General features: G+C 36.6%; 2 protein-coding genes and 1 long non-coding RNA gene across 6 annotated transcripts; 1 reads left to right on the forward strand and 2 right to left on the reverse strand.

Moving 5' to 3' along the window:
- Positions 1-7,425: 7,425 nt before the first annotated feature.
- Positions 7,426-15,693, reverse strand: LOC143533415 (uncharacterized). Its single transcript, XM_077028213.1, has 9 exons — positions 14,750-15,693; positions 14,457-14,668; positions 13,201-13,285; positions 13,032-13,094; positions 11,604-11,761; positions 11,452-11,524; positions 11,294-11,356; positions 10,602-10,700; positions 7,426-7,738 (listed from the first exon to the last, which is right to left on the reverse strand). Exons 1-9 carry the CDS (start codon positions 15,662-15,664, stop codon positions 7,550-7,552), a joined length of 1,857 nt encoding a protein of 618 aa, XP_076884328.1. The 5' UTR covers positions 15,665-15,693; the 3' UTR covers positions 7,426-7,549.
- Positions 15,694-32,460: 16,767 nt separating this feature from the next.
- LOC143533416 (uncharacterized) lies at positions 32,461-36,370 on the reverse strand. Of its 4 annotated transcripts, none has more exons than XR_013135353.1 (5): positions 36,038-36,370; positions 35,723-35,804; positions 34,341-34,936; positions 34,161-34,239; positions 32,461-32,724 (listed from the first exon to the last, which is right to left on the reverse strand). It is a non-coding gene; the product is annotated as an uncharacterized LOC143533416 (long non-coding RNA). The 4 variants fall into 4 exon arrangements; XR_013135355.1 differs by lacking the exon at positions 32,461-32,724 and adding an exon at positions 33,317-33,643; XR_013135354.1 differs by lacking the exon at positions 32,461-32,724 and adding an exon at positions 33,317-33,643 and having other exon boundaries at positions 33,826-34,239.
- A 2,730-nt stretch (positions 36,371-39,100) lies between these two features.
- On the forward strand, positions 39,101-46,333 carry LOC143533417 (eukaryotic translation initiation factor 4G-like). The gene is made up of 9 exons (XM_077028214.1): positions 39,101-39,332; positions 39,418-39,563; positions 39,656-39,799; positions 39,894-39,961; positions 40,041-40,877; positions 41,618-41,875; positions 41,961-44,545; positions 44,637-44,831; positions 45,437-46,333. The coding sequence occupies exons 1-9, from the start codon at positions 39,190-39,192 to the stop codon at positions 45,738-45,740; spliced, it is 4,680 nt and encodes a 1,559-aa protein (XP_076884329.1). The 5' UTR covers positions 39,101-39,189; the 3' UTR covers positions 45,741-46,333.
- The last annotated feature ends 25,756 nt before the right edge of the window (positions 46,334-72,089 follow it).

Consider the following 72,089-nt stretch of genomic DNA (forward strand, 5'->3'; position numbering starts at 1 on the left):
TTCGCCCATTCTGGTATCTGCTAAATATATTGATGCCGAGAAGCACATTAAAGCCAATATCCAGAACAAGAGAATAATTATTGACGTGGAGGTTATACGCAAGGTACTATAGTTTCTCGATACTGTAGATGATCGTTGTGAGTTCGACAATGAGTTGATTAAAGGGTTATTTAAGAGGTTGGAGTACAAGGGTGATTTGGACAAGTCGCAGTACAACAAGGGCTTTCTGTGCGAGCATTATAAGTACTTACTACATGTACTTATACACTGTCTTGGTGGCGGAAAAGGTGGATTTGATGAATTCCGGATTATGCTTCAATCCAAATTTGTGGCTTTAGTGCTCAACATGCCATTCAACTTTTCTGAGCTCGTATAATACCATCTAAAGGAGAATTGTACTACCCGTCATCGCAAGAACAAGTTACTTATGTCTCCAAGGTTCTTGAAATTAATTATTGATCATTTGGAGCCCAATTTGGTACGTGATCTGGAGTTGATGGACGATGTCATGATGTTGGAACATATGACAGAAGAAATGATGGAGCGACTAAGGAGACATCGTAATCAAACACCGGAGAACAGGCCCAAGTTCAAGAAGTTGATAGGTCATATCATTAGACATGATTATGTATGTCCACTTAATGATCATTGGATTCACGACGATTCAGATTCTGAACGTGAAGGTGGAGTTTGTGGGAACAATGATGGTGATGGTGGTGATGGAGATGGTGGAGAAGGTGGTGATGGTGGTGAAGCAGCTCTTGCTGATGTTGCTTTATGGAAACGCGAGGGAAAGGTGAAAGTATCTGATAAACCTGCAAAGACACATAAATGTAGAGGTGATGGTGTAGAGATTGGAGAGTTTATACCAAGGTCTCTTGCACCACAAAAAGCACCGGTGGCTACTACTCATGTTAGTACTCCAATTGTTACATTATCAATGACTATGTCGTCTAATCCGAGGTTTTCATCCATTCCTCAACCTGTGATATCACCGATGTCGAGTCCTAAGCTTGCTACATCTGCTACAAGTCCTACACCTATGACTGTGCAACCCATGGACTTCTCGTATATGTCATTCAACCGTCCTTAGGGTCCTATGTAACTGGTTCCTCCATCTTTTAAAGCATGCCGATTCAACAACAAATTCTACAGCTGTTGAACTTGGTACATATACAGAAGAACCAGATGGTCGCCGATAGACAATTCCAAGAACATATGCGGTTAGATCAGAGAAGATGGTGAGTCATATCTCCTACTGCTGGCGTGAAAATCGTGAATTACGCGCGTTGGTTACTTCTCAGGGGGGAGAAGATTACAAAATCATCCTTCAGCTAACCTGCAAAGAAGACATGTTAACAAAGTTGAAAGGTAATGATGAAGACAAAGACCCTGAAGCAGGAACAAGTGGTAGTGTGCAGCAACCAAAGATGGGTACGTCTAGTGGGAGTACCAATTGGTGACTACTAATGTGCAGCCTATTGAGTCTGTAAAGGCCAATACGGTTTTATTTGTGGATAAAACGAGGGGTGTTGTCATGAGTCTGGTTAATGCAGATGAGATCGAGGAAGGAGAATTTGTTGATTATTCATTGTCCAGGGATCAAATCGAGTTGTTGCTCGGGTTGAACGATGAGGAGTTGGATAAATTAGAGAACGAGGAGGATGTTGAGGTTATTGATGATGATGAGGTTAGATTTGATACGAGTATTCCATCCCGAAATACGTTGTTTGATTATGATGAGGTTGAGATAGAAGACATAACAGTTGAGGAATACCCTGATCTGTATATACGTTCGAATACAGATGAAGGAGTTCCATTTTTCACAACTGAACATGTTCAAGCAGCTGAAGAGCATCTGGGAAAGAAAAGGAAGAAAGCTAAAGTAAGCGAAGGTGGATTGGGTTCGAAGGATCCAGTAGATAACATATTTGAGGGTATGTTTTAACACAATAAGGCTCATTTCTCAAAGCTTATTGATGTTTTAAGGTATACTGAGCAAGAGGATGACAAGCAGATGAAATATCGTGCTACTGCTCATCAGATGACTTTGTTAAAAGCTTCAAAGACAGTTAAAGTTGATACTGTCTCATGGCTTTACGATTCTGAGCTTAAGGTATGTATTTTAAAGTGGGAACACAGTGTACAATATTATCAACATATTTCCGATGTTCTTACTTTGCCGAGATGGGACATGCGTACGTTGGCGAATAGACCGTTCGTTAATCGTGGTGGAAGCCAGATGGCGGATTGGGACTATCGACATTTGTTATACGAGGTACGTCACGAATTTAAATTTTTCAAGCCTCAGGTTCCAACAAGAAAGTATATAGACGAGATTGATCTTAAAACTGGTTGGAGGAAGCTCGTACTTAAAGTAAAGATGCCATGCACGTTAAAGCGATTTCCTATGAAGACTTTTCCTCGAAGCCTTTATAAGAAACTGAATCGGTGGTACTACGATAACCGTACTGGTGAAGCCGTTATTGTGCTTGGATCATGATTAAAGAAAGAGTTTATACGCGTGATCGACCTAATGTGGTTGGTTAATTTATCTGAGTCTGATAACGATGCATTATTCAACAATTAGATCAGTTGGGCTGAAAGTAAGGATAAGATCTCACTATGCGATTTCAGCGTGTGTTGTGTGTTTGCCATGCGTTCGGAATTCATAACTGCGCTTATTGGAAGACTAAGAGATTCAAGTAATCAAGACAAAGAGCTCGAGACGAGGGGGAGTTTGTTATTACATGTTCAGGTGTCTCAGTCTTTGTATATTTATGTAATTAGTTTATTATTAATGTAAGGACATTTTGGTAATTACGTTTATGCTATTCATTAATGTAAGTGTCATTCGTTATGGTTTGTATAACGAATGAACACATAAGATATTATTAGGCCATTCGTTAAGCATGTTTAACGAATAAGAATCAAAGAATGAGACATTCGTTGTATCTTAATATATTAATAGGGAATGATGATGAATGGTCTCTATTTGTTACGTGATGTATAATGAATGGGGTCGTCATCTATATATATGTTGTATCCTATTATCTTATTTATTAAGTGTGTTATTAATATTGAATCCTCTCGTTACGCTGCCCAAATTGACACTCACACACGATCCTTAACGTGTTTCAATCACCGTCTAATCACCAGAGTATATCAAGAACTAGATCTGTAATGTATGCGTATTGATTAGTAATTGTAATCGTACGGTAGTGGTTTCACAGAACAATTAATTTTTCCATCTGAACAAGCAATCTTATATAGGTGTGCTATAAACTTTGCATACATTCTGGATGAATTGCTCCCAAATGAGCCCTAAATATTAGATCCCATTTAGAAAATCACACAGATTGTTAAGCTTCGGGGTTTTAGCATGAGGCCCGATCTCAGTATCATAATTCAACATCTATTGCATAATAGCGTCCTGAGAAGCCAAAGCATAGTAATTTACCATTTTTATAAGTTCAAGGGATTAATCTGTCAGCAATCGAAAATTAAGGGATGAAACTTGGTAACTTTGAAAACTGTGTTAGCGAATGAGAAGATTGAATAACGAACGAGACTTTGATGACAAATGAGAACAGTAATGAATAGGTTGTAGTGTGACGAATGAGATACAAACAGTATGAGGAATGAAATAGTGAACAGTATGGCAAATGAGGTAACAAATGAATAACTAGGTAACAACTGACTAGTTGGCGAATGGAGGATAAAGTAACAAATGAGTGAACAGTAGCAAACAGGTTGTTAAAACGGTTACAACAACCAACTGCTTAACGAATGAGTTCAATAATGGTAACGAATGAACTCATCATTCTTCAATATATTAATGAATGAACTAATCCACAATACCAAATCTAGATTCACTAATCAACCCAATTCTTCACCAAATCAATCCAAACTACAACCACTCAACTCACAATACCAAATCCAAATCATTTCGACCTCAATCCAAACACGATTCAATACCAAAACACCTCAAATCGGTCAAAATCACAACCAATTTTGATTCCCATTTTAGATGAATAAAGTTTGATTGCTCATTTATTGCTGGTCATGCGTGTGTTAACTTCCTTTATTGTCGGTGCTGATTCAAACAGCTTTGATTGATAAGCGAAGCTATCTGTAACTGATTTTCTTATTATAAATTGTGTTTTTAATTGAAGGAGCTGAAGGTTAAAAGTTGAAGAAGTACTCGCTGTTTCTTCATATTCACAGGTGAATTTGTGTATGTTTTTATACCATATGTGTGTCCTATTGTGTGCATAACACCTCATGTCCTGTTTTGGACTTTTTTAGCACATGTGAACTACTTTGACTGATAAGCGATACTATATGTAATTGAGTCTCTTCCTATAGTCGGTTTCATTTTTAATTGCAGGACATGAAGGTTAATGGTTCAAGAAACAGTTGTTGTGTCATTTTTCATAGGTAACTTTGTTTATTTTTTTCATATGATAGTGTGTAGTTGCTATTGCTATGGTTTGTTTTGATGAACTCGACCCAGCCCATTAAGGGTGTCCACAGTCTAGTTTGGACTGTTTTTGGGTTAAGTCGTGAGTTAAACCGCCAGGTTTTCTATTATTGGAGGCCTAGACCGAACTGATGTAATTTAAAATTAATCTGAACAGTACTATTAATTACAGCTTTGTTTTGGTTTGGTTTCACGGTTACACAAGATAAAAAAACAAATACTAAGAAAATGGTTATTACTTATAGTTCTCACTCATTTATGAGCACATTGAAATCTTTAATATTTAGTTTGAAAATATTCAAATACCAAAACGGCATCCATAACCAGGTTTGACCCGGTTGCAATTGTGACCTGTTTGCTTAAAAAATAATAGTTGATGATCCTTTTTTTTATTAAAAAAAAATCCCAAATAGCCCTTTGTACTACAAACCTTTAGTTTTAACTCTGTATTTGTAATTTTTACCAGTATATTCCAACATGAGTATATGGAATTATGGATACAAACAATATCTTCAAGCAATCTGATTAACTAAAGGATATAAGCATGTTACTCTAAAATTGTCAGGTTATTTGGATTTAAGGCAAAAAAAATATTTTCAATATGAAAGATTTTGCGTCTAACATCGAACATTTGTCGGGGTTTAGAATATGAATCGCCGAATAAAAGAAATAAGAAATCATGAAAAACAATACCACGAGAATTACTTTTTGTAATATGTTTTATTAGTCTTTTACTACTTAACTGTTTTTTCAATATTTTTTAATTTTAAGAATCTAATTTTATAAAATTCACTATTTGAATATATAAATACTAGAAAAAGTAATTAAATAATAATGATTGGTTAATGATCTACAAATATCATTAAAGCAATAGGCATTTTGAACAAATGACCTTTTTCTATTGGTCCATTCCTGTTATTTTCATATATATCAATCCTTCATAGAATTTCTTGATAATATAATAATTCAAAAATAAATTAATACTACATTCAGTTGATGAAACCATTTTATGCAATTATCCCTAAATTACCGTCACCCAAATCTCACAAACCATCCAACCCCCCCCCCCCCCCCCCCCTCACCCCCCAACACACACACACACCCCGCCATCATCCTCTCCTCTTTCTCCTCTTTTTGTCTTCTCTTTCAAGTTAGAAACGGATTATTCTTCAAACATGCGTGGGATAGACTTGATCAGCCGCAATGTGCAGGGTACACAACTAGTTAAAACATAAAAATACAAAAGGATCAACAACTAGAATTAGTACTCTTATTAATACTTTAATATGTATTTTCTATTTAACTGAAATATCTGTATATTTCAACACAGTGAGAGTAAATATAGAGTTGAGATTATATCCTTTGGTTCCCTAATTATTTGAGCTTCCATAATATCGAACCTCACTAATGTAACTGAATGCTAGATAGATGAAGTGTTATTTGGTTGACAATGAAACAACCGGTTAAATCACATAAAGTGGATTTCAAAAGCTAGATCTATCAGAAAACATTGAAAGTGTAATCTCGTAGTATATGCTGATGCAAAACAAAGTTTACATTCTATGTCTTCTTACACAATATAATTTATATTAAAACACCCGTTATAGTTTTGATGATTGAAAAGTCGACGTTAAGTAAGTCTTTGGTGGCAATACGTACAATGGATAATATTATGATGCAATAAGGTTAAGTGATGTCATATTCTAACACACGACAATGTTACGGCAACAAAAGCAGACGATTGACATAGAACTGGATCCATATAACACAATTGCATGGGAACGGAATTTATTTGTTAACTTGAATGTGAAGGTGTAATTTACAAAGCAACCAAAATACCACCAACAAACATCGCACTAAGGTATGCAACGAATCGCTTAAACCTATTTCATTAAATTACAACTTTAACACAAACTACCTATTAATTATACTTTAGGCACTAACTATACTAACTGAGTTTTCTAACAAAGTTTAACTAATCCTTAATAAGCTTAACGAAACCAGGATTAACTGAAAATCACCTCCTTAATCTCGATCTTGTATTGCGAGGTCCTTAACACCTAGGAGTCCGCACATCTGTAGAAATTTGATTATTAATTGCTTGTGCCTTTGTGACTATATCCACCTCCTGTTCCTCACTGGTTATATGCCCCACTTCTATTTGTTGCTTCTCCATGCATTATTGTATAAAGTGGCATTTTGTACCTATATGTTTTCTTCTTCCATGAAATACTAGATTTTCTTTAGTGTTGTTGCTCACATGTTATCCACAAAGAGTGTCACCTTTTCTTGTTTCCATCGAGTCAAGTCTTCGAGCAATCCTTGTTGTTGCTCACATGCTATCCACAAACAATGTAAGGCTTGACATGCAGCTAAGGCAACTACCATGAATTCAACCTCACATGATGTAAGAGCTATTGCGGATTATTTATATTGTTCCATGTGATCAAAGCATCACAAAAATACAACACAAATCTAGTTGTGCTCTTTCCATTATCAACATCCATGTTATAGCTACTGTAAGAAATCTTTCATGAATCGGGTTTGGAACCTAAGAATATAATATCCCAAGCCTTAAACGGTCACCTCAATAAACCACAAAGCCAATTGAGTTTTCTACATGTAATGAAGAATGACCAATTCATTCAAAGATTTAGATAATTATTGCCATTTATTGTTTTCTTAACCATAATTAAGCCATCTTTATTTATTTTAAAGGCATTACCGGTGGGCAAGAAGTGTTTGCTAGCCAAATGGGCACATTGCTATCGATACCAAAAGAATGACCCGTTTTCATCCATTATCAAACCGACATATTTTGCTATCTCTAATGACTACATTAAAGCTACTAGGTAGAACCAATCAAGTATGGAGATGATTGTATTGTTTGATGCCAAAAATTGATCCAGTTGACTCAAGCTGATGAAGCTTAAAATGGTTATCATATGAAACTATTATTATTCACAACATTCAAATGGTTGTCATTTCAACTAGTTAAAATGAAATTTAGAGAAGAGAATTGTTACTATGGAAGGTGATGAAAATCGACAACAACACACTATTGTATTAAGAAGCAAGGGCTGAGTTTATGAGATCTCGTCTCCTCAAAAAAGGGTGCTCAAGTAGTTGGGCGGCGCTTGGGCGGTCATCTGGATTAACTTGCAAACATTTAAGTATGAAATCCCGGGCTTCTGCAGACAATGTGTTAGGAATGGGAGGAGGTTCGCCTCTGCTGATACAAAACAATGCTTGCATCTGCAAATCAAATTTGTTTTCCTCAATATGCATTCACATCAGCTATCACATAATCAATTTTAACGTACATTACGTATGCGAAATACGTTCAAGGTAAAAAAAAACAATAAAATGTTCCAAGTTTAAACTCTAAAACATTGACAAAAAAACTTAAACGTTCAAGCTGATACATTTAAGGTTAAAACTCATCATTCAAAACTCAAAATTGATCGACTGATGCTTCATATTGATGATTAATTGAATCGATTTCAAAGATTAACCAATCAATTGGCTTCAATTTCAATTCTTATCAAAAGCTAAACATAAACTTGTGAACAAGGGGAGCGATGTTCGTCTAAACTATCGACGTAGTGCATATGTGCATTTCATTTTACAATAGTTTTTATTGCATATAATACAACACAGTTACATTATACAATACATACTATTGAATATATGAAAATACAAAACTATTGTTTGTATGCAATACACACTATTGCGTATATGAAATACAACACTAATGCATATTAACTGTATCAATTTTTTTTATTTTTTGCATATAAAATAACATTATTGCACATATATAATACAAACAATTGGATATATGATATTAAACACTATTGGACTAATAAAAAACACACTAGTACACGTATGAAATAAAAAAAAGTCGATGTATTGCATATGTGCATTACAATAAGTTTTTTTATAATTTTTTATTTTTATAATTTTTTCTTGTGAAAAGTAACAACATATATAAGAAAGATGAAAAAAATTTAAAAAAATATCTTTTTTAATTAAATTAAAAATATTTCTTTGTTAGTTCTCTAGTTCTCTCTCTAAGAAGTTATCTCTTGATCTTCTATATATATAGGGGTGAGATCAAATGAAAATCTCTTTTAAAGATTAAACTTAAAAACTCCTAAAAAATTATTTTTAACTTTTTTTGTAGTTTCTTTTTTTCCATAATTCTTATATGTTGATATTGTTCAAAAAAATAAAAAGAAACCTCGTCAGTAATCTCATCGGTGCAGTGCACACGTATAATAGTGTGCATTGCATATATACAAGAGTGTTGTATTGCATAAAATCAACAGTATTGCACATATTTCATACAGACTATTGTATATATGCAATATAAGATTAATACATACATCAAATACACATTAGTACGTATGTGTAACATAACATTAATGCACATATGCACTACATCGACTTTTATTTTTTTATATATGTTTTGCATAGAATACAATACTACTACTCATATACAATACACAAATATTGAACATATGCAATTAAACACTATTGAACATAAAAATACATAGTAATACACATGTGTAATACAACAGTATCACACAGTAATACGTATGTGCATTACAACGTCTCATTTTTTATTTTTTCGAGTGAAGAGTAACAAAATACAAGAATAATGACAAAAACGGAAATTTGAAAATATTTTTTTATTTTTAACTAAAAATATTTTTTTAGGAGTTTTTAAGTTTTGTCTTTAAGGATGAATTTTCTCTTGATTCTCTCCTTGTTTATATATATTTATGATGAGTATCATTACCGGATGAGTATCATTACAGAACTGTTAAATTATTTAAGAACTTGAAGGAACATTTGTAAACTAACGTTTTTTCATAAAAAGTTTTGTATGTTAATGTTATTTAAGTGTAGCTTTAACATGCTTTATATCTATATTTACGATTACAATTTTGAAAATTAGTTTTTCTACAAATCTATGTTTTGTTGTACACCTATCTAAATTTGTTAGTACATAATTTTTGCACATATGTTAACTTGTGATTAATATATGTAATAGATTTTTTTATATAAAATATGATAAAACCATAGTTATTAAAAGCACACCGGGCACACGCCTAGGCGTAGCGCAGGTAAAGTGCCTAGTGGTGGTCGAGACGCGCTTTCGGCCAGATTCCGGCTAAAATCTGAAAATTCCGACAAGAATCTGGCTAAAGCCTGTAAATTCCGGCCTGAAATAGAGGAGAATTACCTTGAAGGAAGCGGAGGATCCTTTTTGGTGTAGCTATGCACTTTGCAACTTTTTGGTGTACATGGGGTTTAAAGTATAGAAAAACTGCAACAAGTTCATTTTGTTTTATATTATAAAGTAATATTGTAGCTCTGCACTTTGCAGCTTTGCTGCTACTACTAGTGTGCTACAGTAACCTTAAGATTACTTTTTTTTTTATAAATAATGATAGGTTAATTTAAATAAATGTTTAATTTAAAACTATTTGTTATTGAACTATTAAAATAATATTTGAAGGTTTTATGAATCTTTGCTTCCTAATCTATATATTATAAAATTTTTAACTTATTGTTTAATTTTTAAATTTTATGTGTATTAGATAATAGCTTTTGCTTTTTATATATGAATAATAGTATTATTTTTCTAATACATAACATATTTTTATTTTTTTTTCATTTAAGTGCTTTTTTTTCTTAGGCCCTCGCCTTTTTTGCGCTTTGCGCCTAGGCCCTAGGCAAGATCTATGCGCCTTGAGTACGCCTAGCGCTTTTAATAACTATGGATAAAACTACTCTTAAATTATGTTAATATATAAAAAAAAATTTAAAAATGTTTGGTTGTTAAGAGTTCCTAAGAGTTCTTAATTTTTTTAGAGTTCTTAAATGATACCAACCATATATATATATATATATATATATATATATATATATATATATATATATATATATATATATAATGACATGTTTGACCCTAACTCGTCAACCCACTACCTGACCTGACTGTTTTTCCCGGCATAGGTAACACTTCTTACAAGATGTTTTCAAGTATCTCGGACAATGCATATATTAGTGACCCTTTTAACAATTATAATAATGAGATTTAGATGCATACCCCTTCCAAGTTGGAGTACGGATTTTTCTTTGTAAACATCTCTAACACAGTGCAACCAAGGCTCCATATGTCAGCTGCAAGTGCTCGATTATTAACAACCTGAGGATGCACGAAAATAAGTTTTTAATGCAAAACATACAACAGAAAGCATTCACTAGTACAAGGATCAACTCTCCCAAGTCCCAAGTTCTCAATTGTGGGACATATACAATAAGGGTAATAACACCCTGCCAGGTAATCGGCTTTAACTAATTAATCTACCCTTTAACTATATTATGTTGTGGTTTAAAAAAATTATATATTAAAAAACCAATGAATGATTGATTTAGGTTCAATGGGCCCCGCCCCTCTTCTCTCTAGCACCCATTAAAGGGATGGAGCTCCTTTTTAACCATCGCGGTGCGGTGCTCGTTTTAGCTAAAGGCAACGTGGCATGGGTGTTAGACCGCAACAGATGGTCTAAGTAGATATATAGCATCCCTTCTGACCAAATCTACAGAAAATAGATGCAGAAAGAAGTTAAAAGTGGTAGAGTGTTGGTCTGGCGGGACCACGGCTTAAACTACTTTGACCAATCTGAGATAAAACACCACATGAATCGACCCATAAATAAATGCGTCCTAGTTGAGACCATCAGATATATACACTCGTACAACCACAGAAAAAAAGTCATATAAAAGAATAGAAGTAACCTCAGGTGCCGTAATCCAATATGGAGGCCCTTCGCTAGATTTAGTATCGATCAATGAAGGTGCCTGTAGATAGTCGATGTATATGTAACTAATGGTTCGAAACTAATCAATTGAACAAAAAATGACAAGGATGAAAAAAAACTTTGTGTTTTACTCACCATTGCCAGTCCAAAATCTGCAAGCTTCACGGAACCAGTCGCATCAATCAATATATTAGCACATTTGAGATCCCTAGAACATGTAATAAAAGTAAAAACTATAAAATGATAAGAGAATTTTTTACAATGCACCAAAATGGAAGAAGGTTTACCTATGAACCACCTGTTGTTCATGCAAGTACTTCAAGCCATGCAAAATCTGCCTAGTGTATGCAGAAATTTGGGAATCCCGCAATCTATACTTTTGGTAAAGCTTTGCCATTGAACCTTTAGTTACGAGCTCGAGAAAGATATATAGCTTGCCATCATCCTACAATATTATTTCAAGTTAACATGTACCCGTATGGCGAGAAGGATAAGGTAAAGATAGGTTTGTTTAGAAAGGCTTTTACAGGTGGACTCTTTAATATTATTTCAAGTTAACATGCATTCCTTGATTAATAAAGAAGGTGGCCTAAGTAAAATCAGTTCGATAAGTTAAACTGTACAAGGTGGCATGTTAACTCAATTGCTTATAAATGCATTACTTTGGGTTATGTTTTATCTGCAATGTAAAGAAGCGTTGAAGGGAAAAACTTAAAATAATGTTACTTGAAAATCTCCTGAAGTGTGTTTCTAATGGATAAAAACTCCTAAACACTTTGTTACCTAAATTCATTTTATGGGTTTATAGTATCTAGTTTGCTGTAGCTGATAACAGTTATGCCTTTAGTTTATTATCTAAGTGAAATACAAATCCGGTTACTAATCTTTTATAGTAGACATTTGATACAACCATTTCATAACCTACGACAGTGTACCTACACAAGTGTTCTAGACAGTTTTCTAACGAAGAGGGGCGTGCGGAGGCATATAAGAACAACTAGGGATATGTATCAAAACGCTAAAACAAGTGTCCGTGTGCCGTAAGAGATACTGTTAGTCCAAAGGTATGTGACAGACGCTTATTATTAACTAATCGTGTTCAATGTTGTTCTCGCGCATGAACAAGTTGACCCAGACTTAATTTGACAAGATGGTGCTTTATGTGTCCGACATAAGTTATCCCGGATATATTAGTTGTGCCGGACCACTTGGGTTCTCCTTGTTGAAGATTAGTTGTCTCGGGTGAAGGAAAAGTGGGTTTGAACAAGAGGCGGCTTGTTGGAGAAACCCGACTCTACAAATATAAGGACCTAGTCATCGTATTAGGCTAGGCGTGTTCATTTCGTGAGTCAACATCCCTAGGGGAACTCACCTAGGGTTTGGCATGGATCCTCTCATCATTTAATCACTTGACCATTGTCAATCATTCAATGAGATTAATAATCATATCACTACATGTATCGATTGTTCTTGTAAGATTGATTCTCATCATTTGTGAATGTTCTCAGAATTCACAAGTTGAGAAGATTTGGTAATGTATTAAAGGAGACACAAGAGAGCTCCGGTAAGAAATATCTAACACCTTAATTTATCAAAAAAATATCCAAACACCTTAATTTTAACAAGTAAATCAAAACAACATAGTAGATCTTAATCAAAGCCTCAAGTTCCTGACAGTTGTCTCAAAGAAAGACCTTGTGAGGGAAAATGGATACCTTGTCTGTTCCGAGATATCGAACTATGTTTTCATGATTTAGCCGACTTAATAATGATATTTCCTGAAATAAAAGGACAAAAAAATAGCTTAGCGTACGGAAACCGAGGATCTGATGGATATAAACCAGTTTACATAGCCAGAAGAAATGACGAAAATTTATAATTCACATGTTCAAGTTGAATAATGCTCTGCTTTCCCTGGCTTCCTTTATCAAGCAAAGAAAACTCTTTTACAGCGAAAAAATAACCGAATCTGCAAACAAAAACATAAGTCATATTAAAAATAGCCCCTTTGAGCCAAAACATATAGTTCCAGCTAGGCACATCAACTCATTAGGTGGAAGCTTTACACAATTACGAATATAGGCTAGATTGTGAAGAATCTACTACTTGCCTATAACTTAGTTAAATTTTATTTATTGCCACTTTTAACTCTTAGTTATTTCCTTTATATAGTTACATAAAGGTGATGCTGGGATGAAAACAGAGTGTTTATCCTAGAAAAAACCCATAACCTCCGAGGCATTCAGACATATTTGTTGTAAACCTCTTGCAAGTTGTAGACCAAGGAAGTTGTATTTTGGTGCATCTTCTATAGAACTAAGTTTCAAACATAGTTATCAAATGCGTTAGGCGCTTAGGCCTCTCCAAAGGCCTAGTCGCCAGGTGCAAAAAAAAGTGCGGGCCTGCACACTTAAATAAAATTATTCGAAAAAATAATTTGTAATAGAATGTCATGGATCTAGCTGTAAATTATATTATTACCTAAATGAAAAAAAGATGACATAAAGTATGTTACTTCAATTCACACAGCATTAAAAAAAATCACTCAAGTTGGTTCATTATTAAAATTAAAAAACATTAAAACAAAGCATCTTCATCATCATTAACGGAAGTACAACATAATCGTAAACAAGATTTACAAATCATAGAGAGGGAGAGAGAGAGAGAGAGAGAGATTGGAGTTAATTTTATTAATCAATGAATTTTAGGTAAGTTGTTTAAGTGGTAAATCAAAGAAAATCAAATAAAATCAAGTTAAAAGAAAATCAAGAACATAGTGAATTGCCGATTTTTCTCCTGAAATTGCGACTTCAGTCAATGTAGTCGGTGGGCCGACGACTTCGCCCAAAAAATCTCCTAGGCGCCAAAGTGCAACGCTTTTACTAACTATGGTTTCAAAAAGAGATTACAAAACAGAAACTAGCGATTGTGAGACAGTGGGCCAACCTAACTCCTAGGTCAGTGCAAAATTAGAGAACATCAAGTTCAGGAAGGATATTTTGGGCTCTAGATAATCACTTATGTTACGTTGTGGGATACAGTATCAGCAAAAAGTACATACAAAAAATCATATTCGATACTACAGATATATATAGCATAGCAAAGTACAAAGTCGTGCAATTGCAGCGATATTCACTTACTCGTTAAAACATTCATAAACAGTGCCAAGCGAGCCTCTTCCAAGTAACTCACCCCTCTGCCAGTTTATAAACATGCTCGCAGAGGCCTCACTTTGAACAAGACCCCTAGTCGAATCCAAATCCAAATCCAAATCTGAATCTGAATCCGAACCCAAATCATCAGCTAAATGTTCTGGGAAATCCACTCCTTGTCTACGATTTTCAAGAATCTCCTGTAAAAAATGTTTTTATCTTTTAGTCATTCAATATTCAAGAATAGGAAGCTTTTAGAAAACAACAGAAATTAAGATTACTTGTTGCTTGAGTGAAGACTCAAGTTTTTTAACGATCTCAGCCATCGTTGGCCGATCTTCACGAGCTTTCTTCATACACTGATAGGCAATGCCTGAAAATGATTCCAAAGAGCCTGGATCCATTTGGTTTCTTAGACCAGGAAGAATAATCTCATCTAACCTCTTCTTGTCGTAGCATCGTCGCCACTCAGGCACCAAAATTTTAGTCAGCACTCCATTTTTATACTCAGTGCATGATCTCCCACACAAAATTTCAAACAACACCACGCCAAAAGAGTACACATCAGACTCTTTTGACAGGAAACCCAATTCCAAATACAACGGATCACAATACCCGAATGTGCCAACACCATGGGAGGAAAGAAATGTATGTGCTTGGTTGGCAGGGCCAACTTTGGACAGTCCAAAATCAGAAACTTTGGCGGTCCAGTTCTCATCCAAAAGGATGTTTGCACTTTTGATGTCTCGGTGAAGAACTCTTTGTTGTGTGTTCTTAGGATCATGTAAGAAATGCAGCCCTCGTGCAGCCCCAAGACATATCTTTAGGCGTTGGATCCAAGTGAGAGTAACATCGTCAGATAGATATCGATCAACGCTCCCACGAGAGGCATACTCATACACGAGGATCATGTCATCACCCTCAACGCAATAGTGCATAAGGGAGATGAGATTTTGGTGTTTGTATTGAGAAAGCATCATGACCTCCTTCCAAAACTCAATGTTCCCTTGGCCTAGCCTGCGATCTAGTTTCTTAAAAGCAGCGGTGATTAGTCCCTCCGGGGAACATAGTTCTCCCTTATACACACTCCCAAATCCCCCAAGCCCGATCAGCTTAGCCGGATCAAAGTTGTTGGTGGCTGATGCTACATCTTTCATGTCAAGTTTAAGGTGATCAAAATATTTCATGAAAGACATCGAAGCATAATCAGATCGGGCAAACTAGAAGATCAGAACCCAAGGTAAATATGAAACTAGTCAATTGTCAATAATAATTTAGCACAGCCATGGCCCATGTGCCAGTAAGGAACCCACGCATTAATTCCAATAACCACACAGCCAATGGTTACCGGTACCAGATAAGGGATAAAAATGAATGAATGAAATATAAAATTATAATTATTAAAGCCATCTTCTTCAACATCGACCCATTCCGAACACTTGTTGCTATTTCAAACACGACGACTGGGGAGAGTATGCTTTGATGCAATTGCAATAGCTGTATGTAATCCAACTACCATCAAAATCAATCTATAATTTTAATCACCAATTTATACTGCCCTGACCTTGATAATACCTAATACTGCCTGAAAAAACAAAAAACAAAAAGGCAAAGCAATCTCAAACATGCCCTAAATGTTATGGACCCAAAACACACAAATTAAGAAATGTTTAATCATTTTATTTTATGAGCTGTAAGATGACAATAATGTCCTTTAAGTTATTATAGCTAAAAACCATTTTTCTTCCTTGACTAAAAAATCCACTACTTTTTAAGGGCACAATTGAAAATTTAATTTATATGTATAGAAATGACATATAAATTGGGACAACCAAAAATGAAAAAATAGACATTTAAAATGGGACGGAGGGGGTAATTGTCAACCATAAAATCTTAAATGTTCGCTCTCAAATTGCTTGATTTATAAATTGAGGTTTCTCATACATTTAACCCGAATTTGCGGGTATGAGTCTCACCAAACCCGGATAGTCTTTAAATGAGTTATAACATCTCATTTATTTGTAAAACTATTTCATTAGCAAACAATAATTTTCACGGGTCTTGGATTTCACCAAACATGGATAACCCTTAAACGGGTTATAACATCTCATTTATTTGTAAAATAACCCCTTAATTATCAAAGAATAATTTCCACGGTTATGTGTCTTACCAAACTCTAATAGCCCTCATATGGATTATAAGATCTCATTTACTAATAAACACTTTCATTATCAAACCCTAATTTAATTTATTTGTTTTACATGTTCTTCATTGCTGGTCTATCATCTCTATCGTCGGTTAACTTCTGATACTACCCACCATCGTCAACTACATCAATGTCTCTTTTTTCATTAGACAAATATTTGTGTTCATGTTTGTAAATTAAAAAAAATCAACATGCTCGTGTTCGTTTATGTTTGTTCGTTAGAAATCTAAAAAACCTAAACATCTCAACTGATAAAACCCAAACGTTAAAAAATATAATAACAAACTAATATATATGTATTAAATTAAAACAAAACTACGTTAAAAAATAAAATAAATCATCATAAAATAACAAAATGATTAAAAACAAAACTTTAAAAAAACTTCCGTAACATGAGAGGATCAAACTAGTTTATGTATAATCTATTATGGAAGTGTGGATATTGGATAATATGTTTTGGATAATCAGATATGAAAGGTGTGCTTTGGATTAGGCATATGATAATTTGAATTATGTTTTGGTAATTATATAAAAAGTATATATATTATATAGCTATTTTGTTTATTTGGGTACATCGAATCGAACTATATGGTACACCGTACCAGTTCGTACCGAAATGAGTATATCCCCTTCCGTACCGAATACGTTAGCCTTAGCGAACCACATATTATGTAACTATGGGTTTGATAAGACGCTTGCCGGAAAACACACCGGTGGTCGGCTTTGTAAGGTGGACGGCCGGACATACTGTAAATAAACAAGACGAGGTTTGTTCTCTAATGTAGAAAATATTAATTATGTGAATATTCTTATTGAAACTTGAATTTTATGTTAATTACAGTCATATTTAACATTATATTTTTCTCTTATAAATATTCCCGATGACTACTAAATTAATTTTTCTGATTCCCTTTAAAATTACTATTTAATCTCTCACCATTTTTCTATTCATTTATATGTAATAAAGAACATGGTTGAGTTATTCTACAAAGTGTAACAAAAATGAGAAGGATGAAAAACAATAATTGATTGTCATACGTTAAGTGGGACCAAAGAAAGAAAGACATAAAGGGAATAACACATATTTGTTCTAATCACATGCAAGGCATATGTTAGTTCCCCACCATTTTAAAACGTTTATAACTTTTCCGTACGATATTTTTTTTAAAGTTCACCATTATAACAAGCTTTTTTTATCTTTAATATGAGTATGACTTTGTTTTATGAAAATAAAAAAAAATTACGTCATTGTGTCTTATGTTCATCGTCGTGTCTCTTTATTTATCACTTGTGTCTTTATGCTCATCATTATGTTTTTTTTCCTAAAGGTGATGAAAACTGAAAATTGTAATATTGAAATAACACCGTTTTGTAATTCAAATATGTAGATACAATGATAAAATAACAACGTTATGTAATATATAAAACACAATGATGAATACATATTACACAATAACATAAAATGTAAAGCACAACGGTGAATACATATTATATAATGATCTGAAACGTAAAACACAATGATAAATACATAATACACAATGACGGAATACACAATGACTAAAACACAATGATGAGTAAAAAGACACAATAACGAGCAAGAGACAAAATGATGAGCATAAAGACACAATGACAAAATTTTGTTTTAATTTTTCTTTTTAATATGTGTAACAATTAAAAAACATAATTATAATAACTTATAATACAATGTAAAAACCCCAAGTAAAAAAAACACATTAATGACCAACCAATAACACAATGTATAAAAACCCATTAATTTTTTTAATCAATATAATACTCATATTAAAGATAAAAAAAACCACTTTTTATCATGGTGAAACTTTTTTATAAAAAAATATCGTATGAAAAAGTTATAGACGTTTTAAAATGATTAAGAAATTGGCGTGTGTCTTGCACGTGGACAGAGAAAATCAACAAATAAGGACAATTCCATATATGCCATTTCCATTAATTTTTTCTTCTCAAAATAATCACAATCATTCAAATATAAGATCAATTGACTATATTACTTCTCACGCTTCTCAATTTCTGTTTACTTTGTATTTTAACCTAACCCTGTTATATAGAATAAGAGCTTTTATTTTTTGCGTATTAAAACAAAAGAAAAAAAAACAAATATAACCTTCAAAATCGAAATGTCAGATTATACAAACGCTATTGTATCATATAACCCAAACCGCCTCAAAATTTCAATACCTAATTGTATATATCATTTGCTTACCGAACAATATAAGACTACTCTTTATCATGACCATTTGCCTCAACGGGTTGCAATATTTCACTAAAGGACAAAAGTGGTTGTCATTTAAAAAATGTTAAATAAAAATAAAAGTCACAACCCGATCGCATCATCAACCAACGATTGCAACCAAATTGTAATATTATTTTAATATATATTGTCATCATGCTAATAATATTTGTTTCTTTTTCTATTATTTTAAAACCTTTTATTTAATTTTTATTTAATATTGTTAGTTGTTCCTGCTTTACTTTACTTTTTTTTCCTTTTAATAATTTACTTTTCATTAATGTTTTTATTAGTTTTTTATTAGTAAATTATTTTTTATTTAAAATGTTATCCTACCATGCCAAATGTCAATTTTTTATTTGTTTGATAGATTTTTTTATAACTTTAGTTATCCAAAAATATCTAACATTTAACTTATCCTTATCCAAAAAAATATAATAAAAAGTTAAAAAAATTATGAGTTTTTTCTATATATATAGTGTTGGGTATAGATAAAATTTCACATCCAATTCTAATTTTCTATCCCTCTTTTATATTTCATACACTCAAAACAATGGATCCTGTAACATCCTAAAATTTATAATGTTGAATAAAGAAAGTTATGTATAGTGATTTCGCGTTATTAATTATTAAATATCGAGTAAGGAGCGGATCATGGACTTAGATTAATTGAGATGGGTTAAATGAGAAAGGGGCCTTAGGTCCATGGGATTTAAGGGATATAAATATCCCCTAAAACCCCAAACTATCTTTCATTCCATCTATTTTCTAAACAAACTCCAAAACACACACACCACACACCGCACCCGCCGGCCGGCCGAGGGAAGAATCGAGCGAGATCCGAGAAAGAGAGAGAGATTAGTGTGATAACAAGTTAAACAAGATCCAAACAAGCTCAAAAAGGTATGATTCTTGATCTTTGAAGTTTAAAGATCCGAGCTTTATAGCGTATATACGACCGGAAACGGTTGGGGAACGTAGGGGGTGATGTCGAACCATAGCAAGGGTGTTAAAATCGCTCGAAATGCTGGTCAGAAACTAAAACAGCGGCTGATCTGGGCAACTTCGCCTGCATCTGGGCAACTTCGCCTTCAAAGCGATAACTTTGCCTTCAAAGCGATAACTTCGCCTGAGGCCAAGTTCGCCTAACTGGTAACTTCGCCTAAAGCCAAGTTCGCCTGATGACAACTTCGCCTAAAGCTAAGTTCGTCTGATGACAACTTCGCCTAAAGCGAAGTTCGCCTGATGACAACTTCGCCTAAAGCCAAGTTCGCCTGATGAAAACTTCGCCTAAAGCTAAGTTCGCCTAAGGTTTAACTTCGCCTAAAAGTCAAGTTCGATTAGAAAATAAATTAAAAATCTAATGAAAAATGTGTTAAGACAGTTAATGGAAATAAAATTTTTCCAAGCTGACCTGGCAGCTTGACCCCAGCCAGGGGCTCTGCCCCTTGGACCCTGCTAGGGGCTGCCGCCCCTAGACCCCGCTGCCAGGGGCGCTGCCCCCGGACCCCCGTTCGTTGTGGGTCATATAAAGATAGAAATACATTATGAGAAGTGATAGTTAATTGATACGTATACTTGTTATACAGTCAGCCGTGCACAACTGAATAAAGGAATTACGATTAACGGTGAACGTAACCGTGTTCAGGTGAGTTTCTAGCCCCATTTATGTGTTATGTTTTCGGGGCTGTGTGCATACTCAATATGTTTGTTAATACGCTTATCCTAAGAGATAAGTGTATGCCTTATGTGAATAATGTGATATGTATGAATGATGGCTTGACGGTACGTGAACGATCTTCGGATATTGCACGTACTGTCAGGTTGTAACGCTAAGTATAAGGTAAGTATGATATGAATGCTTATGTGTATGAATGTGATAAAGTTAATAAAAGAAGGAAAGGATGGTTGTATGGTTACGAAAAGGGTACCGAGCCCTAATAATACTCGAGGTATGATGTATGGTTGTATGGTAACGAAGAGGGAATCGAACCCTACTAATATTCGAGAACTAGGGAACCGAACCCTACTAATATTCGAGGAAAAAGGGAAACCGAGCCCTAATAATACTCGTGGAAAGAGGGAAACCGAGCCCTAATAATACTCGTGGAAAGAGGGTACCGAGCCCTAATAATACTCGAGGAAGGAGGGTACCGAGCCCTAATAATACTCGAGGAAGGAGGGTACCGAGCCCTAATAATACTCGAGGAATGTAGGGCGTAATGCTCTTTATAACGTAAGATATGAAGGTAAGTTAATACAAAAGAAAGAATGAAAGTATGAAAGTATGAATGAAAGAATATAAGTTTATGTGTATTGTATAGTGTATGATTAACTAGAACTCACTCAGCGTAGCTGACTTTTAGTATGCACGCAGGTGAGTAGGACGAGGCAGCTCGCTTGAGGAGACACGTGGCATTGAACAAGAGCCTGGCATCTGAAGACTTATGATGTTTTAATTTTAATGCTTTAATGTTGAAAGACAAAGGATGTTTTGAGACAAGTTGTGAATTATGTAATGTTTTACGAAAGTTTTATATTCCGCGTAAATGTTTTAATTAACTCTGATATTTAGAACTGCGTTTATGAGTAAATCCAACGCTAAAGTAGGGCCACCGGTGACGGGGCCTTACAGATCCGTTTCCAAATTCATATACGGATCTAGGCAATTCTGAGAATTATCATAATAATCAATACTATGAAAATGCTTCGTTTTTTCCAAATCCAAGTCAACTTCCTTTCAATCAAAATCCTCAAACATCACAAAATACTGAAAAACAAACAAAAACCGCTAAATGGGAGGCTGCTGAAGATGTTGCTTTAATGTCGGCATACTGTATTGCTAGTGTAGATAGCATTCACGGAAAAACAAGAAGAAACCATCACTATGGGCGGAAGTAAAGAAAATGTATGATGCAGCTCAAGCAGAAAATCCAGAACAGCTTGGTGAAAGAAATGTTGATCAAATGAAAGGTCGTTTTAGTCGACTTAATGAAACCGCTGGGAAGTGGGTTGCTGCGTACCGAGAAGCATATCGCCGAGCAACAAGTGGAACGTCACAAAAAGATATCGAGAGTGATGCTCATAAGATATATGAGCAAAGTGGGAAAAAGTTTAACGACTACATTGTTTACAATGAAGTTATGTGTAAGTACCCAAAATGGGCTTTAGAGTTACCTCGTGGCACAACACGTCACCTTCCTGAAAGTGAAGCGGGTGATGAGGAAAGTGATGGTAGTACGAAAAGAACAATGACTTCAGAAGAAGAGGATTATTATGTGAATTCCAACCAAGAATCGCCAGTTAGTGGTGGTTCATCGATTCAACGTCCAATGGGCAGAGATGAAGCCAAAAAAAAAAGAAAGGAAAAGGTAAGGTTTCCAATGAAATTGTTGAAGAACTTCGTGGAATGAGGCTTACTCAAGCTAGTACATATGATTTGTTGCAAAAAAAACTCGAGTTTGAGAAACATAAGGAACAACTTAGGATTGAGAAGGAACAAAGAAAGGAACAAAAGAAGGATGAAAGAGAGCAAAAGAAAATGGACCTTCATTTGCTTCAGGCATTGTTACAGAGGGAGTATCTGTCGGTTGAAGAGGATCAAATCAAACGTTCTCTATTGTCGAAGTATTATGGAAACTGAATCTAGTTTATTGTGTCTTTCATTTCGTTTTTAATGCAATTGTAAGATATTGAATTTCTACTTCACTTGTAATGCAATTATGTTTCTGTATGTGCAATATTGTCTTGTAATTTAACCCTATCTTCGTTTCCAGTTGTCAAATTCTTGTTGGATCGTTGGGATTTCTTTAGATAAAAATCTAACGTTATCTCTATTTACTGTCATAAATTTATGTATTTTCAAGATTATCTAGTAAATTTGACTTATCTTCATTTTCCAAATGTCAAATTCTTATTGGATCGTTGGATTTCTTAGATAAAAATATAACATTATCTCTATTTAATATTATAAATTTATATATTTCTAAAATAATATAGTAAATTTGAGTTATCTTCTTTTTCCATTTGTCAAATTCTGATTGGATTGTGAGATTTTCTTTAGATAAAAAATCTAACATTATCTAACATTATTTTCATGTATAAATAAAGTTCGTTGAGTTGCTTTCATATCCTAAAAATGTCTAGTAGTGAAAACTCATCTGAGAGTTCTGATTCATTGAGTTCAAGTGAGTGTAATGAGTGGGAAGAACAACTTTTTCAAGTAGATCTACAACTTAATGCTATCATGTGTGAATTACTCCTAAATATGCCTATGCCTGGCACATCAAGAAGGAGGTAACTAGTGACTACTCTTTTCCATAAACAAATTAAAATAGTGAATTTGCCATATATTTGAGTTTACCATCATAAGAAGTCAAGTGGATTCTAAGTTAAGGTGATAGCTTTTAAATCTTGAATATTTCCATTGTCATATTTTTACTTGTTTTATATTATTGTTATAAGTCACTTTAAGATTACTTTTAAAAACTAAAACTCTTAAGATATTTCTTACGGTTATTATAATATGAAATGATTTAATATTGAAATTTACGTGTCCACGGATTGATACTCGGTTCTTACCGCGACTATATTACTTACACGATTGGTACACTTGCCATTTGTGTGTGTTTTATTAAGTTTAAGTGAAAACCCATTTTTAAAACCCGACAAAGTGTGAAAAATATTTAATAAAAAATATACATATATCACACACATCAAAGAGAATTGGTTAAAATTAAATGTACAACTTTTATTTTGACCAAGTGAAAGTCAAACGGTGCATAGTGCCTTTACAAAGTTATTTGGGTATTGTTAATTTATGTTGACATACTTATGGGTTCATGATTCAAATTCTTATTTCCTATACGAATATTCTTTAATTCATGTCTATTCGATGCTTGTTTTATTTAGTTGCTAAATTTCATAAATGAGGTGATCTTGGCTTGTTTACACTTCGCTGGCTTACAAACCAAGCAGGCTCCGCTCGGCTCATTTGCAAACAATCTGGTTTCAGGCTTCGGTCGTGGCTTGTTTACAACCCAATCTGGTTTGGCTAACCTACAAACCAAGTTAGATTAGTCGGCTCGTTTAAAAACAAGGCTTCTTAGAGCAAGCCTCGGTCTTGGCTTGTTTACAAACTGACATGGTGACTTTTATCAAACACAAACCCGTGTCCTGACCTTAATAATAATATGGGTTAATCGGGCTAACTTGAATGACCCGATTATAATTGTTGATCATATTTAACCCGACCCTAATTAGCTTATTTGGGTTGGGTCGGGTTAATCGGGTCTGGGTATTTTGGACACCCATAATTGGGGGTACGTGAATTCTTTATGATGGAATCCCATACTTCAAGTGATCATAATCAGAAGTACAGAGAGCTGGACTGTTTTTGAAGAATAAAGTAGTATTGTCATTTTAAAAAGATAGGAAAAAGAAATTTTATAGACCATTTGTGAGAATTAGGGTAAGTTTGACTTTAATTGACTCAGATGTGATTTCACATGGTTCTATAAACGTAGATGACTTTCCTGCTAGACTGTTAAAAAAATATGTATAACTATATTGTTGATGTTAGATTGAATTAGAGAAGATGTTTTAAAAAAGTTAAAAAGTCTTAAAGTTGTTTTTATGGAACAATCATAGAGTTAGATTGAATCAGAAAAGAGAATCTGGTGAGATGAGTATGATGCTCAGTTTGTTAGTATCTAAGTTTCAATTGTGTCATATTTGGCTTGATACTTTAAATTACGGGTTATACGTTTAACATTGTGTAGTTTGACTTTTAAAAGTCAATATACAATTTTCAATTTAATATTTTTCATGCTGTCATTCATCATCACACAATATTATCACTTTGGCTGCTTCTTTAAGCACTCATTTTCTTTATATGTTTATCACCATTATAGAATATTTGGAAGTAAAATATGGGTATATGTTAAACTAAAAGCTTTTGATGTCATTTTTTGCTTTGTGACGAGTCACGATGAAAAAATGTCGGTGTGGTTCGGGTCGAAACGAGTCACCTTAAAAGAGTAGGCTTGGATTGGTGGTCAAAAGGTGTCACTTTAAAAAGGGTCATTTTAGTATCAACTTTGACTTTTTATGGTCAAAACTGATTTTTGGTCAATTTTGAATTTTTAGGTCACAATTTACATGAATTTCATGTAGTCAACTGACCATGATGGTGGTCTCTTATTGTCATAATATATTAGCTAATATATGCTTGTTGACAGCTTAAGATCATTCTTGGTATATACCAGGTGGCCAGTACACAGTTACAAAATCAATATATTGAACGCATTGTCTTAATAAAAGTTTTTGTTTCTAGAACTTAAGTACCATGTAATTTATAACACCATTGATCCAATATATATGCATATGGGCACAATAAAATCACGTATGCCCACTACTTTACCCTTTTTACAATTCGTTGACCGGCAACTTAGTGGTCTTAATTTGAGCTTTTCTTTATCCGCCGATTAAATTTCAACTCTAACTACTTACCAATTAACACACATTCAATCCTTTATGTTGATTGAAATTCACAAAACCGATACAAACCTATTTTATTAACAAATATTTCACAAAACACGATGTATCCAATGTATACGGATATGTTAATATTTTAGTTTGCAACCCCTCCAAAAAAAAATCCACCAAACCATATGCACACGTGGCAGCTCGCTCATACTGATAACCCACTACACACAACACCAAACACTACAGACCAATACGAGAAGATAACTTGCGTGAACTCGCAGCAACGCGGGGGCACTTTTGCTAGTATAATATTATTGTTAAGCTTTAACGAATTGTTAATTTAATATTACTTTAAATTACGAGATTAATATCAGGTTTGAATATTATAGAGTTTACGGAGTTTGGATGTTAACGGTATATTTTATTTTGACAACCGAATATGTTAACGAATTTTAAGGTTTACCAAACGAAAATATATATACAAACATATATCTATATATACAAGTTTAACTAGTTTTAAACGAACTTGATGGGTTTGAGATTTATAATGTTTATGAGTTATGAATTTTTAACGAGATTTTAGTTTGAGAATAATTACGTTGGCGTGTTATAAGGTTTAACGAAATAATTATTATTATTATAATATTAATCGGGTTTTCTAACGAAACTTAACGGGAACGAAAGTCGGGTTTTTAGGTGAAATGTAATATATACAATTTAAAACTAATGTTTATTTAACATAAAGAAACTTTATTTAATTTATTAAAATTCATAAAAAGTATATATTTTTATTATAGATAAGATAACAAAAAAAATACAAAAGTATGCCATGACCCGGATTCGAACCCAGGTCTCCATGGACGTAGCTCCACAACTTAACCACTAGACCAACTCAATTTTATGATTTATGTACTCGAATTAATATATATATACTATAACAATAAATCCATCTTCTTCCTCAATCAAACCCTAGAAATTCAAATTTGTTAATTGGTTCCATGTTTGCTTAATCTTTGTTAGGGGTTTTATTAGACGGATGAAAAAAATGAGAATCCGTATAACAATTACCTGGAACCTTGTCGGGAAGGCGATGAACGGCGGTTTGGCCGACGCTAAGCTAGGACGGACTATTTGGAGATTATAAAGTGTTTATTAGATCAAACTGAGGTTGTAAACGTGTTTAGTTAAGTTTAAGGATCCTATTTATACTACCAAATGGATCGTAAAGATGTTAATGCTCGTTATTGTATATTTATTATAACTAGCTTTTTCCCGGCGCTTTGCGCCTAGGCAGCTGGGATCTGGCTATTTACCCATCCCGAATTCGGTCGGTTCCAGTTACGTTCATTACATCACCAGTGAGTAGCATAACTAAAAAACTTGTATAGCTTACGATACAAAAAATAACATGTTTAAAATGGCGTTTATACGATCAGTACCCGGACGTTGTAGTGGTGACTCGGCACAAATTTAGTCGGTGTTGGTTAAGACACATTTCAAAGGACGTTTCGGTCGGTAAAACCTGAGCTTTGCGGCATGGTGGCAACTCAACATGAATTTGGACGATCTCAGTTACAACACATTTCAAAGTACGTTTATTCGGTCAGTAAAACCTTGACATCGCGAATTCAATCGGTTGTTGTTACATTCGTTACGGTACCAACACTTAAAAAATTACATATTAAAAGCAAAAAAAAAAAAGAGAAATAAAACTCATTGCAATCTTAAAAAAAATTCTTGTGAATGGCCTAATACTGGACCCGTACAAGTAAAACAAATAAGAAAAGGTATGTCACTGGATGGGATTCGGACATGCACACGGAAGTCAAAATTAAATTAAAGGAATTCAACATTAGCCATCAAGCCAAGACCCAAATACAAATCTATAGCATGGACATCAAGTGAATTATTTAAATACCAAATTTATTATATTATAGCTTTTAAGAATTTGTGGCACTAACATACAATATTTATCTTATACGAGTATTAACTCATCGCGTTGCTGCGATGCATCAACACGAATTCGGTACGGATCAGTTACGTTCGTAATTGTAATAATAATAAAACCAAAAAAGTAAACACACGTATACTATTGACACTCGTATAACTTATTGTATAAAAAACATATTTAAAACCATTTGTAGTCGGTTAGTAAAACCCACACGATGTGACTGTGAGTTAATGCAAATTCAATCGCTATCGGATCACGGCACCGGAATTAAACCAAAAAGACATATTTAAGCCATAAACAAATAAAAAAATATTTAAAAGACAAAAAGAAAGTAAATATAGAAAACAAAAACCTAATTAATCTAAAGTTAAACAGTCAATATAGTCAAACGTAGATATAGAACACAGTTCACAACTGACGGGAAAAAAAATATAAACAAAATGGTTGCAAGGGGAATCGAACATGGGGAAATGATATACCACAGCTTTAAGAGAAATACCGTAAACCATTTGAGCCAGCCAGTAGACCTGAAACCTAAACAAAATAGTTAAACAAGTGATGGGTTAGATATTTATCTATAGTTATAATTCTGACGGGTCGATTACTAATACGGGTTAATGGATGGATAAATGACGAAATAAAGCGCATAATAATGTTTATCAATAATGGAGAAGTCGTTTGGGATAATTTAACGTATCGAGCGAAGATTAAACGCGATGTTTGGTGTTCTCCGGCGCCGATTTCCGGTCGCCGAAGTTACTCACCGGAAAACGTGATCATCGGGGGCTGCTGCAGGTCCTTTTCATTATTATTATTGTTATATTATATTTTGAAAGCATTTTACACTTTCAGCCCTTCAACTTTCATGTTTCTTTTAAATATAAGTTAAAATATATTTACGTTTTAAACCTTGAACTTTAAGATGTATTAGGAATGGAAATAAAAGTTTATAAACTTAGATATTTTTCGTATTGTGCCCGGTTAGTTCGGGTCTCGTTTAAGTACCACATTAAATTCCGGAGTTTTATAAGTTAAATGAATTGAATAGAAAACGATTGATTAATTACTTGAATTTTTGAAAATATTATATAATTAATAAACGAAAATTACGATGGCGTCAAAATGTGTCAGTTACTGAACGTAAATACATAAGAATGAACTATTATATATATATATAAGCAAAACCAAAAATTTGAAACATGTCGGGTTTTCGGGTTTGAAAAGTAACGAATGTTACATGATACTAAGGCAAATCAGGCCTCATTATGTTAGAAAAATATAAACTTGAACGTAAACAAGTTGTTTGGAATGAAACGTGACAAACGAGTAACGTTTGGACCAGGTTAGTGCAAGGAAACAATATGGTTAAAGTCCAAGGCTCGTTTCTTTTGAAAGACGGGCAAAACAAGTCGAAAAGAAAAGCTGGAAAGTGAAGGGAATAAAACCATATTCGAACGAAAAGTATACGAATTGAATTGACCAAGTAATCGAATCGAATTGACTAAGTAATCGCATCGAATTAGTAATTCGATTCGATTAGAATTGTCATTCAATTAGAATTGTCATTCGATTAGAATTGTAATTCGATTAGAATGGCCATTCGATTAGAATTATGATTCAATTAGAACTGCGATTCGATTAGAACTGTCATTCGATTAGAATTGTAATTCGATTAGATTGGTTCAAACTTCAGTTTTTGATGAATTTTTTAGGAAAGGACTTTTAATGAAATTAATTTTTTTCCAAGCTAATCTGGCAGCTCGACCCCAGCCAGGGGCTCTGCCCCTTAGACCCTGCTAGGGGCTACTGTCCCTAGACCCCGCTGCCAGGGGCGCTGCCCCCAGACCCCCGTTAGCTAGGGGTTACACTAACATAGAAGTATATGATATAGTTAGAGATAGTTAATTTACTTATAAGTATTACACAGTTAGTTGTGCACAGCTAAGGAGGGGTATTACAGTTAACTCTGAGAAGCACAAGACACATGTGAGTTTCTAGCCCCATTTCCTTGTTATGTTTTCGAGGCTGTGTGCATACTCGATGTGATTTGTAAATAAACTTCCTTAAGTGGTAAGTGTATGTTATGTGAATGTTTTATGAATGACGTATGAATGATATATAAAAGTATGTATGTAATTATATGAACGATAGTATGAAGAAATATATCTAAGAAGGTATTATTAAATGGAAATGAGGGACCAGACCCTTATAACATCTAAGAGGATAGGGATCATATCCTTACAATATCTGAGAGGATAAGGACCCAACCCTTATAATATCTGAGAGGATTGGGACCAGACCCTTATAATATATGTGAGGTTATAGGGCGAAAGGCTCTCTAAAACGTATGTGTATGTATTTAAAGCAAAATAAAATATGAAAGTATGAAAGTAAGAATGAAGGTATATACTTATGTATCTACAAAAGAAAGTAAAGCATGTTATGTATGTAGTTTATGAACGTATTGTATGTTGCCTGATTAACTAAAACTCACTCAGCGTAACTGACTTTTAGTATGCAAGCAGGTGAATAGGCTAAGGTAGCTAGCTTGAATGAAGGCACATGGCATTGGACTGAAGATACTGGCATCTTGTGAAGAACGTTATGATGTTATATTTGATTTTTTTTAATACAAATTTGAATGATGTTTAGACAAGATTTAGAATGTTATGTAATATATGATTGACTTATTATATTTCGCGAAAAGTTTTAAATCACTCTGATATTTAGAATTGTGTTTATGAGTAAATCAACATCCAATGTAGGGCACCGGGACCGGTGCCTTACAAGTTGGTATCAGAGCATAAGTTCGAGAGAAATAATCATCCTACATGCTTAGACTCGAACAGAGAATGAGACATAAGTAAGAAAAGAAAGAAGATGTCAGTTCAAGAAAGTCATATGTCACTCAAGCAAGTTTAGTAAAGGTAAAGTGCATGATTAATTTCATGTGTAATGCAAGAATGTGTAAGAAAGTTAGCTTAACTGCTAGAGATAGGAGTATTTGATTGTTTGTACATTGTTTAATCTTTTAAAAGTAGAATCTAGCACCAGTGAACTCACAAAGGGCCTTATAACGAATTTGATCAATTTCGGTTATGTTCGTTAGGATATCAAACTAAAAAAGTGTTTTAAAAAAAGTTTTATAGCCAACGGTGTTGTGCCACTTAGACCAATATGTAACATCCCGAAATTTCTATGAATAATATTTAACATATTATTTACGCCGAACGAATTTAATTAAGTTAGTAGAATAATAATAAAATAAAGATGAAAGAATGGTGGACTTAAGATGAAGATGTGCCTAAGGTCCATGGGCTTAAGGAGTATAAATATCCCTTAAACCCTAAATCCTTTCCATCTTCATTATTCTACACCTTAGCCTCCAACATAGAAAACACATACTTAAGTCAAACAATCTCTACTCTATTCTATTCAATGATCCAAGACCAACAGAAGGTAAGATATCATTTATCACAGCTGACCCAACCATTTAGAACCCGACATCGCAGCCCCAGGATGCCGAATGATCCGTTTGAATCCAGATCTAGCTTTATTCGGGTGTTTAATCAACCAAAAACGAGCTTAAGAGCCACCTTAGCTCAGATCTGGACACCCCAAAGCTACCTAGGTGATAAACAATCAAACTCCGGCCAACTATGGTGGTTAACGGCGGCTGATGGCGCCGGAATCGAAGAAAACCCTTAAAACGTTAAATAAGAAAGCTAGTCTGAAACATAAGGCGTATAAGTTTTGGGTCGTATAATTATACATGGCATGTATGTATATAAGCCGTATAAGTATTTACATCATATATGTATGTTAACATGTATGTTTAGCGTATATGTATATAAACATATAGGTATATGGTGTATATGTATATGTAATGTCGTGTATGTATGTCCGTATATGTATATGGCGTATATGTATATGTAATGTCGTGTATGTATGCCCGTATATGTATATAGCGTATATGTAAATGTAATGCCGTGTATGTATGCCCGTATATGTATATAGCATGTATGTATGCATGTAAACCGTGTATGTATGCTCGTATATGTATATAGCGTATATGTATGCACGTATATGTATGTAACGTGTGTGTATGTAGCATATATGTATGTGTACACCGTATATATATGTGTATACCACGTATATGTATATAACGTATATGTATGAGCACTATGTATGTATGCCATATATACACACACATATATATAGATGACATATATATGTATGACGTATATGTATATGAGCAAGGAATACGGACTTGTACGGCATACGCTAAGAACAAGGGATTAATTAATATAGAGGGTAATGTTTAAAATGAGAAAGACCTAGAAATATGATATAACTAGGAGTAGTTAAGTGATGCTTATTAATTGATACACAGTTAGACGTGCACAGCTCAAGAAGGGCATTACCATAAATTCAGAAAGGAATCGTTTACAGGTGAGTTTCTAGCCTCATTTCCTTGTTATGTTTTCGGGGTTGTGTGCATACTCGATGTGATTAGTTAATACACTTACCTTAAGTGGTAAGTGTATGTTATGTGAATGTTTTATAAAGTATATATGAATGATATAGAAGGGTATGTATGTACGAATGATAGTACGAAGAAATGTATGTATGAAGGTAAAAGTAAATGAAAAGGAGGGACCAGACCCTTATAATATCTGAGAGGATAAGGACCAGACCCTTATAATATCTGAGAGGATAGGGACCAGACCCTTATAATATCTGAGAGGTTATATGGCGAAAGGCTCTTTAATACGTATAATTATATACTAGTAAGAGTGCTCGCGCGTTGCGGCGGGGACACATTTGTGATTCAGTTCGTAGCGGCTCGAGCCCGCGCGTTGCGACAGGGTCGTATGATGGTTTTTGATAAAACTAAATTACTACTTTTCTAAAATGAATCAAAAGAGATCATGACATCATAAAATGGATAATCAAGTTATTTAGACTTTAGTCATCATGATAAAGTATTTTCTGATGCGTAAAACATTAACAAAGAAAATAAAAAAGAAAGAAAAGAATAAAAGAATTGCTTGAACATTGCATAGGAAGATTTATCCTTACATTCTGTACGTAACTCTTCTAGAACATCAAAAATTTGTCAAATGAAGTGTTGTCAATTTGCATCACCCAAAAGTAGTGTTGAGCCTAATTTACAATCATAAAAGTCCTATTTTGCTATTACAAGCCACTAATATAAGCTAGCTGTAATAACTTCCATTTTCCTGTATAAAGCCAAGTTACCCTTAATTGTTGCAGCATTTTATGTCCTTCCTATAACCCCTTTGGGGATGTCCATGAGTTCACATGTATCTGCAAATGGAGTTCCCTGCATAACCCAAAACATTCATCTCAGTATACACTACACACATTTTCAACACTATAGCTTCAATATGGTTTTAGCATACACAAAGTTTTTTTCTACCAAAAAACTTCAATCGAGTTTTAATATAGTTTCATTTTGCTTAAACTGAGTGACCAAAATAGAACTAAGAAACTTGATTATTGGTTAGTGACTTTTTTTTATTCACAGTTATTTCAAGTTACCGTTGAAATAACAATTGCTAAAGAGTAATCAAGTTTCACAATTGTTAATAACTTGAATACCTTTAGTAGTATTTATGGAGGCAAAGGTCAGCTTTTGGCTCAAACCGAACCAAAAACCCGTTATTGAGACTTTGAAAACCGTTTGATTTCAGTTTTATCATTCGCGCTGAAATTTTTTGGTAGAAAAAATAGGCCCAAAATAATGAATTTGAACCTAAAATTGAGACTAAATTTTTTTGTTAACTAATGATTAATCATTATTTCATACATTGATTATCCCTAGAGATGGCATGCTCTTTTTTGTCCTTGATGCTAGACTATCACCTTCATCAAGCACCAAATTGTTATTATATTTAGCCATTCTTTTATAAGCCTGCTAACAAGAACACGTACAATCATGTCAATCACATTTATTGCAAACTAAGATGATAAATGTGTTATATAAGCTGACAATTAATTAATTACCTAGCATTTGAGGCCACGTTTAGACCATTCTAAGTGTCGGCTGACGTGGCATGCCGGTTTTCCTCTTCTGAAGATCAAGCAAACGAATCACAAATGACAAAAGGGTAGGTTCTGTCATAGTCTATCATATCTGTTGATGCATATTTCTTCATGTGCAGCTCGGCTATGCATTCTCTGACATACAACAACTTAATGCAATGCTCGTCTGCCCCTATTGTTCGTCTGCCCCTATTATCCTTCATAAACATATATGTGAGTTCATACCAGTGTAACTCAAACAGTTGACGTTTAGTTATGGGCGCGTGGTTGTGTTATCCTGAATCACATTTTGATATTTATGATCGTTCAGTTTACGTTCATGTATGTGTCGCTAATATATTCAATTAAAAATTTTTTGGCTCATTAAAAGTTAGGATACCTTTAGGTACCAATTAGGCTCACTGAACCATAGATTTGCACCCGCAAACACAATATCCTTAGTTTATATAAATAAAATTGTTGTATAAAAGCATGAAAAGTTTACCATTTCATTTTAACGTGGTCGTTTTTAAATTCAATTTAAAAACGTTCATAGATATATGAACAAGGATATTCATTTAAAAAAAGTGTCATAAATGATACATTCCTCATGAGAAACTAAAATCCAAGGTCTGGTTTTTTTTTCCTTCCAAAAACTGACATAATTGTTACATTCCTTATCAACAACAATATGTTTTTTATTGACGGTAAAATAATAATAAAATAAAAATTTACCTGAGCATCACATATCGGAATCCCATACTGAACAGATGCAAAAACAATAGAGTCTCTGCTCGGCAACCAATACTGCAAGCTGCAAGGATAAACAAAACAAACATTCTTTACATGTCAAATCCTTATTAACAACATTCTTTACATAGTAATAGTAAAAAAACTTATAAAAATATTGGTTACCATAGGCATGCCTGCTTATATAGATCGGCGTCTTCCACCCCGAAAATTAATGCAAGAGAAAGAATTAGGCTTCCGCCAAGCATCCATGGTATATGTTGAGTGTGGGAATTACATACTACCTGGAATGGAACTATCCTTTGAACATTGTTGCACGAAAAACCTTCCCTGGCATCAAAAATGCCTAATTAGTTGGAATTTTTCACCAACTATAAAACTTATACATATACTGAAAGTGGTAAAAGAAAGTTGTATCTAAACAAAAATGAATCAATTGTATGTAAACCCTACCTCCCCCAAATATGAATAAACTAAAATTGAATCAATTGTATCTAAACCCTAACTCCCCCAAATCTGAATAAACTCAACAAAATCATTAGGATGACAAAACGTACCTGTTTAGGTCTAGTCAACAAAAAAATCCACAAAGGTATGCCTTGTATTGGAATCATTTCAAAAGGTACCTTGTGTTGGAATCATTTCGGTCCGTACGCTTCACACGAAGTGTGTGAACTTTCTGTCTCTACTTTACATTATGTTGATTGAACCGAAGCGGCTCCAACCCGAGCCAGTTTAATATTTGGAACCGGTTTGTGCACCTAAAATGAAGATGGCAAAAAAAATTACTCAAAAGAAATGAACCATCCTAAAATAGAAAATTAGTCAACAAAAAAGCCGCCAGCTTATATGTGTAAAGAAAAAAATCCCGTGCTTTGAAAACTAAGGTTAGAGAGCTATATACAACTCTAAACTACACAAGTTCATCTAAAAATAAGAACAAAATAGACAATTAACCCCCAAAATTTTCCGCATGCCATGAGAAAAGCTTTTGGGTCCGCCACAGCCCCCTAAACCGCTTATGACACGTTTAACCGAGCGTAACTCATAAAAATCTTAAGCTTGCTAAGATAACCCAACAAATGTCATGACCAATATACTCCTTTAGCTTACAAATAAGGGAAAAAAAATCCTCTGGCGAACTTATCGCATACATTTTTAAAATAGCCTGTGTTGACCCGAACCAAGCCGATACCCTTTCAAAAGGGCCCATTTTGACCCTAACCAAACCGAAAACTTTAATAAACAACATGTTTTGACATGAACCAAACCAAGAAAAACCGAATTGCTGAACTGAACCAGTATGCAAAACTAAATAACTGAAAATGACTTAAACGAAACCAAAGGGTCATGGTTGTTCGGTTAACCGCAAGTCGATTATAGTTATGATTTTGGGTAAAAACCCCTACTTTGAACTAAACAGCTCAAAACTGAATAAATGAATCAAACCAACATGCATATTTGTGATATAAAATTTGAATAATAATAATAATAATAACAACAATAATAATAATAATAATAATAATAATAATAATAATAAAACTCACTGGATGCAAGTGGCCTCTAACAAAAGTTACACCAGCAAAGCCCAACGATCCTCACAATACCATAGTTGATTCTTGTTATAACCTGCGCAATCATAATATGTTAAAATTAGGAATACATATACCAATGATTTCAATTATTTGTCAAAATTCTTTACATAATCTCTATTACTACATTCTCCACATACCATAAAAGAAAATATAAAAACCATAAAAGAAGATTGAAGCAAAATAACAAGATCGATGACAACTAATTTCTAAAAACCACAAAGAAAACAATAAAAAAAAAAAGCCAAGTTATCCAGATTATAGACGTACTGTACAGAGACGATCATCGTTAGAGGTTCCGGTGGATGGTTGTTTCTTGCATTGCATCAATCATTGATGTTGTGATTTTTGCTTTATAGGTATAGTTCTGTTTGTAAAAGGCATTTGAGAGAGCGATGGTGTAATTCCATTCGATTTCATCTTCAATGATAATAGGGCAATCGTCTGCAAGATTTGATTAGGTACTATAACGGTGGTTTATTTTAATTGATGGCATATTAATTGCAATTGAAGGTAGCAAGCCAGAGATAAATCGAGTGTGGATTGTAATAAATTGAGGCCGGAGTGAATGGATGGTCGCCTAAAACTGAAGTTTGAAGTCATCGGTGGATGTAAAGTAAAATAAATTATTAAAGTATGAAAGAAGGAAAGTAAGAAGGTAAGAACGAAGATATATACTTATGTATGTATAAAAGAAGGTAGAGTCTAAATGTATGAAGTATGTGAATGTATTGTATGTTGCTTGATTAACTAAAACTCATTTAACGTAGCTGACTTTTAGTATGCACGCAGGTAAATTAATTAAAGCAGCTGGCCTAGACACATGGCATGATCTGAAGTGGCTGGCATCCGAAGAAGAATTGTCATGATGTTTTATGTTATGTTCAAAGACAAGATTTGAATGTTTTGTATTGAATGGTTGACTTTTATTATTCCACGAAAAGTTTTAAATAAACTTTTATATTTAGAACTGTGTTTATGAGTAAATCCAACGTCAAAGTAGGGCACCGGGATCAGGGTCTTACGCAATAGATGGCCAAGCCGCACCAAACATTACAGTTATACTATATAATAACTAGTGTTTTACTCGGCGCGTTGCGCTGGGACAAATTGATAAAACCCAAGTGTTATCAGTCTTGAGGTTGAGGCAGCAATTTGACGCGAATTCGGTCGGTTTCAGTTACATGTCTTAATGTACCGGAACTAAAACCAAAAATAAAACAAAAAAATTATTAAAATTGGGATAGACCAATAGGGTGGCGTTGGTCAATAAGACTCGAGCGTTGGTAAAACCCGATAGTTGTCGATCCTGGACGTAGAGGCATTTAATTTATGCAAATTCAGTGGCTCCCACCGTGTTTGTTACGATACCGAAACTAAAAAAAAATTCAACATCCGGTCGGTTTTCTTTACGTTTGTTCTGCACTGGAACTAAAACAAAACGCAGTGAGTTTACGCAGATTCTGTCGGTTTCCATCAATTCGTTACGATACCATGGTAAAGCTAAGAGTTAAAACTAAAAAAGTCGTCAAATTAAGATATAGAAAAGAAAATATATAAACGGCGTTTATTCGGTCGCTAAAACCCGGGTTTTGGCAAAACTGAGCGTTGTCGGTCCCGATGTTGGGGCACTAGGTAGACGTGAATTCGGCCGGGTTTGGTTACGTTTTGATGGTACCGAAATAAAACAAAAGGGTTTGTAAAATTTGGTCGTTGATAAACCCTAGTGTTGTCGGTCCCAAACGTTGGATGGCAGGTCAGTAAAACCTGGGCATTGTCGGACCCAGTGTTGGGGCACTGAGTCGAAGCGAATTTGGTTTTACGTTTGTGAGGGTTCTGAAACTAAAACAAAACGTTTGGTAAACCCCGGTCGTTGGTAAAAATCGAACGTTATGACGACGAGTCTACGTGAATAACCATTTAGTTATCAAATTAAAAAAACATAAATGGTTCGGTCCAATCATACGGTGCCACATGGACCAATCATTAGTCATGCGGCACTAAAGTTATCATTTGTATTATATAATAATAATAATAATAATAATAATAATAATGATCACTATGGACCATGAGGCGATAAAAATATAATTAACTATAAGAAAAACCATCGTACAACTAGAGTAAGGTAAACAAAAATTCAATCACCAAAGTAAAAAGCTTGTTTAGGATTTAAAATATATTTCCTTAATTTTTAATGTCAACTTGTTTTACATGTCTTTCCCTTATATACCTCGTGCATGCTTCCTCACTTTATTACACTCCATGTCCACGTCAAGAATCAACGTAACGTAACTTTCTTTCTCATTCTCACACTTCTTCCGGTTTTCTCAACAACATAACGTCCAACACAATTTAATTCTAACTGAACATGACCCAACATATGACAACATTTGTCTTAACAAAAAAAGCTACCACCTTACCCCTGACAAGTATAAACTTTACCATCTTACCCCCGAGATGTATAAACTTACAACTAGAGAATGGTTGACACTAAGCAAATCACCAAATTATAAAAGGTCAACTAGATTTTAAAACATGTTTCCCAAATTTTTAGTGTAAGCGTGTCTTACATGTTTTCCTCTTATATACCTCGTGTTTGTTTACTCAATTCATTACACCTCAAGTCCATGTCGAGAATCAACATAACTTTCTTTCCCATTCTCAAACTTCTTCCGGTTCCTCAACAACGTAACGTCCAACATAATTAATTCCAAAAAAACAAGACCCGACATATCACAACATCAAAAATTACCATCTTACCCTCGACAAGTATGAAATTTACCATCCTACCTCAAGCCACGTATTCAATGCTACTAATAAGGTTCACCCCCCTCCCCCCTCCCATGTATACCTCGTGTTTGTTTCCTCACTTTGTTACACCTCACGCCCACAATCAACAAACATTTCTCTCCCACTCTCATAATTCTTCGGTTCCTCAACAACGTAACGTACAACACAATTTAATTCGAAAAAAACAAAACATGAACATATTAAAATTTACCATCCTACCCTCTTAACATGTATCGTATACTAGTTATATTAAGGTCTCCCCTTACAAACACATCACTTCTTTTTATTATTATTCGAAGGGTTCTTACTTCTTCTTCGAATGCTCTACCGACCCATTCGGCCGGACTCTTTCGATCTATCAATAAACCCATCTTTCACCGCCGGTCTTATACTTTCCAATATTATTATTATTGTTCACTAAACCCTAATTATCTATCTTTCTTACTTCTGTCTGGTAAGTAATTAACCACAAATTCACATGCTTTTTACACTTTCTTGTAATGTTATGATAATAATTGTCGAATTACTGTTAATTCTTTTCAGGGTATTCTTTCTTTGAGATCCAAGTGACGTAATTGTTAGGTTTATTATTAATTAAACAATAGAATAGTGGTGTGATTTGAATTGGATATATGTCCGTCAATCAATCAAGAAGACCCGGTCGATCAGCTAATCCGAATTCGCCCAGGAACTCGTATGGCGGTGGTGGGAGAGGCGGCGGCAGCGGTGGCAGTAACGCGGGTCCTCCTTCGTCTGCGTTTTATTCGAATAAAAGGTGAAATAAATTTAGGGTTTGTTTGTTTATGTGGAATTTGAATTAGGGTTTGTTTTGATTTTTTAATTTATTTGTTTTTTTATAGCTACAAGAAAGTGGTTAGTAATGCACCAGGAGCCCAGGTTAGAGTAACCGGTCCGGGTCCTAACCCGAACCCGAACAACACGAATGTGAGTGCGACTGGTGGTCGGGGTCAACCGAATGGGGCGCATGTTCAACCGCCGTTAAGAGGTGTGTTTTTTGTTTGCAACATGCAACATAATTTGTATAATTCTTTTTTTACGTTTTTGTTAAATTTTGTATTGTTTGTATAATTATTGTAGGAACGCCTGATGCATCAGTAGGAGCTACTGTAAAGCCGGTTGATGCACCGGTTCTTAAAAGCACACCAGGCCTGCCGAAGGCTCCACAGAGTAACGCGGTTTCTCACGGTTCTGGCACCACGGGCTCCTCTACTCCTGTTAAGGGTACCGATTTTGTTATTTTCAGAATTAAAAAAATTAATTTTTAGTATTAATTTGGGTTGGGAAGTTGTTTTATGATGCTTTTGTCTGTTATTAGGTCCAGCGGATGCGTCTAAGGGGTTTCCTCTTCAGTTCGGGTCAATTAGTCCCGGTGCTTTAATGCAGGTATATATTTGTCACTATGTGGAAATAACATGTGTTTGAATTACGATTTATAATGTAATTATAAGCTTATGTTTTATAGGTACCAGCTCGAACGAGCTCTGCCCCACCAAATTTGGATGAGCAGAAACGGGCCCAGGCCCAGGCTCAAGCTCAGGCTCGTCAAAATCCAGTTGTTCCAAACCAACATTTACCAAGGAAAGATTCCGGGCCTGTCGATCAGCCCATTGAGGCCCGCCCTGTTTCAAAAGAGAAAAAAGACGTGCTTTCTACACCTCCCGGGCCCGTTGCAGCGCATGTTCAGAAACCTAGCGGGCCTCCTATGCCCGCTATCCCGACTGGTGTTTCCATGCAAATGCCATTTCATCAATCTCCAATTCACATTCCATTTGGCGGCCCAAATCCACAACTGCAAGCTCAAAACATAGCTGCCAATACTGTCCCGATCCCCATGCATTTACCAGTCGGTAATCCACCGCCACAAGTGCCGCCACAGGTGTTTGTACCTGGTATGCAACATCAAGGAATCATTCATCAAAGTCAAGGTTTGACTTTCTCGGGTCCTCAGCTCGGGAACATGGGTGGGATGGGGATGGGGTTAGGGCCACAGTACCAGCAACAGCCCGTGGGTAATGTTAATTATGGCGGTGCACGGAGGACGGTGAAGATAACTCACCCAGACACTCATGAGGAGCTGTGTCTCGGTAAGAAGACGGATGGGTATCCGAATGGTGGTGGGTCTTCGGGTCAAAGGCCACAGATGGTTCAGTCTCAGGCGTTTCCTCCTGCTGGTCATCCCATTAACTTTTATTCTAATTCTTACAATGCTAGTCCCCTTTTTACACCGCCACCTGGTTCTAACCCTTTGACTAGTTCGCATTCAACTCCTAGTTCTCAGCCGGCAAGGTTCTATCCTCAGGTTAGCTTCCAATCTACGCCCCCTCACCATCACGTACGCACGCACACATATAGATAGATATATTTGTTTATGTATATAGGTTTGGGTTATGCTAAAATAGAGTTTATTTGTCTAAAAAAGTGTAAAAAGGAAATTAACATCATGCTTAAAATTAAAGATGCCATGTGTTAATTTTCATTCTACACGTTTTAGGCAAAATTTTCATTTTAGCATAACCCAACCCTATGTATATATGTGTATGAGTATGTTTATGCTGGGGTTTATAATAGAAAGCTAAATTATTGCAAGAACAAAAAGTACTAGCCTAACGCTTTTAATTTTTTTTATCAATGATTCATATCTTCTAAAGTTTCTACTTGATATATACAAATGCGTTTTTTATATGTACATAAAAGACCATTGAACTAATTTGTTTATATAGTATAGATATTTTTATTTTTAAATGGCTATCTATACATATTTTAGTTGTATAGCCTATACATGACTTGCACAAGTATAGGTTTTATAAATAAAGGAAATTTGTAACTCTTTTGTTTTTGAATTTTTTGCTTTTTAACCATTTTCTTGTATCTAAAAAATTTTTAGGCCTGAAAAAATGAAAGATTTATTTTTGTTTTTGTTCTCTTAAAACACTATCTTTTTCCTAGAATCGTTCCTATATACGCGCGCGCACATACACATACATGTATTAGGTACAGTCGCTCTAGAAGGGATACTTAATATGGTTTTGGTATTCACAGGCTTCCAAACAGGTGACGATAAAACAACCGGCAATTAGTTCACATGCAGAAAAGGTTGTTGACTCAGCGGACAAAACTCAAAGAGCAGGCGGAGAAGGTCAACCTCATAAAGATTCAGAGACGGTTGCTGGAAGCTCTTTACCACAGCCTGAGAATTTGACCAATACTTCTGCTGTTGAGGCGGAAGTTCCAAAAGCGACAGTTAATAAGTCTGGCTCTTTTAAAGAGGAACAGAAACAGCCTTCTAAAACGGATAAGGTATTTATTATTTTGGTGTTCTTTTTACTATTGGTATGGCTATTTACAATTTTTAATTTGGATTTTCGCTGCTTGTTTTTAACAGATTGGTGGGCAAACAACCTCTGTTTCAAATGCCAGTGGAGTTCAAGAAACATCACAGTTGTCGTCTTTATCCTCGGAAATCAGCAAGGACGTGTCAGAAACTAGCAATAAAGTTGAAGAGCCTTCACATGTTTCTGACTTGTCCTCAAAATGTTATAGTAACGAAAAAGGCGCTGACTTTAACCCTAAAGTTGAAGAATCCAATGTGGAGTCAAAAGAACTTGTTAAAGAATCTGTTGAGCAGAATCAAGATAGCACAGTCTCGGATGTAACTGCAAGTAATATTCATGTTGATGTTTCTAGTGCTGAAACTACATTAAATATGGGATCTTTGGTTGATGATAAGAAAGACAATCAAGTAAGCGAGGCTGAGGTTGAACAAGTAAACAGTAGAGAATCTATTACGGTTTCTGTTCCAGAGACTTCATCTTTGACTTTGGAAGTAGAAGCTACAGACTTGATTTCTCCATCTTCTAGTAGTAAGGCCAAGGGTAATACTGGAGCTAAAGGGAAAAAGAATTTTAAAGAAATCTTGAAAAATGCTGACGCGCGTGGGACAACTTCTGACCTTTATAATGCTTATAAACGCCCTGAAGAAAAGAAAGAAACTTTATCTGCTACTGAAACTGCTGAAAACTCGAACGCATCTGTTAATGCTACTTCTGAAAAAGACACCGTCTTGTCACGCGGACCAACTAAAGCTGAGCCAGAAGATTGGGAGGACGCTGCAGACATTTCTACTCCCAAAATTGGAATGGGTTTGAAACAGAAACATCACAGTGAGGATGACAATGATGGAATGACTAAAAAGTATTCCAGAGACTTCCTACTGAAATTCTCTGACCACTGCCCTGATCTTCCGGAAGGTTTCGAGATTACAAATGATATAGCGGAAGTGTTTGTAGCAACTGGTGGTAATATGACCCGTGAGCCATACCCGAGCCCAGGCAGAGGTGGTGGTGACAGGTCAGGGGCAGGGTCACGGCTCGACCGGCGCCCGAGTAATGTCGGACTTGATGACAGATGGAGTAAAGGGTCAGGAGGACCCATGGGTCCTGGATGGGACCCCAACATGGGCTACCCGGCAAGAGGGAACCATGGTGCGTTGAGGACCCCACGTGGTCAACCACCTGGTCAGTCCCCTGGCCCACAGATGCAACGTAATAATTCAGATTCTGATAGGTGGCAACGCACTGGTTATCAAAAGGGTTTGATGCCATCTCCTCATACCCCAGTGATGCATAAAGCTGAGAAGAAGTATGAAATTGGGAAAGTAACAGATGAGGAGCAAGCAAAACAAAGGAGATTGAAAAGTATTTTGAACAAGTTGACCCCACAAAACTTCGAAAAACTGTTTGAACAAGTCAAACAAGTTAATATCGACAATGCGGATACCCTGTCAGGTGTGATCGGTCAAATATTTGACAAGGCTTTGATGGAACCGACTTTTGTTGAGATGTATGCCAACTTCTGCTCTCGTTTGGCTATTGAGTTACCCGGTTTTGGTGAAGATAACGAGAAGATTACATTTAAGAGATTATTATTGAATAAATGTCAAGAGGAGTTTGAAAGAGGGGAGAGAGAGGAAGAAGAAGCAAACCGAACAGAAGAAGAAGGCGAGATTAAGCAGAGTGAAGAGGAACATGAAGAGAAACGGGTCAAGGCCCGAAGACGTATGTTGGGTAATATTAGACTTATTGGTGAGTTATACAAGAAAAGAATGTTGACCGAAAGAATCATGCATGAGTGCATAAAGAAACTGTTAGGGTTTAACCAGAACACTACTGATGAGGAAAACATCGAGGCCTTGTGCAAGTTGATGAGTACAATTGGGGGGATGATTGATCACGTGAAAGCCAAAGAACACATGGATGTGTATTTTGACATGATGTCAAAGTTATCAAATAATATGACACTTTCTTCACGAGTGCGATTCATGTTAAAAGACTCGATTGACCTTAGAAAGAATAAGTGGCAGCAAAGAAGGAAGGTCGAAGGCCCAAAAAAGATTGACGAGGTTCATCGGGATGCTCATCAAGAACGTCAGGCCCAATCTAGCAGACTGGCTCGTGGGCCTAACTCTATTTCGTCACTTAGGAGAGGAGGTCAGCCCATGGACTTTAGCCCAAGAGGGCCAGCAGGTGTTTTACCTTCAAACCCTCAAATGGGTGGTGGTTATCGTGGATTACCGCAACAACAGAGTCGTGGTTTTGGTAATCAAGATTCAAGATTTGATGCGTTTGAGAATAGGACTTTGTCGGTTTCTGTGAGACCCATGGGTGACGAGACTATAACCCTCGGGCCACAAGGTGGGTTAGCCAGGGGGATGTCGGTTAGGGGTCAGCAGTCTATGCAAGGTGTTGCTGGTCCTAATAACGGTTATGGTGGTTATCGTCCACGTGATGATATGGCTTCAAGAAACATACCTGAAAGGACTTCTCGACCCGTTTATGACCAGGTTCCACCATCACAACCTGAACATACTCGGGTGTCTACTCCCCCGCAAAGTGAGCCTTCAGATAAGGCGGTTTTGTCTGAAGATCGTTTACATGAGATGTCCATTCAAGCAATCAAAGAGTTTTACAGGTAAACAATTATATGATGAATTTTGTCTCGTGGATAATAATGTTCTTGTATTTTTGATTGGTTTGAATATATATGTTTATATTGTTTTCAGTGCAAGAGATGAAAAGGAAGTTGCTTTATGCATCAAAGAACTAAACGCACCTGGGTTTTATCCAACGATGATATCCATTTGGGTTACTGATTCGTTCGAGAGGAAGGACACGGAACGGGATTCACTTGCTAAGCTTCTCATCAATCTTGCTAAATCCCAAGAAAACATTCTAACTCAGGAATCACTTGTTAGAGGGTAAGTAATGCTAAATTTTCAATTATTACTTTTTATAAACCTGGCAAAACGGACGGGCTAGGTAACGGGTTGAAACGAGTTCAGGCCAAAACGGGCTGATTCAGAAAGTAGCAGTTTGGTTCAGGTCCAAATGGGATCTGATCAAAATTAGCTCTTCTGAAATGGGTCATTTAAAAAAAAGAGTATTAAGATGGGCTCAGTCTACTACATTTTCTGGCAAAAATGGGCGGGTTGGTTAACGGGTCCAAACAGGCTTGGACCAAAGTGAGCTTGTCTGAAATCGGTAATTGTAGAATCAAAAGGGGTTCACCCTGCTACATTTTTCATTAAATTAATCTTAATAAGGCTGGCAGTTTTAATTGCTTTTCAATAAGCTCGCCTGAATGGGTCATTTTTAAAAATGGTATCAAAGGGGTTTTACCCATCTAGAATTTCAATAATTACTTTTTAATCAGCTTAGCAAAACAAGTTTTGACCAAAATGGGCTCGTTTTATAATGGGCTATTTATGTAAATAAAGTGTCAAAACAGGTTCACCTGCTGTAGTTGCTTTTTAATGGTTCAAATATAAGGTTTTGGTTTCTAATCTTTTATTACATTCTCCAGATTCGAATCCGTTTTATCAACATTGGAGGAGTCTGTGAATGATGCACCAAGAGCAGCCGAGTTTCTGGGTCGTATGCTTGCAAGAATACTTATAGAAAACCTCATTCCTTTCAAACAAGTTTCGCGTATAATATATGAAGGCGGGGAGGAAGAAGGGCAGCTTGTGGAAGCAGGTCTTGCAACCGAGGTTCTTGGAGTCATTCTAGAGATAATCAAATCAGAAAAAGGTGACCCGTTTTTGAACGATCTACGCGCGTCTTCTGACATTCGATTAGAAAGTTTCCGCTCACCGAGTCTTAAATAAACATCAAGGTTAGATAAGTTTATTTAGATCATAAGAGTGAAGATGCTCGTTTTATCTTTGCAAGGATACATTTTTTTTTCGCGGGTGAGAAATCGTTGGTATATTATCCGTTGTGGTTTTAAATATATCAACAAAGAAAAAAAATTTAAATGTTGTCCTTGAAGGTGTCAATGAGCATCTACATTTTGACAGGCTGATTTCATTTTTTTTGCTTTTATACTTCAAACATGTATTTACTAGGTTTTTTTGGTCATACTTTTGTGTGCATTATATTTGAACATTTGCTATATCTTTTCTTTTAATACTTTTATTTTTTTTTTGTCGTATCTGAAGTCGTGTATGACGACTTTGACCAAGATTGAGATTTGTTAGTTGAAAACTTATAACATGAAATTCTCCAAAAGATTATCAATTGTATTGATCACGTTTTGAATGAGCGAGATTTCACTATTCACCCCGAATTACCAAATTGATGGACAAACATGTGTAATCCCACAATGTTGATGTTTGTTGTCCAAATTCAGAATGCTTCTTCTATCTTCATAGTCTCGTTGCAGAGTCAGACTGTAATGCGACTATGAAACACTTTGAGATTGAGTGCTGGCTTGTAGTGCGATCACGGGTAGCTTAAGTTTTTAGTTTTTGTATAAAAAAACGACGAGTATATGCGCTCACTGATACTTGATCGTGTCTCTGCAAGAGCTCATGACCATTCTGTTGTTGACAAATAAAGTTGTCTCAATGAAAAGATTATATGTTGATTATATATTATATATGTATTAGAGCATTCTCGTTGGAATCTCCATAAGTTTATCATTAAGTTTTGTTTACATTTATAACCCTTGTGTCTCATTCTTCATGTTTGAGGTACAAGCTAAAATGCTTGAGGTATTATCTTTAAATTTTAGAGACGAGAATGGTAATGGGAATTCTATACATAAGTGAGAAATACTTTAAAATGTAGAAGAAGATAACACTCCATTGTGAGTGCTAAAGTTTTAAGGTGGTAGTTTTTAGTTTTATTTACTGATTAAGACACTTAGTTTGTCTAAATATAATGTTTGTACACCACAAAACTAGGACTAACAAGCAATAAACTAAACAATACTCGCATGAAACCGAGGGGTGAGGCATCAATCTCAGTACTTGGTAGCAGGAGTAACTGTTTTGGGTTTTCATATAACATGCTACAAGCCTATACAAGATGCCTATCGTTGGGCGAGGGAGGGGTGTACATATCATTCTTAAATCTTAATTCTTATTTCTAACTAGAATTTTCACCCCTCGCGTTGCGGTGGGGTGTGAAACCATAACCGAAGACATCCAAAAGTTACCACGAAATCCGTTGTTACCACCTCTACCAACACATAACCACCGTAGCCAACAGTTACTACACAATATCTAACTCAAAACAGTTTAGGTTGTTTCGGCACACTGCCATTCGCTTCGCGATACTTGCTACTATATATGGTGCTGGCATATAGAGTAATTATGTAAATTGGCTCAGACGCCATCACCGCCAATAAAAATGATTTAACTGATAATATGGGCCTGCAAACAACACCCAAATGAGAAAATTAAACAAACACCATTAGATGTCAAACCCTTCATTGCAGTACAAACTTTCAGCAATCCACTGGGAATCCAATTACAAAAAATAATCCAAGAAAACAAACTTAGCAAATTATTAAGAAAAAGGAGTCATGGTATTTCATAAATTGAAACCTGTATTAAATCTGAAGCACATTTACATCCAAAAACCAAAAAGGTAACCACAGTTGACAATTTAAGAGAGTAAATTTGACAGTCTTTGAATTTTAAAGTTATGAGCCACTTCCAATTTGATTTTTATATATTTAATTTGAATTTTATTTTATTATTTTTTTTTTGTTGGGGGGGGGGGGGGGGGGGTGTTTGACTAAATAAACCTGCAAATCACATGTTCCCAAAAACTTTTGAAAGTATCCAAACTATCACAACATTAGCAAAGTTACATGTTTGTAGCATCTACAATCACATATTTACTTCATACCCGAACTTTTGAGAAATAAATAGCTAAAAATCATGATTGTACATCTACTGTAGATCCGAATCTTCCGTTACAACCCGTAACTACAAACCAGCCCACCCGTAAGTACAAACCAGCCCGAAAGGACCGAACTACTGCAAATTCCATTTGCAACTTCAAAATGGACTTCAAGTGCTGCACTTTTGACCAAAACAATTGCAAGACTCGACTTTAAGTTGTCCTTCGTTTTGAAATATAATTTGAATTCCAATTGGTCTGTAGCTTTATTTAAATTGTAATCTTGACCAATAGTATTAATAATAATATAATAATAACATGTATCATCAATTGCATGGGAAATAATCATCAATGATTTACTGTTGCTGAATATAAGCAAGGCCCTCGCTTACCTCCATATGTTCTGATAATTTGTGCTAGGTGAAATACAAATTCCAAAAATAATCATCCTAATTCAGCATGTTACAATCCCTAAATTAGACAAGAAAGGAGTGAAGGATCGTTGGAAGTTGGTAGCAGGTAAGATGACGGCGGTGGAGACTACGTGGAAATGACAGTCACACATACCAATCTGAAGGGTGTACAAAATTTGTTGCACAACGTACAAACTTAGTAGCACAACAAAGTTGTTAATTGTATATATACTAGTATTTTAACCCCCCGCGTCGAAGGGGGGTGGTAGGTTAATGGTTAGTCGAAAAATTTATAGCTTATAGTTTGTCACAACTTGCTATATATCTGAAAGTCAAAATTGCAAAACTCGTTAACAATCAAAAAATCAAAATTTGCCAAAACTAAGAACTAACATTAAAAGATTAAAACATGTTGTAGTCATGAACTAATCTTAAAAAAAAACTCAAAATATTAAGAAACATGAACTAAGCATTAAAAAGATGCATTAAAAACTCAATAACCTTGATTTAACATATAAAAACTCAAATTAGCAAAATTCATGAAGTAGTAACCTTAAAAGACTCAAACTACCATAACAAAACTCATCAAAATTGAAAAAAAAAACTCATCAAATTTAAAGAAACCATGAACAAATTGACATTTAAAATCTCATAGGGGGCTCAGATACATGATCATCATAGCCAGTAGCGATCAAATCGATCATAGGGTGACCATATTAACATAAACCCCCATTAAACAATAGACCACATAGCAACCAAATCGACCAGACAAACGTAAAGTTGTGAAGTTGCAAACAAATAGGCTACGACCAATACGACTCCCAAGTCAACCAAGATTTCCGAATCAAAACCCGTCAATGACAATGATCTAAATTTGTTAGTATACTTTCTGAAACATAAAGTCATTTATGAGCTTTTTGTAATAATCGCCACATACTATAACATGAACTTCTACATTCACACGAATCTACAAAATGACCAACAGCCTACCACTTGTCGTTGGTATCCTTGTCATCCTCATCCAAGAAGAAGAAATCTAGAATGAGAGTAACCCCTTTGTTGAATACCTCCACACACTCAAGTTTTATGAACTATCAAGGCCAGATTGTCTAGTGAATAGTAAAAAAGAAATCCTGGGCTGTATGTACTGTAGTAAGGGGAAAAAGACACACCTTGCAAAGACTACAGGTTAGGATGCAATAGTCACTTCACAAAGCTAGATGCAGATTTACTATAACATGGTACATAATTAGATGCACATGGTACAAAACAATGATACATACTTCAGGTGAGGTTGTGTATCAAATGATTGGATGGGGTGTACCAAACTACATAAAGCAGATGATATAACTATCATTGCATAACAATCTTTACAAATGTAATATATATAATATAATATAATGTCATCAACTTTGTATCATTCTTCATTCCTCTTATTTCATTCATGGAAATACCATTGGTTATCCGTCCTTTTTTCATATTGTTAAAATAAAAAAAAACATTTAATAATTTTAGAGCAGGCATCTAATAGATTTCGTCACCAAAGTTACTGATTCATACACGTGTCAAAGCAGCTTACGTGACAAAAAATATATATTTTATTTTGAGTAACTCGTTTTTTTAATTAATATCAAAATGTAAAAAATTATATATTTAAGTTTCAAAAAAAAAAAATTATATACTTCAGTTTTTTTTTTCAAAGAAAAGTTAACGACCTCAAATGATAAAACAGAGCAAGTAAAATAATAAATGAAATTATTAAGAACATAAAAAAATCTATAATTACAATAGTCAATAAACATAACAAAAATATAGTTTGGGCCTGATAGCTTAAATGGATTATGGATAAAAAAAATTGTATTGGACCCGGTATATTTAGAACATTCTCAATTTATCAATCAAATTATGTGATTGAAGTTTTTACAATATAGAGAGTGGTATAAGGTGTTATGAGTAAAACAGAAAAAATGTTGTAATTTTTCTATACATTTGAAAAATTCTAGTAACGCCTTAATTTTTTTAATATTTGTTGAAAGTGGTTGTGAGTATATGAAATAGAAAAAGGTATTGATATAGTTATAGAAAAGTCTTACTTAATTGAAAATGAGAGAAAAACAATAATTTTTAATATATTTTTGGATTTGAAGATAGAGAAAAAAATGGGATTGCTTGACCAATCATCGCACTTACACCAACCAACTGAACACTACACAACCGACTCAACTAAACACCACGCAAGCAAGTCAGCTTACCCCAAACTTCCCGACCAGTTTTAATTTAGATCATAACATGCTGCCGTACATGCAATATTTAGGGATGTCAAAAACGTACAAGCCGGTGTTTTTAACCCACCGACTCATCCGAACTTCCCAGTGACACAAGATGAAACGGTGCTGGAGACGCAACCTGATCCGGTGTTTCAAGACAGGCCGGAGACACAACCTGGTTCGAGAAAAGTCGGACGAGAACATTCATACAAAAAGAAAGACGTCAGCAAACCTCAGACTAAAAAACACAACTATGCTAGGGACCCCTAAGGAGTATTTGACCCTTTCATGATCGTGGACTGCGCTCTCGGAAGACCCTGAATGTTGTAAGTGTTTAATATTATTTTCATTTATGTACTAATTCTTTAATAAACAAAATATTAACGGTTACTGATATGTTTTCTATTTTTTTATAACCAACTATAAAAAATTAGACGCATTTTGGGACACAATTTGTAAGGCCCCGTTACCGGTGCCTCACATTTGTACGTTGGATTTACTCATAAACACAGTTCTAAATATCAGAGTTAATTAAATCTTTCGCGGAATAATAATAATAATAGTCATTCATTCATTACAAACATTCTTAACTTGTCTTTAAAACATAACATAAATGATAATATCAAAACATCACGACAAATCTTCAGATGCCAGCCTCTTCAAACCTGCCATGTGTCCATCTCAAACCAGCTGTGTCAATCTGTTAACCTGCGTGCATACTAAAAGTCAGCTACGCTGAGTGAGTTCTAGTTAATCACACATTATACCATACATACATTTACCTTCGATTATGCATCCGAAGACACATAATCGTCACTATACTAATTTACTTCCATTACATACGCTCATACTTTATTACTTTCATACTATATAAATTACTGTCCTTTTCTATCTCGGATAATATTAGGGTCCGATCACTTCCTTTCAATCTCAGATATTATTAGTGTCTGATCCCTCTTTCCTTTGTCTATCTCAGATATTATTAGGGTTTGATCCCTTTCTTGTCTATCTCAGATATTATTAGGGTCTGATCCCTTTTTTACTTCTCTATCTCAGATATTATTAAGGTCTGATCCCTTTCTTCTCTATCTCAGATATTATTAGGGTCTGATCCCTCTTTCTTCATCTTCGTACATACTGTCTATACATGCCCATAACATACATACTTTCTTTAATCATTCATACGTATTCATATGTTGTACATATATCTATCATACACATTCATCTATCAGAAACATACCTCCCTTGTCAACACGTGCAATATCCGAAGATCGTTCATGTACCGACAAGCTTTCAATTCACATTTAAGATATACATACATAACATAATAATAATACATGGCATACACTTACCATTTAAGGTAAGTGTATTAACTATCACATCGAGTATGCACACAGCCCCGAAAACATAACAAGGAAATGGGGCTAGAAACTCACCTGAAGTCGGTTACGTTCACCGTTAATTGTTATTCCTTTCTTCAGTTGGGCACGAATAACTGTATAATAATCACATGCATCAATTAACTATCACTACTTATCTCGCGTTTCTAGTCTAATTATAACCCTCGACGAACGGGGGTCCGGGGGCAGCGCCCCTGGCAGCGGGGTCTAGGGGCGGCAGCCCCTAGCAGGGTCCAAGGGGCAGAGCCCCTGGCTAGGATCGAGCTGCCAGGTCAGCTTGGAAAAATTTTATTTCCATTAACTGTCTTAACACATTTTTCCATTAGGATTTTAATTATTTTTCTAATTCACTATCTCAATCGCCATAACGAATTAAGCCTAATTCGTTACTTATTCGTCACCTTACATGCCTGATTCGTTAGTTGATTCGTCATTCTAGTTCGTTAGCTTAACATAGCGAATGATGAGTAACGAATCCACTGATTCGTTATCTAAATATAACGAACTGGTCAATAACGAATCTCCTGATCCGCTGTCTGGTTCACTGTCTTATTATAACGAATTGACCAGTAGCAAATGAACTAGTTCGCTGCTGTAATTATTACGAATTGCGAATCACTCGATTCGTTATTTGGACATACGAATGGATTGACTAATTCGTTATTTTATCATAACGAACCACATCTGATCATAATGAATTGCGTCAATCTTATCCAGACTTTGACTCAGGGTCAAAGTCAAAATTTCCAAGAACAGCAAATAGTCAACAGATCTTAGATCTGCAATTAAACCCTCGTTTCTTAACCAAATAACATGATTTAGGTATCAACGAATTCGGAATTACAGCGCCTACAAACCCTAACCATTTAATCAGCCAAACATTAACGTTTAAAGGGTGCGATTTGGGCATATATATATGGGTTTATATAGGTTAACAATTAACCCATCAAATATTAATCGATTTCCATAAGATTTGTTGTTTTGGATTCGTTTATAACAAACTAACACAGATCTATGATTCCCCTAATCAAACCGAACCTATATGAACTATTTCAAGATATAAACGTACCTTAAACGAGTCGAACTACGAACACGAGCTGGTACTTGATGTTGTTTTGGTCCGTCACGACAGTCCAGCACCAACAAGCTCGGGTTTTCGCCTTCGGATCTTGGTTCGGGTTTGTATGTGTTTTCCAAGGTGTAGGCTATGATGTAGAGATGGATAAAATGGAAAAGATTAGGGTTTAAGGGGTATTTACTTCCTTAAGCCATGGACCTAAGGCCCATTACATCTTTTATTCCATCTTCTAAAGTCCAAGCCCAACCGTGTACAGTTATTATCTAAACTGATCAACGACACGATATAAAATACGAAATTTATTTTATTAAATTCTTTTAATCGAAAACAGGATGTTACACAATTCGGGGACTTTTATCAAGAAAATGGGCAAAGGGGAAGTGTACCGAAAGCCCGATTCTATATTGGGAAAATATTCCGATAAATAGTGGGGTAGTGGTGAGTTGATGTTGAGATCAATGCGGCAACATGTGTACCAAAGTACTCGAGAAACCTTTATATATATAAATTGTTGGAATCATCTTCGTAATCACCCTAAGTGAAACGTCGTAATCCCCATCGCTTCCGGAAGTAGGTGACGAGAAGAAAGGTCCAAAACCTCGTCCTCGGTTGATTCAGAATACACAACAATCTGATACTCGAAACATCGACTTAACCGATGACTAATTCGGTGATAACGAAGATGATTATGCGGAGTTGCCTTAACCGGGTGGTAGAAGATGTCGTGGAAAGGGGAAACCGGTGGGGTCATCGTCGCTGGGTGCAAGTGTGGAAATTAGAGAAAAAATCAACGAAATGAACTGTCAACTTGCCGATTTACACGATCTTAGGAATCAACGTTTCTAGGTAAAGCAACAAAACTCTGAATCCAACAAGGTGTTTGCCAGATAAAAAGAGAGAAAATTATTAAAAAATTAAAGCTTCACCATTAGGGTTTATTTTTAGTACTTTTTTTAACGACCAACTAAGTAACGCCAGGTACCCCGTACGCGGCCCCCCGTTGGCTAAAGGTAGCCCGAGCCGGCCACTAGTCCGGACGGACGGAGCCCCTAGCGGTCCACCTATTGAGGGATTCACCGGATAAAACCCGACCCCCACGCCCGACAAACGGCACGACAGCGAGAAGCCGGTAAAACCGGGTGAGATCAGGACTCGAACCCTGGCAAGCCAGGGTCTCCCTCATATCTCCCATATAAGTTGGTGGTAGTGAGGTTTGATCCCCTACCTCTCATGTTTTTTTATTGTTTAATGTATTGTTTTAATTTTAATGTAGTTTTAAAATTTATTTTATTTAATAAAATTTAATCTGTTATATTTTTATTAAAAATAAGAAAAAAATAATAATAAAATAATAAATATAATATGTTTCATTCACTACACCTAGAGGTGCACAAATCGGGTTTTTTCTAATACCCGGGTTCGGGTATGATCGGATATTGGAAAATCAGGTATTGAGAGAAATCGGGTAGAGTATTGAGGAGAAAAATTCAACCCTATGTACCCGGGTAAGGTATGATCGGGTTCGGGTATAACTGGGTACAACCGGCTATTAATACCCGGCTTTGAATTTGTAATTATTTTATACATATTTAAATTTGTTTAAAACTTAAATTTGCTTTGATTTTTATAAAAATAATTAAACTATATCACAAAAACCATAAATCCAATTTTACAATTTATTTTACAAAACTTAAACATAAAAGTTGTGAAGTAAACATAAAAATATACTATAAAAACTCATGTATTATTTCTCGTATTAGAAAATTGGTATCGGGTATCGGGTATAACTGGGTATGGGTATATGCTATGACCGGGTCCGGGTATTTAAGGGTATAGATCGGGTACGGTTCCAGGTACCGGCATTGACCTCAAAATGCATACCATATCGATACCTTACGGGTAGGGTCAGTTCCGGTTTCGAGTATAGAATATCTGAGTATAAAAAAGCCGGTTTCGAATATTTTTTTCGGGTCCGGTTCCAGATACTGATTTTTTTTTTCACCTTTAACTACACCCGCTTTAAACAAAAGGCCCCACATAAAGACGTATCCATGAAAGCTCCCTTCACAAACGGTCATAAGAAGTCGTTGTTTCGTGTTAAATTAATAAACACTAGTATAAAACAAAAGGCAACATAAAGTTTAACCGAAGCAAACACTCACTCTATATCTACATATCTATACTATCAATCAATCAATCAACATCTTTAACCATGCATTCACCGTCACCAACCCTTCATGAACACCTCAACACCGTCCTGTCCAACGACAGTCTTCCGTACAACGAAGACGTCACACACGTCATCCATCAACACCTCGTCTCCTGAAGAAACACTAATCGACCCCGGGCAGATTACGGATAATCTGGGGGTTAAATAGATGTTTCCCACGAGGGGTTAGATCCGGCAAAGATGGTTCTTCTGATAACCTGCAAAACAGACACCGTGAGCTCGTCACTGAGAAGGGGGGGTACCTCCTTGTGACCACCCTCCGGCGTGAGAATCAGACTAGATTGCTCTTGAATATAAGTGTATATTAAGAGATTGCTAGAGCAGATATCAGGTATAAGATGTAAGATACAAGATAAGATAAGATGATCATACCATTTGGGGTATTTATAGCCGAAGGTAGGTTTCCAAGAAGGTGTAGCCGGCTGAATAGTATTCCTGTTCTACCAACTGTGGCCTACGCACGTGCCATGCTGGTAGTTGGTGGGTAGGCAGCGGCTGACAGTGACCAGGCCTGTTGTGTACTATTCCTTTTCCACCAACTGCAAGCTATGCACGTGGTATGACAGGAGTTGGTGAGTAGGTAGCGGCTAATAGTGACATACAGTACAAGAGCATGCTGCTCGCCATACTGTTGTCAATGAGCTGTCGTATCTCTGGTCAGATCTTTTGCCCATACCTCGTCAGGTACAGTACAAAAGATCTTCCAGTATCGTACGGACTGGCTCATTTGGGCAGGAGTATTCCCCCTCCCGCCTTTGTGCGGGATTGTTCCCGGCTTTGCTCATTCCTTCAGTTGACTACTGAATTATTTTGAGAGCTAAGTGCCTTGTGCGTGTAGCCTTGCTGCGCGGGTGGCCTTCCCTGATGGCTTGTATCCGCAGCTGCGGGAACAGGCGGAGTACTTCACCATTGGGAGGCATTTCCTGCGGGAACAGCTTGCGTACTGCGCGTAAGGACGTCACGTCTCTGAGCATGGTGGGTCCTGCGGATCCAGTTGGTTTCTGCGCAGACGTCTCTCTTCAAGGTGAGTCCTGCGGGTCCAACTGGGCTCTGCTGGGACCTACCTCTTCATCTCCTTAACCCGGACCCACCCGTCCTTATTCCCCACCACCGCCGTCTTCACCCACTCCGACGGCCGCCACGTCACCCTCTCCACTCCGACGGCACCATTCCCATCACCTTCGAAAACGTTACGTACAACACCCCGTTGTTATCTGGCTGACGGAGTCCTACCCATGTCACCCGCCGCTGGTTTACGTCAACCCAACACCCGATATGGTGATCAAACGACAACACCCGTTTGTCGATCCCAGTTCGGGTTTTGGTATTTCGAGTCTTGATGTATGTGTTTTCAATTACCTGTTGGCTGTTGCGTACGCGGTTATAATATGTTAATATTATATTCAGTTTCAATGTAGGCAAACGGGTATCGCATTTGGTTATGATAAACGAACGATGTCGGTATCATCAAATACAATACACGTATCTGGACTTTATGAAAGTACTGATCTCATACCCGTACCTGGACCTAATAAAAACATTGATCTATTATACCGGTCACATATCTAAATACGTGTCCCGTCACTTGACCTAAAACTTACATAAGTACACACATTATAGCGTGTAAATCTTTATCATGTGCAACTTGAGAATCATAGACCACTTTTGTTAGGTTGTTAACACGCTTTCAATATTCATACGCAAAAGTAGTCGAATTAACTAGTATATCATGACTAAAACAAAAGGGTTAAAATTAGCTAGCATGTTAATGAACAAAGTTACAAAAGAGTTCACTTTAGAATAATTAGTAGCATTAGTAGTTGACAAAAGTGAGCAAGATGGTTGAATTCCCGGCCGCCGTTTAATCTTCACCGATTGTCACCAACCTGTCTTCCATCGTGTCGCTGATTTCAACCGGTCTCCCGCTTGACAGAACAGAATCATCTGCTTCTTATTGAACAATCGCCACTACCGCTGCTGCAGTCATATTTCCATCCATTAAACATTGGTTTTCCTCTTAATTAATGCTCTATTTTGGAATGGAATTGACATTGTGAAGTGTTGTTTATGTTCATGTTGTGACAAATTTATATATTGTTGCAAGTTATTTGTCCTGATTGGTATCAAGGATGCAGAACATATTAGAATTATTTTTTATTTTGATTCTATTTCTTATGAACTACCATATCTAATGTATCTTCTCAGGATTGTGTAAGACCAATGTAGTATGTACCTTGTTAAGGTCTCATAACTCATCATAGCCAGACTGAAGATCTAAGCAACAAACCGAGAACAACATAAAGGCGTAATTACTCGTCGTCGCCATAGATGGCCGGAAATGGCACTGGCATAAATACATCCACACCCTAAAAGGATCAATGAAAAGGCTTTCAATTGTCTACCAACACCGCCACACCTCCGTGAAGGACGATCGGAAATGGTGCCATCGCAGCCGCAAAACACCACATCGTCAGCACCACACCTTTTGTTTACTGACTATTCATTTAGTTGCTTATATTAATTATAACATGATAGTTGTGACATTGAGATTGACAATGTGATGTGTCATTTGGATACCTTAGTAGAGTTTACCTTGGTGTGCGTTATTCGACCCTTAGGTGTGTCTAGGTAAGTTAATGAGACTGACCATGTGATCTAGTTCCCCTTAGCATGCCCTAGAGACGTTATCTTTAGAAACCCGATGTCTATGCCGTGTTATATCCCGAGGCTAGTTAGTCGTTGACAGGATTATGGGTTTAGATAGTAGTTTTTCATATTTGATAGTTTCGTGTGTTCATCTAGGTTAATGTCTAGTATTTATGAGTTTATTCGATATTCATTTACTTTTTAGTTTTCGTTAATTAATTAGTTAGAATCAATTAAATCAGTTATATTTTTAGTTAAGACTTAATAAAGGTTTAGTAACAAAAGCCACGAGTCCACAACACGTGTTTGTGAATTCGTTATATGGACTTACTTTACTATGCTCGGTGTGTTTAACGTAGTGTGAAGTGTTATTTAGTTTTCCCTTTTTAAAACTTCTATCGTGAATTGATTTTATTATTAATTTCACACATCACATTTTAACGAAAAAAATATTAATAGGCCTTGAAAACCATGCTTAGGCCAATAAGGACCGTGTTTAGCAAAGCGTCGAAAATATGCAAATTGTGCAAGCGATAAAAAAAAGTTGTTTTTCAGATTTTACGATTCAATGTTCGAAAATCTAAACTTGATTAATGGGTCATGCGGTTCAACATTCAAAATATGCAATTCTAACTCCGTTTTTGGGTTCTATAATTCTAAATTTGCAACTCTCTCTACTTTCGTTAATCAATAATTTAGAATTTGTACACAAGTCACCTAGTTAAGTCGATCTTCATAGCCTCGCAACAACACCCCCTAAATTACACGTTCCATTCTTTTATCTTGTAGTTATAGTGAGTGAAGAAACAATAAGTCTAACCTAATGAGGTTAGGCCTAATACTTCGTCCAGGGGTTAACTAAAGGATTAAACCAGGTTGACGAGCTTAATCTATCGGTTAACCCATTATCTCCACATAAGAGTAAGCCCTAACGAACCGTACAATTGCAAAACGAACACCGTGAGCTCGTTACGATAAGGGCGAACATCCGGCGTGAGAATCAGTATGGTAAGTGGTCGGAATATATTTAAAGGAGTGAGAGAGCTTAAAAGTTGGAATCCTTTTACCGTTGCACTATCATTTGTATTTATAGCTCAAAGGGGGAGAATGTTGGGCCAGCTGTCCCACTCAATGGAAGCTTCTCCCGTCATGGTTGAGCATGACGGCTCGTCCTGATTGGTTGAACAGTTTGGCCAATGGTATTCTTTCTTTAGGTGCAGATACAGCGTTGGCCCATTTTCATTGGTCCATCGTGCGTCCATGTAGAGTTTTGTACCATGCAACACTTTCGCCCTTTCTCCTTTGGTACGAGTGCGGCATTGGCCCATTCTCATAAGTTCATCGTACGCCCACATGGCAGTTGGTACTACGCAATGATACTTCACCACGTGTCCTACCTGTGGCAGCACTTTCGTTGTTCTTTCCTGCTCGTATTTTCTTGTGGTTATCTCCTGCGGTGGGTTTAGATTTCTTCGCTGAAGATACCCTTTCCGCGGACTAACCATTGAAGTGTTTTATACCTTACCTCCACAGTGAGTATTAAATTTGCGTTAGTTAATTACTAATTTGGTGGAATTAGTTCACTTGTTATGTTTCTTGATCTTCTTTTGTTCATTACAAATCAACGTCTCATTATTATTTCTACAGGATATAAAGAGTTGAATGCAATTGATTTGGGACACAATGAACGAATTAACCATCCTATGAAATCTTTCTATCCTGTTCTATATTTAATCTCTTAATTAAATTGTTTTCCTAACCTAGTTAATGTAAAATAAAATGTTTACCCAAACTTTTCAAGATGAAATGCTAACGGCTCGTTAAATCCAAATAGAAATCTCCAATAATTAGAGGGAATTATTTTGTTCGTGTTTGTTAAGTTTAATACTAAAGCTTACTCCTTTCTTTCTTTTTTATTACGCTTAAATAGTTTAATGTAATTTTTTTTATATTTAAATTATTACCCTAGAATTTTTTTTGAACGGCAACACACTCATCTACTGATACTTAGTTTACTCCTCCTACTTAACTACTCCAAGAGATCAATACCGGTACCAAAAATCTCTATCCCAAAATTGCAAATTCCTGGTACCGGTATTTAAGGTAAAATTCGAATGCCAATTTTGTTTTTGTTTTGATACCGTAACAAACGTGTCAGAGACCGATCGAATGCCAAATTTACTTCTGTTTTGTTTTGTTTTAGTTTCGGTACCGCAATGAAACCGATTGAGTTGAATAAACTCACCGTCTTGACGTTAAGTTGAAACCGATTGTTTTTATTTATGAGTCTAATATATTTTTTAATTTTAATATAGTTTTTTAATTATATATTTAATTATTTAAATAAATTATTATTAAAAAAACAATAAAATTAATAGTGACTCGGCGCCACGTGGCGCCTAACGCCTGGGGGTGGAGAGTTATGACTACAACATGTTTTTGTAAAAAACCATAACTCTGACTGGGCACCACGTGACGCATAATGCCTGGATGTGGAGAGTTATGACTATACATGGTCTAAATTCTTTAATGTTTAAACAAATATTAAAACGGTAATTTCATTTTCAACCGGGTACTTCAACAAAATGTGTGTATATCAGAGTGGGTTCGGGACAGAAGATCGGGATAATCAAACACGTAAGAAAAGTTTAATTTACAGCTCAAGATAATCAATACAATGGTCACGACCGGGATAAAAATACGTTGATAATAATAAAAATAAGGAATATTGGATTTTAATAATTCCTATTGATTGATATTGGCTGATAATAATCCATATTCATTTTATCGCCACTGGCGGTCCCAAATTCAAAAAAGTTGGCCCCCAATGGTCCCTTGTTAAATATGACTTAACGACGTTATAGTTTTTTCTGAATTTCAAACCAATGTTTTGGGGCTATTAATCGGAAGGAAGATACGAGTCCAATGATATAAAACTTAGCTCCAAACAATGATCCAAACGATTTGATTTTGGTTAATTGTAAGTTCAAACACCCGAATTGAAGCATTGTTTCGTCATTTTGAAGCATTGTTTCGAACTAAGTTTTACACCAATCGACTCGTATCCTTCTAACGATCAAAAGCCATAAAACATTGGTTTGAAATTCAGAAAAAACTATAACGCCGTTAAGTCATATTTAACGAGGGACCATTCGGGCCAACTTTTTTGAATTTAGGACCGCCAGTGACGATAAAATGAATAGGAATTATTATCGGCCAATATGATTTAGGGATTATTAAAATCCAATATTCCTAAAAATAATTATAGAAATTAATGTCACATCAATAACATTTTTTACGTCTAATAAAATAATAAATTGTACATTGAATTATAGGTAGCACTTTGGACCTTTGTTAATTATCAAGGAATTCATTGGATTAGATTAGTCAAAGAAAACAGTCTTTGAGAAAAAAAAATACTAAATATGAAGATAATTTGATTTGGACAAATCAACGTCATAATTTAATATAATATTTCTTTTATGGTATCAAATGGTTTAACTACACCTTTAGTAAAGTTACTTACAATATTTTCAATAAGATTGTTTAATTTAACTAATAATGTTTTTATTCGCGTAAGCCAATGTTTTTTCTTTGATTAGGTTATGTTTGACTTTCGACCAAGTCTCCTATTTTGACTTTTAGGATGTTTGCATTAGAAGTTTCTAAAATCGAATCTTTTTCTAAATCTCAAATACGGCATCGAACTGTTTCTTATTTTGCTACGATTTCATGTGTAATTTGGTTGGGTCATCCACTAACCGGTGAAGTGCCAACTTGTCACTTGTCACAATATATTCGATGATTTTTTAGAAATATAATAATTATATTGTGATTAGTACCAACTATGTTGATTTTATAGTTAACCGGGATGCATTCTTTTCGGAACCAATAAAATGTTGAGAAATGCGAGAATCCTCTAACCGCATAATCGACTTGTACATAGTGCATTGAAGATAATCCAAGTAGCAGATAAAATTGTTAATAGTATTGTTGTTGCTGTTGTTATTATTATAATTATTAGAAAATTGAATTTTTTAAATACTAACAACGACTGTATTGGGTGATAGTAATTCATACTTACACTTTGACCAATGATAATCCTAAATTTCACATTTGTTGTCAAAATGCAATCCTAGGTCATAATCTCGATAGGAAAAGCGTATGTTTGCTTGAAAATTGTTAATTAAAGATGTTATGTTTGTAAGCAACGAAATAATCATGAGTTTGTACTGTGTATAAGCGAAGTATGTTTTGATCATTGAATAAAACTTTGAATATCCATTTATTTTATCTTATTTTTCACATGTCATCACCATAAAATCAAACTCAACAATCTCATCATATGTTCAGTTTATGAGTTTACACCACAATACAAGCTTATTTGTAGTCTTTTTTCCTAAATTCGTGAAGTATATGTAGTTAAATAAACCATCAAAAACCTGATATTTGTATATCTGCGTAGTAAGATGATTAGTTTGAAACAAATAAATTAACGTAATGATTCCAAAAGTTGATTTCAAAATTTTATTAATTAGGCATAATGAACAATTGAACACACATATTTAGTTTTATAGAAATAACTAAAAGTATATACTCTATGAGATCCTAAATACTCTAATTAATGTCGATCTTGATATCAACCACAAAAGGATCTTTGAACCAGTGGTATGAAGTGTTGGAAATAATACTTTGTTTTCTTAAATGATGATCATTCAAATCTCATACACGACAGATAAATAAATAAAAATTCGTTAAAACAAATAAAAAAGACAACTTATTATCAACCTCTTAGCCCCTCCTTTAACTCCCACATAAATAAAACATATTGAAATGTGATAAGAAAAACAAATATCATTACTTACATATTGATATACCTAAATTGGTTTCGATAGTTGTAGAGGTAGAGTACCAAAAAGATCCAAATATCCTTAAGTACCACCCGCGGGTCATAGATAATGTTCTTATAAGCCACCCACGGGACATATGGATCACCCGCATATCACAATAGATGAGGAACGTCCTCGCAACACGTGCGGAAGCATCCGGGCATCCTCAAAAGTCTTCCGCAGGACAGGACATCTGTCCGCATAAAACAACTGGAGAACATTGCCAGCGGGACAGCTGTCACCACTCAAGTACTCTCTAGAAGAAGGTTCATGATTCTTACTTGGGGAATACGTGACATACTAACCAATGAATAAATGACACCTGGCCAGGTTGTTATAACCGTGCACATGACCAGGGCGCGATCCATCCTATCAACTGGTGACGCGTGTCCAGGTTGTTATACTCATGCACATGAGACGTATAGCCCAACCTATCACATGAGGACACGTGTCCAGGCGGTTACCAAAGATCTTCTAGAAGAGGACAGCTGCCCCAATCATCTTCCATCATCCTTCGGCTATAAATACCTTGTCAAACGGTATGAGGTATTCATTCACTCACCTATATTCTAACTGCACTTAGTCTATATACTTCAGTATTTTCTCCATTACGAACGTTACTGATTCTCACGCCGGAGGGTGGTTACAGGAAGACCCCCCCTTGTCCTTCCTGTAACGAGACTCACGGTGTCTGTTTTGCAGGTTCCGGTCACTGGACTTTGGGAGGTCGTACTCATATCTTGGTTGTAATTATCGTATCCTACCTTGTGGACTCATTATATCCAGGACCCATACTCGGGGATCGGATCTGTGTTTCTTCATTGGCGCCATCCGTGTTTTGTGTTAGAACAACAATAGTTTTCGTTGGTTTTTTGGTTCGTTTGATATGAGTAAACTTCCTGAAGGGCCGACGGGAACTGCACCTGATTCACGCGTAATTAACACAGAAGCACCTCCGGGTCTTAGTGTTTTTGCACGTATTACGACTCCAAGTGGCCGTACTCTTGAGCGTGTCACAACTCCGGGGTCAAGAATCACCAATGTAACACCTAGGGGTTTTACCCTAGAGAATGTTACAACGCCAACCGGTACCACTCCCACAGATATGGGACGTGACTCAGCACCAAAAGGTTCAAATCTGGGTAACCTCAGACGGATTACGGAAGAGACTCACCGAAAGCGGTTAGTGTTGGATCTGAAAGATGATTCAGGTGACTCTGACGTGGCGATATCTCATCAACGTAATTCTAGATCTAGAAGACATTTAACTCCTGAGGAGTGGCTTCATGTACAACAACAGAGTTTGGTGTCTGAATATGAGCGCAGAAAACGTGATGAACGATTTCATGCCCGCACTTTGAATTATGAGGAATCTCTCAGGAGATCTCCTTCTCCTCCACCAACAGTAAGAGGAAGTCAGCTCCGTTACAGCCAATCGATGGAACCAGAGTTTGGTGAATTACCGAGGTTACGTCCTCGTCCTCGCATAAATATGCGGATGTCATCTTACTTGGAAGAATTTGATAGTTACGACTCAACTTACCAACCGGGAGAATACAGTATGTACACTGGTGATAGTAGGATGAGTTCACGGACAAGAAGTAGTCATCCGCAGGGCATAATCCGTCACACCGAATACCATAGCAATGCGGAACGAGACTTTACCAAACCATACCGCCCCGCGGCCTTTGCCGAAAAATCGAAATTCATAGCAGCAATTGCCACTGCACCCTTCCCTGTCAATGCCAAAATACCTACATCAGTAGGCAAGTACAATGGTATGACTGATCCAGGTGATCATCTCCAGAACTTCGTGGCAGTAGGTGGTGTCAGTGGTTGGACGCTTTCTTACTGGTGTCATATGTTCGCATTGACACTAACAGGGGCAGCGAGGGAATGGTTTGAAAAGTTACCCGACGGTGAAATTTCTAGTTGGGACGATCTGGTGAAAGAATTTTCTCAGCAGTTTAGCCAGCAGAAGAAACATACGCGAGACCAATCAGAAATTTTAGATGTTGTCCGCCGCGATAACGAGTCCATAGAAGATTTTATCACCAGGTTCAACGATGAAAGCTTGAACATAGGCGGAATCAGTAAAGACATGCTTCGCGGTGCCTTCCGCAAAAAACGTCAAATGTGATGATTTAGTTCGCACACTTACGGCCAGAGATGGAATGCCAAAAGAGTGGGACGACCTTATGACTGCAGCAAAGGTGTATGCTAACACTGAGAAAACATTGAGAAATGGTAACCCGAAGCAAAAATTTAAAGTTGAATTTCAGAATCCGAGACCTAATAGACAGGCGAAAGGCCCTATCTGGTCAAGGCTTCAGCCAAGTGCGGAAGTGTCAAAACCATTTGATGCAAGATCCCTCATAGGCAACAAGAACAAAGCGGGACCCGCAAACCGAGGTCCCAACAATTGGACTCCTATTTCAAAGACTCCCGCTGAAATTCTCACTACAGAAAATATAAATTTCAGAAAACCACAGCCACAGACAAAAAGGTCATTCTTAGATGCTAAGAAGCATTGTTCGTATCACGATGATATCGGTCATAATACGAATGAATGTAGATCATTGAGAAATGAAATCGAGGCGGCTGTTAAATCTGGAAAACTCGGGCACCTGGTAAAAAATGGGAAACCTGATAATGGTAAAGCGCCCGTTCGGGACATCCAAGGCCCGAGTAATAAGCAAATTAAAGATTTGAACGTTCATATGATACAATGCGAGTCCCATACAAGGAATAAGAGGAAAGAGTCTGATGATGAAGAGTGGAAGAATGAGCCAGTGATCTTCCCTCGAATTAAAGGGGGCCCGAACAATAAGAATCCCCTGATTATCACTGTTCTTTTCGGGCATTATCGTTCTCATTACGTCTTCTTCGACACCGGCAGCACATCGGATATCATGTATGAACAATGCTTTAAACAGCTTGACGAAGAAGATAAAGAAATATTGAAACACATCCACGCTCCAGTGTCAGGATTTGGAGGGGAAATAATGCATCCGCGAGGGGTAATTTCATTTCAAGTTACCTTGAGCGACGGAATTCATTCGAGGACCGAGGAGGTCGAATTTCTGGTTTTGCCAGCAATATCGAAACATGACATTATTCTTGGACGAGAAGCAATTGGTGACTTCAATGCTCATCCGTCCACAGCACACGGTGCAGTAGGAGTTCCAACCTGCACTGGTATAGCAATAATTCACGTCAATCAACATTGCTTTGCAACCGAAATCTCAAAACCCAGTAAGATCCCAAAACAAACTTTGAGAACCGAACCGGAAAAGTGGGTCTTGAACAAAGATTTCCCCGATCAAACTGTAACAATTGGACCTGCTATTTCCGAGATAGTATGGACTTTTTTGAAACAGTTATTATCAAAAAATGTTGATGTGTTCGCATGGCAGCCCGCGGACATGACTGGTATCCCGCGGAACATTGCGGAACACAAATTAAGGGTAAACCCGTTGTTTACGCCGATTGTTCAGAAACAACGTAAGATGGGTCCGGAACAGGCAAAAGCAATGAACGAGCAAGTCCAGGACCTATTACAGGCCGGGATCATCCGTCCAATCCGCTATCAGACATGGGTTGCTAACCCAGTCATAGTCCCCAAGAGCAATGGAGCGTGGCAGATGTGCATTGATTTCAAAGATCTAAAAAAAGCATGTCCTAAGGATTGTTATCCTTTACCAGAGATTGACCTCAAGGTTGATGCTGTGGCACCATTCAAATTCAAGTGTTTCCTGGACGCCTACAATGGTTATCACCAGATCCGCATGGCTGCAGGTGATGAAGATAAAACAGCGTTTCGCACAGACCAGGGCACTTTTTGTTATAAAATGATGCCTTTCGGACTAAAGAATGCGGGAGCCACATATCAACGATTAATGGACATAGCGTTCAAAGACCAAATTGGTCGAAACTTAGAGGTATATATGGACGATCTCGTAATCAAAAGTGTCGAGGAGGACCAGATGTTGAGAGATATTGAAGAGACCTTCAAAACATTGAAAGGTATTAACATGAAGTTGAACCCAACCAAGTGTTCAATTGGAATGGAAGAGGGAAAGTTTCTGGGAGTAATTGTCACGGATGCGGGCTTCAAAGCTAATCCAGATAAAGTTCAAGCTATAGCCCGCATGCCTTCCCCGTCTTCCCTCAAGGAAGTTCAGACACTCAATGGCCGACTCGTTGTTCTGAATCGTTTTTTGGCAAATCATGCAGCCAAGTCCCATCCTTTCATCTCAACTCTAAGGAATTGCCTCAAGAAAGCACATTTTAAATGGACCGCGGAGGCGGAACAAGCTTTCTTGGAGATTAAAAAATGTTTGATGGACTTGCCCACGTTAACAGCACCTCACGCGGGAGAACCTTTAACGTTGTATTTATCGGCTTTAGACATTGCCATCGGGGCCGTTCTGCTGACAGACCGAAAGAACGTTCAAACGCCGATCTACTATGTCAGTAGAACATTATCGGACCCGGAAACAAGATACTCCATGCTTGAAAATCTTGTTTTGGCATTGGTCTATGCCGCCCGTCGCCTCCGCAGGTACTTTCAAGGGCACCCCATCAATGTTTTAACCGGATACAAGCTCAAAAATGTCCTCAGTAAACCAGAATTGTCTGAACGCTTGGCCAAATAGGCCATCGAGCTAGGAGAACACGCAATAGAATACAGACCTAGGCCAACAATCAAAGGGCAGGTATTGGCGGACTTCATCACAGAAGTCCCGCATCACAAAGAAAAAGAATGTTTAATCGAGCAACAAACCCAAGTACCTCCGGAATCAGGACATATTTGGTCTTTATTCACGGACGGAGCTTCAAGCAGTGAGGGATGTGGCGCAGGTCTCAGGCTAGTCAATCCTGAAGGCCATGAGTTTACATATGCCATAAAGTTGAATTTCAAAAGTACCAATAACGAGGCAGAATATGAAGCATTCTTGGTAGACTTACGGATAGCCAAAAAGCTTGGGGTTAAACATTTGGAAGCTCGGGTAGATTACATGTTGATTGCGGGACAGATCAATGGCACGTATGAAGCAAAAAATGATATCATGGCTTCATATGTGTCACATGCAAAAGATTTGATGCTCCAGTTCTCTTTTTGCAAAGTCATTCATATAAAGAGAAGTGAGAATAAATCCGCAGATGCCCTCAGCAAGTTGGCTTCAACAAACTTCGAACACTTTACCAAGGACATCCGCATCGAGATATTAGATCGCCCGTCTATTCCGCAACATCAAGTTTTAGTGATCCAAACGGGAGTGGAATCCTGGATGACACCCATTATGACATACTTGTCATCAGGAGCACTCCCAGAGGGTAAAACAGCGGCCCAGAAGATAAAGCACAAAGCCTTGAATTATCAGATTCTTGATGGTGTTTTGTACCGACGTTCCTTCCTCGGACCACTACTTCGATGTGTGGATGCCGAGGACGTGAACTATTTAATCCGAGAGATTCACGAAGGCATTTGTGGTCTTCACGCTGGCCCGCTCATGGTCGTAGCCAAATTAATGAATGCCGGATACTATTGGCCAGGAATGCATTTGGATGCTGTGCATGAAATAAGAAAATGTGATTCATGTCAGCGTCATGCACCTAACACGCTACGACCAAAGAATGAGTTAGTTCCAGACACTTCGGCTTGGCCGTTCCAGAAATGGGTGACTGACATAATGGGACCCTTCCCCGAAGCCCCTGGACGAGTCCTCTTGATAGTAGCAATAGACTACTTCACAAATTGGGTAGAAGCTAAACCGGTCGCCTCCATAACGGCAGAAAGCGTTAAGAAATTCTTATGGGAGTTCATAATATGCCGGTTTGGTCTTCCTTTGGAACTCGTTTGTGATAACGGAACTCAGTTCGCGGACAGTGGGCTACAAGAATGGTTAAAAGAATTACACATTTCTCAAGTCTTCACCTCAGTAGCTCACCCTCAGGCGAATGGTCAGGTTGAACGAACCAATCGGACCATCAAAGAAGAAATTAAGGCCAGATTAGGAATTAAAAGGACGGGTTGGATCGATGAATTGCCCCATGTGTTATGGGCTTTCCGCACTCAAAGGAATTCCAGTAATTCCGATTCCCCCTTTAGTTTAACTTATGGCACAGAGGCCATGATTCCGGCCGAAATCGGAATACCATCCTCCAGAGTCCTCATGATTGAGGATAATGATCATGAACTCCGGATGAACCTTAACCTCCTTGAGGAGAGAAGGGAATTGGCATCAATCCGCGAGCATAATTATAAACGCCAGTTGTAAATATTACAACTCGTGGATCCACACGTGCGAATTCGACGCGGGAGACTTCGTCTTCCGCAGTAACGAAGCCTCAGGGCAAGAGCCCCCGGGCATGTTGGCCCCTACCTACGAAGGACCTTATAGAATCCAGAAAGTTCTATCTAAAGGTGCCTATAAACTAGAAAGGTTGGATGGGACGGAGATCCCCAGAATTTGGAATGGGGCCCAACTGAGGAAATGCTACATTTAGTAGATTTATCTTTTGGCCTGTGCGCCTAACTAGATGTTAAGAACCTTTGTAATTTCGTTTCTTGTAAGTCGGCTTATGCCTTAATTATGAAAATTTTCATTTCAGTTATTCGAGATTTATTTTATCATGTAATCCTTTGTTAACATACAAAGAAGACCCTACAGACACTTATATTATGACAAATAAACAAAGTGTACGGGGTGCAAAATTAAACTTTCTTTATTTACACAAATGGGATTACAACAAGCAAAAAAGATCAGTTACAAGGACAGAAAAATTTAGGGCGCGACATCTTCATGTTCCGCATCATTGCCTCCCGCATCTTCTTCTTCTTCTTCTTCATCTTCTCCATCAAGCTCAAGAAGAGTCCTTAACTGCTGAATGCAATCCTCCTTATCAGCAAGCTCGAATATCTGCTCTGTTAAAGAAAATTTCAAAGAATCAAAGTCCTTTGATTTCTGTTTCAGAATGGCAGCAGTATCTTGGTCGGCCAACACATACTCCTCAGGAAGCCTAGAAGTTGAGCCAAACTGGTAGCCCTCTTGGAAACCCAGTTGACGGCCAGCTTGTTTAGAAGCTTTCAGGAGGATGGCAACGCAGTTCCCAAGCTCATCACTAGCTCGAACATCGGCGATGACCTGTTAAAACAACCGTATATAAGTAACTCTAAAAACACTTTATTTATGACAAGTAAAAGGTACATACCTTGGGAATAACCTCTGCCAACAGCCATTTTTGGTCCGCCCTGGTCCGGACAAGCTCCATTTTGTGTTTGGTACATTCCAAGGCTTGGTCGCGGTTTCTGACGTTAAGATCAGTCAAGCGCTTATCCTTGGATGCTGATTCAGCTTGAAGGGCCTCCACTAGTCTAGCTTGTTCGTCCAATTGTTTCTGGAGAACAGCCTTGGCTTCATCAGCAGCGGACCGAGCAACCTTCTCCGCCTCCAAGGCCTGCTAGCTTCCCTAGCTTCATTAATAGCCTTAAGGGCTTCATCTTTGGCGTTGGAAGCAGAGGCTGCCAGTTCATCCCATTGCTCATTCATTGCCAACCAGTCCCTGGTTATTTCATGGGTGGTGGACATAGTATTCGCCAAGTAATAAGAATGGGAGTTCAGCAATTCTTGGCGGATACTAAGGCGACGTCTCTCCTTCTCACCATGAGGAAGACATTCCCCCAGGAACTCAAAACATGTGTTCACGTCACGGAACGTCGAATCCCGACGTAAAGACCAATTAGGTTGATGCGGGGTAGGGTCTTCCTCCTCAGGAGTGGGAGAGGTTTGGGAAGCATAAGGGAACGTGCTTATGCCCCCTTGATCCCTGAAGTGGTAAACATTACAAGAAGGCGACGCATTAGCATGAACAGTTGCGTTGGCCTCCTTCTTCTTTAATGGGGAGTCGTCCGCCACAATAACCGGGTCCGTAGCGGTGTTAGGTGGTGGTGGCGGATGAACAGGTGAATCCTTCAAACCGGAAATACCCTCAGAAGGGTTATCCAGGTTCACTGTAAAAACATTTATGAAGGGTTAGGAATATTCCAATACAAATATGATAACAAAGTACAGAGAGGTTTGCATACCCAACGAAGGGTCTTCAGCGTCAAGCTGTTCCAAACGCGCTTCCAAGGCGGCAGGATTTGTCTTTTTGGATTTTTTCTTCTTTAAGACAATCTTTACCGGGTTAACCTTACGTTTTCCCGCCACCTTAGAAGTGCCCGCACCAATGACCGGATGTGTACCCTCAGCGGTAACATCATTAGCTTCCGGACCCTTGACGCTCGCAGCAGTATCAGCATCATCTTGACCCACCGCCTGGCTAACAGTGGCTCGTTGACGAGTGAGACCTGCAGTTTAGCCCACAACTTTGTTAACATCAATCGAACATATTTCTCCACATAGTGATAACTCCTCGCTAGACGAGAAAAGCACAATCACCCCGCTAGAAGTAATAGTAGTCACAGGTTTGGGTTTCAAAATGCCCTCACCTTTCTGGATGCAATCTTTAACATATGCCTCACCTTTGGCATACATCTCCTCGGAAACTTTCGGTTCCGGGCGGAAAGCTGTGGGAAACACAAAGTTAGAACGGGTGCGCTCAAGAAATGACGCATCCCTTTTATCGATGGGGCGACGCACCATCATCCCTCCTTCATGATCCAACAAAGTGCTGAAGGCGGAAACCTCGCCTGTACAAATAATAAAACAAGTCAGAAAGGGAGCGTTTTTGCAATAAAACAATAATACATATGTAACACGAAGCTTACCCTTGTTGGTCATTTCGTAATATGGTTCTAACTTGGGAATGGCCATAAACGGCTCATCTTGGCGCTCACCATTACCCCTTCGTGAATTGGGCGCAGAGGTGTTGGCGTGGAGATAAGCGTTTTATACCACGCCTGACCCTCATGAGCGCTGGCAAGAACCACGGGCATGGGAGTATCCGCCTTACGTTTCGCCATCTTGAAAGGAATGACGTCTTCTCGGATCCAGAAGAATTTTGGCTTCCAGCCATGAAGGCTACGGAGCCATTCCGTACCGATGGTTCTCTTTTCGATGGATGCAAAACTGTACCACCCATCACGAAAGGGCATCTTATAAAAAATGGCAAACATGCCAACAGTTGGTTCAAGGTTATGAGATTGGCAACAGAATTCGAAATGTCGAATCCTCAACATCCCAAAGGATGGATCTGGGAAAGATGAATCCCATAAGTTGTTGAGACCGATTGGACAAATTTGGTAATCGGAATCCGGAAGTTCCCCGTGGTAAAATGGTCCACGTAGACAGCCATCTTTTTCAGAGGAGGATTAGTGGCTATAGAACCACTAACAGGCCGCTCCGGTTCCCACTCCGTCATTAGTCCATACGCGTTAACAACATCATTACAA

Source organism: Bidens hawaiensis, unplaced genomic scaffold (assembly GCF_021521415.1).
Source record: "Bidens hawaiensis isolate Kalapana, Puna unplaced genomic scaffold, B.hawaiensis_p1.1 tig00009686_1, whole genome shotgun sequence".
In the NCBI taxonomy this organism is placed as follows: Eukaryota; Viridiplantae; Streptophyta; class Magnoliopsida; order Asterales; family Asteraceae; genus Bidens; species Bidens hawaiensis.

Bases quoted from the DNA above. Each gene is read 5' to 3' on its own strand.
- LOC143533415 (XM_077028213.1), bottom strand. From the start codon at position 15,664: ATGTCTTTCATGAAATATTTTGATCACCTTAAACTTGACATGAAAGAT. The intron at 14,669-14,749 runs GTAATCTTAATT...CATTTTTTACAG, and splicing joins AGTCTTCACTCAAGCAACAA to GAGATTCTTGAAAATCGTAG. The intron at 13,095-13,200 runs GTGAATTATAAA...CTTTTATTTCAG, and splicing joins GCATTATTCAACTTGAACAT to GAAATATCATTATTAAGTCG.
- LOC143533417 (XM_077028214.1), top strand. From the start codon at position 39,190: ATGTCCGTCAATCAATCAAGAAGACCCGGTCGATCAGCTAATCCGAAT. The intron at 39,564-39,655 runs GTGTGTTTTTTG...TAATTATTGTAG, and splicing joins TGTTCAACCGCCGTTAAGAG to GAACGCCTGATGCATCAGTA. The intron at 39,962-40,040 runs GTATATATTTGT...TATGTTTTATAG, and splicing joins GTCCCGGTGCTTTAATGCAG to GTACCAGCTCGAACGAGCTC.